Source organism: Peromyscus maniculatus, chromosome 10 (genome assembly GCF_049852395.1).
Source record: "Peromyscus maniculatus bairdii isolate BWxNUB_F1_BW_parent chromosome 10, HU_Pman_BW_mat_3.1, whole genome shotgun sequence".
NCBI lineage: Eukaryota > Metazoa > Chordata > Mammalia > Rodentia > Cricetidae > Peromyscus > Peromyscus maniculatus.
The window spans coordinates 61,405,326-61,477,414 of NC_134861.1; the positions used below are offsets into that span (position 1 = coordinate 61,405,326).

At 46.9% G+C, this 72,089-nt stretch overlaps 1 protein-coding gene across 1 annotated transcript; it reads left to right on the forward strand.

Annotated features, from left to right (window-relative positions):
* Positions 1–12,892: 12,892 nt before the first annotated feature.
* Rhoh (ras homolog family member H) lies at positions 12,893–47,140 on the forward strand. Its single transcript, XM_042286032.2, has 3 exons — positions 12,893–13,030; positions 45,142–45,263; positions 45,891–47,140. The coding sequence occupies exon 3, from the start codon at positions 46,101–46,103 to the stop codon at positions 46,674–46,676; it is 576 nt and encodes a 191-aa protein (XP_042141966.1). The 5' UTR covers positions 12,893–13,030; positions 45,142–45,263; positions 45,891–46,100; the 3' UTR covers positions 46,677–47,140.
* Positions 47,141–72,089: the final 24,949 nt, after the last annotated feature.

Sequence of the window (72,089 nt, forward strand, 5' to 3'; positions counted from 1 at the left end):
AAACCAGAAGAAAGAAGTGAAATGAAATACAGTAATACAGCAATCACAGGAGAACGAGGTGGATGCAGACAGCACTGAATTAAACACAGACTCCAACATTTACCTTTCTTGTTGTGGAGTTTGTTCTCACTGATTTACCAAAGTATGCAGAGTCCACAAAACTAAGGAGAACAAAATGAAATGATCTCCAATGTTACCCATTGCTGTTCTGTGTCATTATTCTTAGCCTTCAGACATATAGGTGCATTTTTATTTCCACATATAATTGGGGGTCGGGGGCTGGAGAAATGGCTCAACAGTTATGAGCATGTGCTGTTCTTCCATGATTGGTCTGCTGTTCTGCCTATGACTCCACTTCAATGTGATCCAATGCCTCCCACCCACCCCCCCCCCCCACACACATGCACACACATGGGGATACACATGCATGCATGCACATGCACAGACACACAAATAAAAATCAAAACAAATCTTTAAAAAATTTGGATTTTACTGAACAGGTAGCTTCATAACTTACCTTTATACAATAAGTCTATGACGTTTGTCGAAGAGGTCAAAGTTCAGTTTGCATCTCTCTTTCCTATTCAGTGTGACCTCTTGTGCTGTAAAGAGATGGCTCAGAGGTTAAGAGCATTGGCTGCTTTTCCGGAGGTCCTGAGTTCAATTCCCAGCAACCACATGGTGGCTCACAACCATCTGTAATGTGATCTGGTGCCCTCTTCTGGCATGTAGGCATACATGGCAGCAGAAAACTGTATGCATAATAAATAAATGAATCTTAAAAAAAAAAAAAAGCTAATTTGGAAAAGTCGTTTGGTTTGGGGAGGGCAGACATGATAGGAGTCCAGTGATCCCGGCGTCCCTCTCTCTTTGGCTGGGTGGTCTTGTGTAAGTTGCTCAGCCTCTCTGAGTTTCAGATTTCTCATTTACAAAACAAAGGTCAGAGGATGAGAATGGTTTTCACCATTTTTACGGCGATCTTGTCAGGTGACCAATTCCAGTGATATTTATAAAAATGAACTCTAAATTGAAAAGGAAAGATTTAAAGTAAGCTAAAATAAAACTTAGGGATGTTAATATAATCCTTTCAAAGTACCTGTAAGAAATGTAAAATATTTTATAATTAAAAGATGAAAAGACAGGAATTAGCAAAAAAACCACTATATTTGGGATAATGAACATCATATCGATAGGTTGTTCGAATGGGAAAAACTGGTTTGTTTTTTGATACACATTTAAGAAATGAAAAGTCTTATTTGGAAAAGCCATTTTTTAATAGCAATTTCAAGAAAAGATTTATGCTATTAAAGAATTAAAATGGACAAGGTATTTTTGACTAATCTTGAAATTTTAAATGCAATTTAAGCAGTGCCCATTTATGAGAATTACAAGAATACTTCTTTTTCTTCTAAATGATGAAATGTGCACAGTCACAGTACCTTAGGTAATAATAATAGTAAGAAGCGGGTTTAGTTTGAAGCCCTATCGTGCTATGGTTGGCTGCACCTGCCACAAACATGTTTTTCCTTAATGAGCATCAAGCATTTCCCACTACCTCTTTCTTTCTGAGCTCAGACACTGAATTAATTTCCCGAAAACCTCGCTCTCTTGTTTCTGAATGCTTCTTCATCTTCCCAGAAGATAACTGGTAGACAGCCCAGGACAGTTTGCCAGCTGTGACTCCCATCTTTTCCCATGAAGGGAAAGCTAAGGCCGGATTTTTAATAGGTCTAGCGTTTCCCACCGAGGGAGGGTCTGTCTGGGAGCTGCCATTCACATCTGGTTGGAATCACATAACCATGACCCTAGAGAGGCTGAAGAACAGGAAGATGACTTTGCTGTGCTCTGCTGTGGTTCAGAGATTTTCTTCTGAGAATCAACGGCCATAAAATGGCTCGGTTACGCAAACCATGTCGGGGATGAAGCAACGCTGAGGGGTTTCAGAAGAAACCCAGGTAGACTTGCTCAATGGAGTTATACAAAACAAAAAAGGGTTAGCTGGCATTTGTTTCGCTCAACAGTGCCTTGTGTACACACCCTTCGTCGCTAAAGATCTATTCTGTCATCTACCGAGCTGATAGTGTCTACTTGGGAGTGAAGCAATAGCGGTAAAGACTGAGATGCGTATCTTCCAGAAGAAAGCGGAGGCCACTGCTTGAAGGGGCTTGCTCCTTGAGCTCTTGACTGTCCCCAAAAGTGATGTCAAGTTGGATGTCACACTACTCTGTTTTACTTGTTTATGTATTTTATCTACAGGCTGAATTGCAATTTATAAAAAAAAAAGTGCGGATGTTCTGGTATATATTTCCCTCCACAGTGGCTATATCAGCAAGAAAGAGAATAGATTTCACATACTTAACAAAAGGACGTGCCTTGTATGCAAATTGAGCCAGGCGGTAGTGGCGAACACCTTTAATCCCAGGAGAGCCAGGAGGATCTCTGTGAGTTCAAGGCCAGCCTGGTCTATAGAGTAAGATCCAGGACAGGCAACAAAACTACAGAGAAACCTTGTCTCAAAAGACAAAAAAAAAAAAAAAAAAAAAAAAAAAAAAAAAAAAAAAAAGAAGAAGAAGCAAATTGATTAAGAATAAAAATAAAAGCCAGGCAGTGGTGGTGCATAACTTTAATCCCAGCAATCAGGAGGTAGATGCAGGTGGATTTCTGTGAGTTTGAGGCCAGCCTGGTCTACAAAGCAAGTTCCAAGACATCCAGGGGAAAAATAAAAATAAAAAGAATGGGTAGGTTGATCTGAACTCAGTTTTCTGAGCCTCTAGGCTGTTCCAGACTGACAAGCAGGTCAGACAGAAACCGTTTCCTGAAGCAAACAGAGCTGAAGGAGCCAGCTGCCTGCCAGGGAGAAGAGTTTATCAACAGTTTTAATTCAAACAAAGCCTCCATTCATGCAGGGCCTAAAAATCTATACATATTCTGGATATTTGTGTAAAAAATACTTTTAGTGCCCGACAATGGCAGAGCACGCCTTTAATCTCAGTACTCGGGAGGCAGAGCCAGGTGGATCTCTGTGAGTTCGAGGCCAGCCTGGTCTACAGAGTGAGTCCAGGACAGGCACTAAAACTACACAGAGAAACCCTGTCTTGAAAAACCAAAAATCAAAAAACCAAAAACCAAACCAAACCAAACAAACAAAGAAACCTTTTAGGCTAGCTACATACACTTAAAATACAGCCAGGTGTGGTGGCGCACACCTTCAATCCCAGCACTCCCAAGGCAGAGGCAGATGGATCTCTATGAGTTCGAGGCCAGCCTGGTCTATACATCAAGTTCCAAGGACAGCTAGGGATACACAGAGAAACCCTGTCTCAAACAAACAAACAGACAAACACACACACACACACACACACACACACACACACACACACACACACATACACACACACACACACACACACACACACACACACACACACCAGAAAACCAAATAAAAATACTATTTTCAACTCAGGATGTGCTCTGATTTCCTTGTGTTTTAGTTTATAAATAAACACAGATATCTCTGGAGAGATTTCTCTCCTTGAAGGTTACATGTATAAGAAAGGGAATTCATTTTTTTTTACTTAAGTGATTCAATATTTATCATTTATATTAACCAAGTGGGCATTTCTTTTAAGATATTTTTATATTATTTGTGAGAGAGAGAGAGAGAGAGAGAGAGAGAGAGAGAGAGTGTGTGTGTGTGTGTGTGTGTGTGTGTGTGTGTGTGTGCACCCAAGAGGCCAAAAGAGGTCATATCCCTTGGCGGTGTAGTTACAGGTGGGTGAGCTGCTCGATGCTCACTTGGCATTGGGAACCGAACTCAAGATGTCTGGAAGAGCAGTCAATGCTCTAAACCACCAAGCCGTCTCTCCAGCTCCCAGCTAGTGGATATTTCTAAGACAAGAAATTAACCAGGGGCAGGAGATTCATATGAGATGCATTTTATTCACATGAGAACTTTACCCGTTCAGATTATGAGTCGACAGTGTGACTTTTAGAGGCAGTGGCATGCCTTGTGTGTGAATTAATGCAAGCTGTAAGCATCAAGAACTTTTTCAAGAGTGCAGAAGAAGCTATCTCCACACAGCAGGACTACGTGAAACTTCTCATGCTTGGCTCTACAGGGACAGCAGCTCATCAAAATAGCACCTAAAAATGAGCATGTCTGAAAGCTGTGCTCTGTATGCTTAGGCAGGAAATGAGAGCATTTTAGGATGGGGGAGAGGGAGAGGAAGGGAGGGAGAAGAGAGGGAGGGAGGAGGGAGAGAGGGAGCTACTTAAAGGGGGCAATGGAAACTCCTCTCGATCAGTGATGAGAATAGTGTTTTTGTTTTTTCAGACAGGGCTTTGCTGCATAGCCCACGTTGGCTTCAAATTCTCCATCCTTCTGCCTCAGCCTCTCCAGTCTTGGGATTACAGGCATGAGGCATGAGGCAGGCCTGTAATAGTAGTTTTTCAAGTTTAAAATTGATCCTCACAAGCCATTTTGAATTCAGGATGAGACCCACAAATTTGGGAGGTGGAGGTAGCCATCCGATGCGGGAGAATTAACAGCGTTCAAAGGATAGGGCTGTGTCCTGTAGTCAAGGGCACGGCAGACTGTAGACAAATTCAAAGGGCTGTCACTGTGCGGCGACACAGAGAGGGCCTCCGGGATCAGGCTGTGCCGTGTTGTATTTGTGACCCTATCTATGCGAGTCACTTAAGACCCCGTTCCTCAGTGTCTCCCTTTGTAAACACAGATAACTCTGATACGGTGCGCCTTCTCGCTGTCGGGGTGATGAGGGTAGGAAAACTCGTACAGGTTAGGTGCTCAGCAAACAGTACAGCAGTGGCCATTAGCACACTGTTCTAAGAGACGGTGTCGAGCGAGCTGGCAAGAACGCAGCCTGTGCCCCTGGCTGGGAAGTGCTCACGAGGAAGTGCTCACGAGGAAGTGCTCACGAGGAAGTGCTCACGAGGCGCCTGAGCCCTTGTTCTAGATCCTCTAAATCGGACACAAGCCGGGCCGTCCGTCCATTACTGGAAAAAGATCTGGGGATTCGGAGAGGAGACACAAGACAGGCCCAGAGCTTGGGAGGTGTGCAGCTCAGAGGAGGGCTGGCGATGTGGGGTGATCGCAAGCTGGGCCCCCTGCCGCTGGGGAAGGGAGGCCACTCACAGCAGAGGGCTCAGAGGACACGACCGAAGAGGAGGCCGGTTCCCGTCGGCATGTGGAAAGCTAGGACACGGCCATGAAAATTACCTCTAATTTAGGGATGGACGCTGATGTCAGGGATCCGCTTAAACAGAAGAGGCCACGAGCTGGCTCCAAAAAGACGCTGCCTTCCTCCCCACAAGGACTCCCTCGACTGGCCTGTTGACATGTGCAACCCACCTCTTTCCTTATGTGCTTTATTTTCTGTCCTAGTCATCAGCACACTGTCCCATAAAGCATCATTGAATTACACACGTATCGTGTCCGAGCAACAGCCAAGCCAAATATTCAGCAGGTATTTGCCCCATGAGAGGAAACAGTATTCTAAGCGTTTGTCGTAGTGTGAAGACATCCGGAGATCTTCTGGAATATTCCATGACATTCAGATTATGTGTAAGAGATTTCATCATTGCATTAATAAAAGTTAATTTGAAAGTTTCTGGGCCCCTTTAGCATTTGGACCGTGGATATACAACATTGCAATTTTGTCTGTGATGTGTAGGCCTGTGTGAGTTTTTCCTCACCAGGGTTTGGGGACTGCCATAATTTCTCCAATCCTACAATTCAACAGTTGTTATTTAAGGTGGGGGTAAAGAGGGGAGTCAAAGGACCCCAGGAAGTAAAACACTGAAAACAAGAACAGCAGGAACAGCACCCACGGAGTGTGCAGCCGCCATAACCCAAGGGCTATGTAGCTTCAGCTAATTAACTTGTTACGAGATGGGTCTCACCATGTAAACAAGGGCCTCGACCAACCTAACTACCCACATCAGCCTCCCTGTTGCTGGGATTTGGGGATTGTAGGCATTGCCCACTGAACCAGGCTAGTCACATTTTTTATTTTTATTGTTTTATAGAGTCTGTCCAGGCGTGGTAGGAATCTACCTGTTTGGCTGATGGATGGTCAGGACCTTGTTCTTAGTCAGGGTGGAGTTCAGACTTGAAACCTGTCTCGTTTGAACCCTAACTTACCTTCCTCTACACTTCCAAACTGCCCTTGTGCATGCTTCAAGCTGTTCCCTCCAGAACGGCACCAAGATCAGTCACTCTGAGACTGGCTGGCAAGGCAGTGCTCCGCCCTGTAACTGAAATGCATGCAGCCCAGGCTCTGAGCAGATGTGCCGGGTTGCAGTTACCCTGTGATGTGTGTGCCCAAACTGAAGATCCCTATCAAGGCAACGGGTTCAGTCGGAGCGTGAGAAGAGGCAGAAGAGGCCTCCTCTTCATCTTCCTCCGGTATAGACAAATCCAACCGACTTCTCCAGTGCCCATGGCATGTGTTTGCAGTAGCGCCTTGGGCGTTCATGCGCTGGACCCCCAAATACTGCTATTACTTTCCTCACGTTTCATCTTTTCTCTTGTGGATTTGCTCCCAGGACCTGCAGCCGCTTCTTTAAAGAGGTCACCAGTGTTTATCTTTATAGATAGGATTTGGTTTTCCCGGTCATGGGCTGCTCTATCCAGTGAGGAAGGCGGTTGAACAATTGGCTATTTTGTGTCGAAACCAAGTAGCGCACAGAAGGTAGAGATCCTGGCTTTGTCTGCAGCCTGCCTAGCTGTCCCTGAAGGATTTTGTAAGGGATCTAAAACTGTTGATTAATATCTGCGATGTGAGGAGAGAGCATCTGGGGCTGCTGTGAGGAGGAGCGGTCATTTGACTACATCGGCTCCACCTGACAGCCTCACAGAAAGAGGTGAACCCTGCCTGTGGAGCCCTTGCTTGAAGGACCCCCCTGGGGGCCTTCATCTTCTGCAACTAGACTGCACTGCTATGAAGAGAGCTTTGCAATCAAAAGAACCACGATGTAAATATTTGCTTGATAAATGCAGATATATGAGGCAAACAGACTGGAGTGAAAAAAAAAAAATGGAGACTCTTGAGAACCTAATAGTCGCAGCAACAAAAAAAGCAATGTGCTATGTTACGCTAAAACCTTAATGTAAAGATCGATGATGAGAATAACATTGGGGGAAACGATGGTTTTACGGTTCTGTCTGTAAGAGGGAAATGAGACAGTGTTGGAAATGATATTCTTATCTGGTCAGGGAGCCTGTGGTTTGCAATGAATTAGAAATGGCACAGAGGAAGTCATTCGTGAGATTTCTAGCCTATGGCAATTCTAAGGTACTTTTAATATTTAAGATTTTAAAGAGTATTTTGTGTGAGTATAATTTTACGTTGAAAATGACACATCATAATTTAGATCTTTTTTCTCTGAAGTAGAGCTAACATTTTATAGTCCCTATCATAAAAATCTCCCAATCAGAAGGAATGGGTATTTTGTCTTAATATCGTCACTTACGGAGTTGCAGGGGAACAATCCCAGGATGGCTAATGCCCAGACTGGAAGCTCAGATCGTTAAGACAAGATTCAGGGCATATTTCCCACCCCAGGAAGCTGTTTCATCAGGTGGGGACTTAACAAGCATCATTCGGTGTGAACAAACACCCCAACACCCCCACCCCACCTCACCCCACCCCCGCTGAACCGAAATAATTAATTTTGGGCAACACAGTAATGCTAAGAAAAAGAGGTATTATATAAACACAGGGTCAAAATAGCTCAGTAAATGAATCCTGCCGAAGATTTCCAAAATTTAGTGTTCACCACAAACTGTGGTTGTTATATAAGAGGCCTCTCTGCGACAGCGGTGGTAAGTCTATGCAAGAAGAGCATGCTTCCGCAGGAGTTCAGAGGACAGAGTCGGATGGCACATTATTTAAACACTCTCCAGGAAAGAGGTCCTCAGGCTTGGAGGCCACTGAAGAAACACTAAGACCTCCTCTGGCCCTATCTGAGAGCATTTAAAGTCGATTGAAGGTGTTTTTGAGACAGTCTTTGGCTTTTTTTTTTTTTTTAAACAGGGGCTCCCGTATCTCGGGCTGGCTGTAAACTCATTGTGTAGTCGAGGATGACTTTGAAATGTTCTTGTTTAAATTAACTACTTAATTTTTATTGTTTGTTTGTTTAGCAGGTGTGTGTGGTGGCGGGCACATGTATGCAAGGCTGTATGGTGGTGGGCACATGTATGGGGATGTATGTGGTGGTGGGCACGTGTATGGAGATGTATGTGGTGGTGGGCACATGTATGGAGATGTGTGTGGTGGTGGGCACATGTATGGGGATGTATGTGGTGGTGGGCACATGTATGGGGATGTATGTGGTGGTGGGCACATGTATGGAGATGTGTGTGGTGGTGGGCACATGTATGGGGATGTGTGTGGTGGTGGGCACATGTATGGAGATGTATGTGGTGGTGGGCACATGTATGGGGATGTGTGTGGTGGTGGGCACATGTATGGGGATGTGTGTGGTGGTGGGCACATGTATGGGGTGGTGGGCACATGTATGGGGATGTATGTGGTGGTGGGCACATGTATGGGGATGTGTGTGGTGGTGGGCACATGTATGGGGATGTGTGTGGTGGTGGGCACATGTATGGGGATGTATGTGGTGGTGGGCACATGTATGGAGAGGTATGTGGTGGTGGGCACATGTATGGGGATGTGTGTGGTGGTGGACACATGTATGGAGAGGTATGTGGTGGTGGGCACATGTATGGGGATGTATATGGTGGTGGGCACATGTATGGAGATGTGTGTGGTGGTGGGCACATGTATGGGGATGTGTGTGGTGGTGGGCACATGTATGGAGATCAGATAACAACATACAGAAGTGAGTTCTCTCCTTTAACCATGTGGGTTTCTGGGATCAAATTCAGCCGTCAGCCTTGGTGGCTGATGTCTGCCTGCTTGGCCATCTCACCGGCCCAAGTCTTGGCTCCTCAGCTGCACCACTTCCGACATTTGCCTGGCAATCACAGGGGAGGGGTGCTTGAAACTAAGCAAACGGACCGCTGGCCTTCTATTCCTGACCATCCCTCCTTCCCGACTGTGGCCCAGCTCTGTCTGAAGTGAAAGATTCCCTGCGTGGCTGCCACTCGGAGCGCCTAGTGTTTCCCCCTACCTCTGTCTCCAGGCTCCAGAGAGGCCATGTGTGGGCATGTGTCTGTCATGTGTACATGTAAGTTGCCGGCTTCCTCCGTTCTTCATCAATCCCATTCAACTCCGTGAAAAGACAGAGAGAGAAAGTGCCATTCCTCCAGGCAGAAAGAGCGGGTCTTTCAGAGAGGGATTGTGGTCAGCCAAGGAGCCCAGGGAAGGGAAAGAGGAACCTGGCAGCCGCCTGTGGCTCTGCCTTCCCAGGTCCTTCCAGGCTGGGCCCAGGTGCTGGGGCCTGGGACATGCTCAACCCTGCCTGACCTGGGAGCATGGCCCCATGGGTGAAGACCATATGCAGAGGTTGAGGCCTCGAGCTTCTGGGCCCCACTGTGGTACCTCTTGCTTTATTTTCTGAAAGGCAGAAGCACCACACCTTCTCCTGGAGGTGGGGAGGTGGTCCATGAGGTTCATGCCACTGTCATACTCTCCTTCCTCCCAAGAGGAGGCACATGTCTCGGGTAACCCGAGAACAACCACTGTTTCCCTCCCCCTCCTCCCCCACAGGAGGATCATTTTGAACTCTGAAGCTTTGGAGTACCGAAGCTTTTAGACACTGGGTGAGAAAAACCGTTGGTTGGTGATGCCTTTCTCACTGCAGAGTTGGAATCCGTCTTCATTTCTGGATTGAACTGGAACAGCCTGGTGAGACACACATGATATACTAGCTCTCTGTCACAACTGTCCCTGTGGGCTCCCTAGGGTGTCGAGATGGAATCAGCCTGGCCCTGGAGAGACGGATGAGGCCTCACCTCACACAACTTGCTGTTGCCTGTTTAAGGATGGCGATGTCCTTCCTTCCTCCGTGACATCTTCTTTTCGATAATCCAGAGGCAAAGCATCTATGTGGTCTTAGCACCGGGGAGCCGGGTGACTGTCAGCTTTCTCCAGCTAGGTATCGAGTTTTGTTGGTGTGTCTTTGTGTTTTGGAAACAGAATCACTCTGTAGCCCAGGCTGGCCTTGAACTCATGGTGATTCTCCTACCTCAGCATCTCGAGTGCTGGGGTTACCATCTTGAGCATGGTTTTACACGCACATTTTTACCCAGTGCACACCGAGTTTTCTGTGTAGGTTTCTCTGCTCCATACTGGCTGCCAGAACTCTTGGAACCACATTGCAGACACTTTCTGTTTTAACCACACCAACCCCTTGCTTAAGCTCAATTTCTGTGTTTGGTTTTTCTTGGCCCCGTTTCAACATAGGACCTTTCTTTATTTAATTTTGAGACAGGGTCTCATAAACTGACCTGGCTTAGAAATGCTCTGTGTACCCCGAGATGGACTTGCATTCTTGATCCTTGTCCTTCACCCTCCTGAGAGATGTCTTGTTTTTGACCCATTTCATCTGGCCAAGGTGTCTGTGTCTGTAAAGGCCGTTCTCATCATTCGTTACACAAACTCGGGGGCAAAGAAAGAAGCACCCACAAACCATTTGTGCTCTGCCTGACTGATAATATCCCAGTGGTGATTAAGCTTCCCACAGGGAGTTTTCTGGACAGAGGCCATGTGTTCATTAGAGGAAAATTGAGTCCTGCTTCACTCTAGGTTGCTACCTGGATCCCTTTAAGAGGCGTCTGTGTGTCCATCTGTAAGTCTGACCATGTTCGTCTCCTTCCTTCCCTCCATACCACACCTCAGGTACATTCACCTTCCTTCCTTCCTGCCTTTCTTTTCTTCTTCTTCTTCTCCTTTTCCCCCCTCTTGAGACAGGGTTTCTCTGTATAATAGTCCTGGCTGTCCTGGAACTCACTCTGTAGACCAGGCTGGCTTCAAACTCAGAGATCTGTCTGCCTCTGCCTCCCGAGTGCTGGGATTAAAGGCATGGACCAATTCCCAACTGGGTAGTACTCCATCATTTTGCTTTTCCCGTCTTGTTCTCCCTTAGGGTCTCTGTGCTGTTTGCCTCTGTTTGGGACCCTCTTCCCTCCCCAGCCTGCCTCTCTCTTATCCGTGACAGCCACAGCTGCACTTCTAAAGCACTAAGGGGTGGGCATGAAAAACAATGAGATCTTTGTAGGTGGCATCCTGGGACTGGTAGCTTACCAACAGCAACATCAACACCTCAGACTTTCTAATTTTCAGTCAGTCTTGCGACAGTTTCAAGCTTTACTTCTGTGCGAGCTGCTCACACTGTCTCTAGGATGCGTCGATTGTCTTGTCATTGGGCTGGGTTTCTCTGATTCCATTGTGATAGTTGCTGTCATGTGGAATTTTGAATTCCGTCTGAATATTTTTGTTTGCCTTCCAAGCCTTCCTAGGGTTTTAGTGTTGTAAGGATAGAATCTGCCTGCCTGGGATTTTGTGCATCGGCCCCCCACCCCACCCCCCACCCCCTAGTATCAGGAAATAACAGTGTCCCAAGTCCAGGTGTGCCCTTGGCTGCACCCTAGCCCTGAACTCCCTTTTGTACTGTTGACTTGAATGTCATTGACTTTGTCCTCACGGCGTTTTGAGTAAGATACTATCCTGGGCCATGGCATTTGCAATGATTCAGGACTAAGGGTGCAGGGGCATGGGCTAGGAGGGTGGGGGTGTTAACACTTAAGGAGAGTCAAACGGCCGGCTTGGGTGGGTCGGCTGTAGTCTACATTGTTGCAGATGGTCTCTGCACCTGGCTAGCGCAGAGGGACCGGGACAAGTACAGTCGTGTTTTTAGGCAAATAATGAAACTCAGAGGAGTTCTGAAAACAGAGTCCAGGACCTCCCAGCACAGGTGCTGCGGCGGTGTGGCAGTTGCTTGAGCTTTTGCTGCGGCTCAGCCTGTTCTTTTTAAACGGTTGCTAACGCTAGCAACACAGTCCACTAACACGAAAGCAGAGAGAGGCAGGGAACCCACCTACTGTCCCCAGCCAGGCTGGCCGGGAACTCCTTGTGTAGCTGAGGACTCCCTGTCTCTCTCTGTGGCCCCAGCGCTTCTGGAACTCGCCATGTAGACCAGGCTGGCCTTCAGCTCATGGAGATCCATCTGCTTTTGCCTCTCGGGTGCTGGAGCTAAAGGCGTGCGCCATCGGGCCTGGCAACCTTGAATTTCTGATCCTTCCGAATGTTGGGATCACAGGTGTACGCCACCATATAAGGTTCTGTTGGTCACAGGGGATCAAACCCAGGGCTAGGCAAGTTAGTCCTCTACCCGCCGACTCTGTCCTCGCCCAGAAGTTAAGTTTTAAGGTGCTTTGATCTAAGCTGAAATTAACCAAGACCAGTGAGTGCAGTGAAATCATATTTTTCTTCTGTTTCACGTCCTTATGGAACCGTCCCGGTTTCCCTCTCTTCCTCCCCTCACCTGTTTGTAGGTGATTTGGGGTTGGAAACGGAAGGGATACGGCAAGAGAGAAATGATCCAAGAAGGAGAAGGAAAAAAAAAAAAAGTTCAACACAAATCCAGCCACGCAGCAAAAGCCCCCACTTCTGCCTCTCGGCTGGGTAGGTTTCAGTCTCACGGAGGGAAACGCACATGTACACACGCCCCTAAAGCCCACACAGACAGACAGAACCCTTCCGTGGAGACGCCAGTGACAGGAAACTCGCTTTTGCACAGGAACTTGCTAATCGCTTTTGTCACCCTCGGACTGTTCCTGCTCCCTTAGTCACCTCCAACCCCCGGGCCCACCGCCTCGGGCTGGGCTCTCCCGGTGTGGTCCAGGGCTGCCCTTGGTCCTTCCACGTGACTCACTGGGAGCCGTGGGGAGGACAGAGGGAGAGGTGGTTCCCCGGAGGACCTCACAGCCGCGATCGATAGGCTCCAGCTACACCGACTTCTGCATGGCGGTGGGGAGCAGCTTAGATTTCCGGAGTCAGTCATCTTGGTGTTGAGACATCCGTTTGGCATTCTACGACAGGTAAGGCTTTTTGTCTCTTTAAAAACCATTCTTCAGTGTCCCGGGAATCTCTGTAATTTTGTTGAGATTTTTTTCCCCCTTTTCTTGATGCTGTACATTGTAATGACCTTGTTTGATCCGTTGTAAAGCATAGACCAGACTTAGCGGTGGGGGTGTGTGCTGTGGATCCCCTCTCTGAAGTCTTAACAAGACACAATTAGGTTTTCTTGTCATTTTGCTTTGTTTTTGTTTTGAGATGGGGGTCTCGTGTAGCCTAGGCTGGCTGATCTGTAGTCAAGGGTGGCCTTGAATTCCTGTTCTGCCTGCTTCCACGTCACAAGTGCAGGGATTACAGGTGTGTGCCACCCAGCCTGGAAGGTCACGCAGGATTCCGAGACATTCAAAATGTGATTGTCTTGATTTCTGAGGTGTTCTCGCATATGGAAAATGCCTGTTTGGGGGGGCTGACTGTGTCTGAGCTTGCTTGTGTGGGGACTTTAAACAACACACAGTGGCTTTTGATGAAAATCTAATGACCCTCCAACTTTCACAGTTAACAGTTTTAAAGTTATCTAGCTAGGCAAAGAAAATCAAAATAAAACCGTATAGATTTGGGTCCAGAATTGCTACCTAGTTGTCCTCAATGCTAATGGTCCCTTTCTATACCCTTCTAGATTAAGTTTAGTTTCTGAGGTGGTTTCAGCTGTCCATCCATTGCCTGGGCTGTAACAGCAGCAGCAGCAACAACAAAAGCTCGGAATGTCACTGGTTTTAGGTACTTTACTACGTTAACGTCACATTTGATGTATTCAAGCAAGAAGCAGTTGATGACTGCTCACCGGCTCTAAGATGGTGTGCGTGAGGGAAGAGAAGTACAAGGACACCCATTCTGTGGTGAACCTTAGGCTCCAGTGGCCGCAGTGAAAAGCACCGTGTGGGAAACAGTAGTCGAGGCAGTGGGGTGGCAGAGGCTTTCAAGGGCTGAAGGGGCTCAAGAAGGGTGTAGGGGTGAGCTGGAACAGTTCTGCTCCCCGACTTCAGCTCACTCGGGACTGTTTCGTGACACCTCTCGGGCCTCCAGCATCATCTCTGGGTACAGCGTGGATGCAGAGAAAAGCCTGTGGGAAACCTCCGTGTCTGGTTTTCCCATTTTAAGAAGACGTCCAATCATCTGTTAATGCAGGTGGCTTTCCTCATGGGAGGGTGAATCGGAGGATAAGCAAGTCTCCATCCCTGAAAAGCTCCTTCCAACATTCCGTGAGCTTCCCTTGTTCAGAGAGCGAGCCGTTTTGGCCACATGGCTGTTGTTTCCACGGACTTTCCTTTAGAGAGACAGCATAATGATTCCTGGACCACGAAGGCTGTGTTCATCTAAAGAACACAGGACAAGGAGCAAGAACTTGGAGACTGTGTCGAACCCTCGCTCGATTATTTCTGGGCTGTGGGAACCTCAGATAAGTTACTGAAATTCTTCAATCTTTCTATTTTTTTTAAATGATAAGACAGCTCTAACAACAGCAGTAATAAGTGAAAACCGTTACCTCAAAAGGTTGTTGTTGAGATAAAATATGCAAGGTGCTTGGCTCAGTGTCCAGCTTACCATAAACTCTCAAAGGTCAGCCGTTGTAAAGACTTAGTGACGGACACAAATGAAAACGAGCTGATTGCTGGCCTGAGAGCAAGCTATCTACAAACTTGCCTATTTAAACACAATATTCCTTTTAAGGGATTAACATTTTTGAGCGCTGGCTACAGACCAGACCCAGGGTTTAGACATTTTATAGTGTTAACATGTGAAAAAAAAAAAAAACATGTTAGAAAGTGGTGTTTTAAGCTTTCTCACTCCAGCTCTTCCAACTGCCTAGAGAACTCTTTTGAGCATCTGCAGATGTTTGTGAACATCTGGATGGAAGTCTGAAGGCTGTGGGTGGAATTACAGAGGTTCTCGGAATCTGAGGCAGAGAGAACAGTTTATTTCTTGGCCTAGTTTAAGTTAAATCATATAATTTTAATATTTTAGTTGCAATGCTAGCAAGATACAGCTGAAAATCCATTCCTGCTCCACAGCTGGGATAGTTTTGGCCATAAGTTCTTGAAGTGTTGCTCCAGGTCTGGATGCTCAGGTCCCGTCAAAGCCCAGGTTCAAAGCTCCTTGCTTTCCCTTTCCTCTCTAAATTACAGGTTCCTCTGGATTAGAAAGGCCTTCTTTTAGAAGTCCAGTGACAGCTGGCATGCTGATTAGGAAGCTGATTCTCAATTATGTGTCAAGATTAGTCAAGTAGCGACACTCTTTTCCTTCTAGAGACCTTCTGAGAATTCGAGGGAGGAGATTCTGGGGGCTCTAACTAGAGAAAAAGAGGGACAGCAGCCAGAAGGGGGGCCCTGGATGGGAATTGATGGGAGCGCGGTAATATTAGGGGATGAGTTGGTCAGAGGGGGCGGGGGGGCTTAGGTGATGGAAGGCGTGGCTAGAAGGAAGGGGAGGGAGTGTCAGAAACAGCTGGCCTCTGGCCTGGCCTGCCATGTCACCCCAGCAGCTGCTGGACCAGCCGCTTGAACCATCTCTGGACAGTCTGCACTCGGAATGGTCCTGCTGTTCCGGGATCCAGACAGCTGTCATTAGGCTGGACCTGGAAACCAAGTAGAGAGCTTGAATTCTTATGCATTGTACCACAGCCCTGGCATGTGGCTCAGGAATCTGTGTGATCAAAAACGCAAGCCCTGAAATGGCATGGCTTTACAGAAGGTGGTCTCAGAGCCATTCAGCAAAGCTCCCTCTTTCCGGTCCCCAAATGCCAAGATGGTAGCTGGAGACAGAGCTTGCTGCAAGAAGGGGGACAACCCTCTCTCTGCTGTGACTGACAGTCGAACACGGAAGAGGCTCTTCCTTTGTCCTGAATTTGTTCCTTGAGATAAGTTTCCGGGGGTGAAAGGGTGTGGGCATTTTTAGCTCAATGCTATTTTCATCAAGTACCTTCTTAAAAACATCCAGAGCAGCGGTTCTCAACCTTCCCAATGCTGCGACCCTTTAATACAGTTCCTCGTGTTGTGGTGACCCCCCAACCATAAAGTTATTTTGTTGCTACTGTAATGTAAATATCCGATATGCAGGATATCTGATTTGCGACCCCCAAAGGGGTCATGACCCACAAGTGGAGAGTCATTGCTTTACGGTGTTGCAGGCATGTAGAAGCAGACAGCGTTCCTCTGGAGGAGCGCAAAGGAAGGGATTTACTAGCAAGGAGAAAGTGTCCAATCATCTCCCCTCTTTCTTTTCCTGTAGAATAGAATGGAGAAAGTGTCCAATCATCTCTCCTCTTTCTTTTCCTGTAGAATAGAATGGAGAAAGTGTCCAATCATCTCTCCTCTTTCTTTTCCTGTAGAATAGAATGGAGAGAGTGTCCAATCATCTCTCCTCTTTCTTTTCCTGTAGAATAGAATGGAGAAAGTGTCCAATCATCTCTCCTCTTTCTTTTCCTGTAGAATAGAATGGAGAAAGTGTCCAATCATCTCCCCCCTTTCTTTTCCTGTGGAATGGAAGGTTGGGAAGAAATTTCCAGAGCATTGCTGAGTGTTCCATGGCTTCTTCGGGTGTCAGCTGAGGCCTTCTCATCTTGCCAGTTAGTTTCTGGTAAAACCGAAGTCAGCAGTGACCTCTTCCCCATTTCCTAGAAAAGAAAACCAAGGCAGGCAGAACCTGGTGAGGTAACGGACCTCGTTCTCACCGCAGCCCTACGAGCTGTGCATTGTCACTCGGTTTATTGTTGGAGTAACTGGGTAGTTGCATACATGACCTCATGGAAGATGATGTCATGAAATAAATACATCCAGTGAGTTGGTGATTAATCAGGCAAAAAAAAAACCATAGTAAAACTATCATTTTTTATATATTGGTTTACATAATCTGCTGACAAAATCTGCTGACAAAAACCCTCGTTTGTTGAACAGATGAGAATAAGGTGAATTTTCAGTGCCTTTCATGAAAAAAAAAATGTACTGGGTGATAGTGGCACATGCCTTTAATCCCAGCTCTGGGAGGCAGAAGCAGGCGGATCTCTGTGAGTTCAAGCCCAGCCTGGTCTACAGAGTGAGTTCCAGGACAGCCAAAGCTGCTCAGAGAAATCCTGTCTCTAAAAACAAAAAGCAAGCAAACAAACAAAACAAAACAAAACAAAAAAGAAAGAAAGGAAGAAAGAAAGAAAAGAAAAAACTCGCTTTCTAGAAGTACCAACTGCATACTTGCTGTGGTGTTCTAAAACCAATCCGTGCTAGCTTGCAAGAGCAGATTGTAGCATTTCCAGAAGTTCTGGAAGCCGCTCAAGTCACTGGAAGCTGTTGACCTGTTCAATGGACGTGCTGTAGGACCATATGCTGCGTGACCATCTCTTCCTCTTCCTCTTTGTTCAGTGATCTTGTGTCATTAGGTTGAAATCAGTCGAGGGAGACTTACATGAGCGAATCAGCAAGCACGATATGCTGCCGAGAAAAGTATGACAGCAAGTTTGAGCACGCCGCTGATTTTATGATGGATAAAATGTGAGCCGTCAGAAATGAAGGCGTTGGGCTGGAGAGGTGGCTCAGTGGTTAAGAACACTGGCTGCTTCTCCAGAGGACCCAGGTTCAATTCCCAACACCCACATGACAGCTCACAACTCCAGTTCCAGGGGATCTGACACCCTCACACAGACATAAATGCGGGCAAAACACCAGTGCACATGAAATAAAAATAAGCAAGTTTTTTTTTTTTTTTTTTGATTTTTTGAGACGGGGCTTCTCCATGTAGTTTTGATGCCTGTCCTGGATTTTGCTCTGTAGACTAGGCTGGCCTCGAACTCAGAGATCCACTTGGTTCTGCCTCCCGAGTGCTGGGATTAAAGGCGTGCGCCACCATTGCCTGGCTAATAATAAATAAAATTTTAAAAGAAGAGCTGTGTCCAGAAAGCGTTTAGGGCCTTAGTCTATGCCTGGCCAATTTAAAAAAGAAGAAGAAGAAGAAAGAAAGAAATGAAAGCATTTTGGGTGTCAAAATGCTAAACTAGAATTTGTTTTACTTCACTTATACTAACTGCATGCGTACATTTTTAAAAGCTGGAGAAAGTAAGAGAGGGTGAGGGAATTTGTGGAAGGACGAGCCTTGCCTCCAACCTGCCCAGCTTGGCATGGGTCCCTTGGGCAGGGCACAGTAAAGGGAGAGTTGGGCCATGTAGAGTTGTGAATGCTGACCGGGGTTCCTTTGAGCAGCTGAGGATGGAGGAAGTCCCTGGGCTCTGAGGACTTGAGCAAGTGCCCTGTAGGCTAGAAGACCTAGGCCACCGCACACTAAGGCCCTAAACGCTTTCTGGACACAGCTCTTCTTTACATAGACTGAGAACGAGCCAATAGAAAAGTACACTCTAAGGCCAGAGGAGCCAGGTATGATGGTGCCGGCCTGTAATCCCAGCATCCGGGAAGCTGAGGCAGGAGGTTTGGGAGTCGAGGTTAGCTGAGTTTCATGGCAAGACTGTCTCAAAGCAAAGCAAGCAAGCAATAACAACACACAAAAACAGAAAGCAGGAAACTCGCCCAAGAGAGCTAACTGGTCCAATGTCACAGTATTGGGGGGGTGGGGCGCTGCTAGAATCATTAGGAAACATATTGAACCTGCTCTTCACTTATAGTAGAATAAAGTTCTAACGGAGGAGGAGAGAAACAATAAAACGTGGTGAAAAATAAAATGAGAGAGACAAAGAGGCCAGAGGAAGGGAGACGAGAACCCGTCTTAGGAAGAAGCCGAGGGGGCGCTCTCAGAGGTGGCCAAGTGCGTGTGCAAATAGTTCAGTTTTCATTTTTAAAAGTGAGGGTGTAAACTGGAGAGGATATGATTCTTCTGAATCGTGGGGTCTCAAATGTGTGTGCCCAAGAAGCACCTGTAGGATTGGGTGGGTGGGTGGGGGTGTTAATAATTACAGCATCCTAGGTGGTCTCCCTCCATGCTTTGTGTCAGGGAGGGGCAGGCAGGAGTACGCACAGACACTTTCGGTGAAGCTGACGTGGATGGTCTGCAGGTCATCGTTTGGGACACACTATAGATTCAAGGTTTTAGTTTGGTTTAGAGGAAGCACACTCTCCGTCTCTCTGTGTCTCTGTCTCTGTCGTGTGTGTGTGTGTGTGTGTGTGTGTGTGTGTGTGTGTGTGTGTGTGTGTGTGTGTTGTGGGTGAGGCTGGGGATTGGAGACTCACAATCCAAGAGCTTATCTTGTGAAGGAGTAGCAGCGGAGAGAAGGAAGAGAGAGGTCAGTTGTTGGCCACAGGAATAAGCTAAAGCTGGCAGGCTGTGTGCTCACTGTTCTCCTCCGATGAGTTAGTACCCCAGGATTCCCCTCCACAAGCAAACAGCTTTTGGCAGGAATTTGAATCACCCAGCCAAGTTTGAAGACCCACAAACACTTTTATTTCAACTCACTGGGAGGTAGTCATTAAGAACAGATTTACAGGAGAATATGGGGCATTATGCCAGAGACTACTGGGGGTCTTGGTGAGTGATAATATTATATTAAAGGAAGAGAGAAGGTATCGTTTTTTGATAAAAATGGAGTAGTGACGTAGCCAGGGACCTCTGGCACTCACAATAGTAATGACAGATTTACATCATAAAATAAACACCAAAAGTAAATGACGCCCGTGTGGCAGGAGCAGTGGCCCTGAGACCACCTGTTTTGCTTTCCTGCCTTCCGAAGATCTGTGGCTGTCATGAACTCTCAAATAATCTTTAGTGTCTGGTCCTCACATTTCCCATCACCAAGGCTTCCAGTCTCTCAGGATAGGACTTGATAAATCAAGAACAAACCGAGAGTGCATCTTCTCGCCAGAGGTCTGGTTCAGGGTCTGTTGGCTACAGAGCATCAGACGCTTAGAGTCAGACTCTGTAAGCACCTGCTGACCACCCTCATCCCCACAGACCTGCGTATCTCAGGGTTGGCTTATGCTCTGGAACAGCTCTCTGCCTTTTTCTCCACACCCCACCCATCCATCCGCCTCTCTTCCTTTCTCTTTACTTCCTTCTTTTCAATTTTCCCTCCCTTGCCCCAATTGTCCTTCTCCCGCTTCCCCTCTCCTCGGCAGAGTCTCACTCAGTGGCCCATGGTCTGGAGCTCACTCTGTAGTCTAGGAAGGTTTCAGACTTTTGGTGACTCCCCTACTTCAGCCTCAAGGAGTGCTGTGATTATAGGCACGAGCCACCAGCCTGGCTAGAGGAATCTTCCTTTCTTTTTAAATGATTGATTGATTTTTATTTTATGTGCATTGGTGTTTTCCTGCATGGATGTCTGTGTGAGGGTGTCAGATCCCCTGGAACTGGGGTTACTGACAGTTGTGAGCAGCCATGTGGGTGCTAGAAATTGAACCCCAGGTCCTCTAGAAGAGCAGCCAGTGGTCTTAACTGATAAGTCATCTTTCCAGCCCCAAGGAATGTTTCTTGATAAGTTTTGGGGTTACCAATTCTTTTGGGATCTAATGAGAAGGAAGGCCCTCTTAGAAAAAGAACATTATAGGAACATGGACATTTGACATTCAGCTTGGGAGTGTGCACTAAGTATTCTCTAAAGGCTTCCTAGGAATTCACAGACTTCACATTAAGAGCACCGGCCTCAGAGGCTGTCGGTAGCATAGGAGAAGCATTATGGGATGGAGGAAATCAAGTTCTGCTTATTGTGATGTCACGTTAGACGAAATGCTAACTCTCTGCTGATGCTGATGGACAAGATGGCGGCTGGCGGGCGCATCAGATCCTTATGTTGAGCCGCACATGGCCTTGAGCAGGTTCCTTCCAGAGGGCGCATGATCACTGCTCTGAGTCCTTCCTTCTGAATCCTCTTCTGTGAAGCCAAGGTCAGGCCCTTCTTGGGAGGGCCACTTCCCAAGATTCCACTTTAGTGTCCTAGGTGCACCTACGCGTAACCTGGGACAGCACCAGAGACACAGCAGCTTTTGTACACAGAGCGGATCAATTCAGACTATAGAGCAGAGTCACGGGTCAGGGGTCAGCTGGCACCCCGGGGCCAGGCGGTGAGAGGCAGCAGCTGGTGTGTGTGCTGTTCCTGAGTGTAAGATACAGTCATCCCTTCCCCTCCTCCCCCCCACGCACGTGTGTCTATGTATGTGTCTGTGTGTGCATGTGTGTGCATTCGTGCACAGTGTGGGGATTGAACCTACAGCCTCACGGCAAGTGCTCCAGCATGGAGCCATATCCCTCACCCAGACATAGTCTTTCCTCCCTGAAGCTGAACCTTGAGTTGGGCCTTGACAGCTCCGGGGCCATTCATTTCCCTATACAACAGTCTTTTGACCACAGATGCCCATTTGGCCGCCGTTGGGTATGGCAATTGGGGGAATTGTGTTTTGGTTGAGAACTCAAGCCTCTGAGCATCTTTTCTCAGCAGAGCAGAGACTTACCCCAAATCTGCCCGCTTTAACCAGCCGCCTCTGCTGGAAGCAGAAGATGATATCACATTACCGAGTCACGGTCATAGGACGGGCTGCAGGCTGGGGGGTGGGGGGGTGGGCAGTGTGTCCTTCCTCAACCCTGCAGAGAACAAGTGTGGGAAACTGGCTAAGAACTTATGAAATATAAGTTAATGCTCTCCTTTTCTGCGGCAGTGTGAGAACTATATGCCTATTTTTGAGGCAGAACATGAAAATCTGTAACAGATACATTCATATGAGGAGTATAACTCGCCTTGGATTACAGCTTTAATTGTTGTCCACCCCTGGGTAGGTTTTGTGCCAAGTTCAATACGTGTCCGAGTAATAAGATTGCATGGTACAACCCCCTGTGACAGCCCTCGGCACTCAAGTGCAGATTTATAACGGTTAGGCTTAGGATTTTTCCGACTTCACGGTGGCACCCAGACAGCTGTTCTCAGCACAGCAGCCCGTGCATGACATTTCACTATAAATTAGTCTTCAAGTTAGACGGCTGTGCCCAGGCACAGGCTGGTGTCAGTGTTCTTAGCCTGTTGGCTACCCTAGTACATTTAGTAAACAGTACTTCCAATGGAGGACGGTTCATCAGAACATCAGACCACTGTAGGCCAAGGGGCAGCAGAGGTCAGAGGCAAACGTCTACCCATTTTACAGGCCTCTTGGCGTCCTGGCTGCCCTTCGCCAGCCAGTGGTTACTGCAGGTGAGTGGCTGGTTCCTCTCCCTTCTGGATGCTTCCCTTTTCTTTCAGGAGGAGCCCTGCTTTTTCTCTGTCCCCCTCCCCTCCAGGCCCAGCCGCTGCTCTCTTGAGTCACCTCTAAGGATATATAACTCGCCACAAACCTCTTTCTTTCTCTCTGTCTTGTATTTTTTTTTCTCAGTTGCCACAAACATTTCTGTTAGTTTTATTCCAACTGTGAGCTGAAGGCAATGCCTGCCATGGTGGGGAAATCTAAGAACACATGGGATCAGTCCTCCTACCCAGGAAAGGGGAAGGGAAAGCCATATATTTGGAATAGAATTTAAATGACGTAAAGCCATGTCTGCCGGCAACATGACCCTTCGTAGAATTAGCTCCACAATACTTTTTTCTCCAGATAAAACCTGACTTTGTCGGCTCCAATATCTTTGGACAGTAACTGGCTGAATTTATGTTGGTGGCAGCTCTTCCCCTGGCTATGTTGATGGGGTAGATAGCATTGGAGGTCTGTACAGGAAATATGAGGGGTAAAACCAGAAAACCCTTACATATCAGCACTACCACGATTTCCTACATCTGCTAAAACAATATTGTCATTGTATCCCCATACCTAGATTCTCTGGCAATATCACAGAAATATCTACAATACTGTTGGCTTTAAAAATCTAATAATAAACATAGATTCATAATAGTAGTGCGGGTCCGTTGTAGTAAACGTGACCTATGCTTTTTTAACATAAGCGCCCAGGAATGCATTTTTACAACCTGTAAGTTTTTGTGTATTCACTCCAAGGTATACAGAACCCACAGAAAAGGGTCCTGGCATTGCTTCCCAGCATAAGAGAAATCCCACTAACTCTCAGGAACATTTGAATTAACAAAGGGAGACTGTAGCTGTCTGTCCAAGGCCAAAGCTAGCTTTTCTTTCTTTTCGTCATCTATGTCTTGGGGAAAGTAATTAAAACAGGGATTGTGGCAATGTTAATATTAAATTCTAGAGCTGTGAAAATATGTGGATATGGGGGGGAGGCCCGTGTAAACTTTAGATCGACTGTTCCAAACCAGATCGATGGCTCTGGAGTTCCCCAAGTTCTGGCCGTTTGACTTGGGAAAGACCCGTCACACACTTAGCTGGGAGAAAGGTTTATTTCTCTCCCAACAGGGCTTAGAGGCCTGTGGTTTCAATGGAAGACTAGACTGCTAGTTTTCAAAATTGTTGTCAAGAAAAAAAGCAAAAAACCCCAGCGTTTTCAACCTAAGTTCCTGTTTTTGTTTGTTGACCTGTGACGAGATAGCCTCACATTTTAAGCTTTTCTGACATAGTTGCCCTTTCTTTGGAGGGCTGAAATTATCTCACTTCAAATTTATTTTCTACATCCATTGATGCTGTTTTGCAGTTAAATTTGGTCACAACTGGCTGGTTTTCTTTTTTCACAGGTAACTAACTCACCGTGTTATCCACCAATTACAGTTACTCAAAACTGCCTTGCCAATTTTGAGAACAGCTATGGACTCTGAAGTACTAGGTCATTAAAACCCAACTGGTGATTGTGGGGCTATGCAGTTATGACGTGAAAATTACTGTGACATTTTGAAGACATTTGATGCTTTAAAAATCTCTACATCTGTACTTTATCTTTTAAAATTCCCAGGATCTTAGATGAGAGGGATTTAAGGTTCTTGGGTCTTGTAATTTGATGTGAACAGACTCCCCCCGCCCCCCAGATTCTCTGTGTAGCCCTGGCTGTCCTGGAACTTGCTCTGTAGACCAGGCTGGCCTCGAACTCACAGAGATCCGCCTGCCTCTGAATCTTGAGTACTGGGATTAAAGGTGTGCACCACCATTGCCCAGCTGAGTAAAATTATATTATCTTTTGTTCCTTTCAAATACTAAATATAAGTTGGAACATTAAAACATTCTTCAAAAGGATTGGTTTAGCAGAAGAGAGAATTTTTCATTTAACTGTGAGAGAAATCTCATGTTTGATTTATGCAATATCCCTGATTACATTTTTCAAATATGCCTGTTTTTTTTCTGGCTTTATTTTACATTTTTAAATTATTATTATTATTATTATTATTGTTATTATTATTAATTAGTGTGTGTTTGTGTATGTGTGTGTATGTGTAAGCAAGCCCACATATAGATGAAGTCAGAGATTCTTGCTATGGGATCCAGGGATCGAACTCAGGTTGTCAGGTTTGCATGCTGGTGCTTTTACCCTCTGAGCCCTAGCTTTGGTTTAACAGTATCTCAGTAACTCACGATCATGTTAGGACACACATTACTTGTGAGACACACAGGTTATTAGCAATGCTTTTGGCTGCAAGTTACACCAAACCTGACTAACAACACTGACTAACAACAGTGGTTTTCAATACCCAGCATTCCTTGCTCCACGTACCAAGCAGTCAGGAGCTGCCTGTGTCCTGGAACTGGTTCAAATAGATGTGTGACTGTCTGCAAAGTGACCAGGGGGTTGGAACTATCCTTTGGAACCTGGTGGGCTTGTCATTGAATACATACCTGAAAACAATGACTGCCCAGAAGTCAGGTAGCCAATAACTCAGCAGGGAGGATCCGGCCATGCAGGCCAATCTTTCCATTTTTCCTGGCTCCTCCCAGCTGCTCCCCACTTCCTTACCCACCCAACTTTATGCTCTTTGTCTCTTTCCCTCTTTAAAACAAAAACAAATCCACCAAAACCAAAAATCAAGGGGCCAGTAAGACCCAAAACCAAACCAAACCAAATCACGGAGTTGTTGTGTGTCCTGGGCATGGGTCCTGCCCTGGGGTGTGGTTGATAGACCCACTGACACTCCAGTGGAGAATATTGGCTTTTTCCAGTTGCCAGAGGGTAGCAATTACAAGTAGCCTCTTGGTTAAGGGTGGGACCCCATGTCTACTTCCCCCTCTCAGTGCTGAGACCCTGTCTGGCTTGAACCTGTTAAGGACTTGTGCATGCCGCCACCATCTCTGTGAGTTCTTATGTGCATCTGTCCTGTTGTGCCTGGAAGACACTGTTTGCTTGGACTCATCCATCACCTCTGGCTCCTACAATCTTTCTGCCTCCTCTATTAAGTAGATCCCTGAGCCTCGAGGGGAGGGCTTTGATGAAGACCCCATTTAGGACCGAGTGCTCCAAAGTCCCTCACTCTTTGTACAGCGTCGACTTGTGGATCTCTGTGTTAATTGGCGGGCCCAGTCTTGTGCAGGCCATTGTGGCTGCCATGACCACACTGGTTGTCATGCTCTGGAGACAGCATCGTGCAGCAAGCAGCTCTTCTCCCCGTCTTCCGGTTCTTACATTCTGTCTGCCCCTCTTCTGTGATGGTCCACGAACCTCCGAGGGAGTGGTGTAAATGCCCTGTTTAGTACTAGCACTCAGTGACCGCTGTTCTTAGTACCTTGATCACAGTGAGTCTCTGCATTCACCATTTACTATCAGGGCTAGGTGTTGGTGAGGTGAGCACGTCTTCAGAATAGGAACCATGTCATCCTTGGACATGTATATGTGTGCATTAGTACACTTGGCTCTCAGGACGTGTGCTGTGTACGTTGATTGGAATGAATGTTTTACCCGACACAGTCTACAGCTCCACCAAACACCCACAACATCCCAAAGACCTTCAGATTTTCCAGTGTCTTAAGTGGCAAGCTTAACTTTCTTTCTCTCTCTTACCTCTTTGTGTGTGCGTGTGTGTGTGTGTGTGTGTGTGTGTGTGTGTGCGCGCGCATGTGGGTTTGTGTGTGTGCGTGCATATGGGTTTGTGTGGGGGGTCATGTGGGTTTGTGTATGTTTGTGTGTGTTTATGCATATGGATTTGTGTGTGTGCGCATGTGGGTTTGTGTGTGTGTGTGCATATGGGTTTGTGTGTGTGGGGGCATGTGGGTTTGTGTATGTTTGTGTGTGTTTATGCATATGGATTTGTGTGTGTGTGTGCATATGGGTTTGTGTGTGGGGGCATGTGGGTTTGTGTATGTTTGTGTGTGTTTATGCATATGGATTTGTGTGTGTGCGCATGTGGGTTTGTGTGTGTATGCATGTGGGTTTGTATGTGTACATATGGGTTTGTGTGTGTGCATATGTGTGTGTGTGTGTGTGTGTGTGTGTGTGTTCATGAGTGTGTTCAGGCCAGGGGTCGATGTCAGGTGCATTCCTTCATCACTCTTCCCGGTGTGTATTGAGGCAGAGTCTCACTTGATCCCGGAGCTCATGATTCAGCTAGGCTAGATAGCCAGTTTGATGTAGGGATCACTGGTCTCTCCCTCCTGAGGCTCCCACTAGGCCTCTGACACTTACCTGGGTGCCGGGACTCCAGGCCTTACACTTTCGTGGTACGTGCCTTACCAGTGAGCAACCTTGCCACCCCAGCAGGCTGACCTTGGCCTTATTGCTTCCGATCACTTCTTCAGCTGTAGCCTGGGGAACAGGCAGAGCGGTCTGTTTGGTCCCTAGATAAGTAACTGATATTACTCCTTCGCACTGTCCCCTCTTTTTGCTTTGTGAAGCTCCTTTTCTTCCCAGATTTTAGTCACTTCGAGTGCGACACTTGGCGGGATTTCAACCCTTGGAGATCCTCACTGCCTCCCTCCAACCTTTCACAGACTTCTCCCCACAGTCCGGCTGGAATCCAGCTTCCTCCGTGAGTCCTTAACAGGGTCCTAAGCCCGAGCACACCTCAACCCCGTGATAGCCCAGTCCATTTCCAGTCTGTCTTCTTTGATGCATCTGCTCCGTTAACCGGAGCTTCTCATGTCTCCATTTGTTGCTTCGCCAGCAACAGAATTTGTATCTTGTCTCCAGTTAGCTGAATTCCAGGCAAGCTGGGACTGCCATGACCAGGGAGCTCTGTGTATAAAGCAAATAATCAAGAAAAGTTGTCTAAATGATAGATAAAATGCATAGACATCAGTAGACAAAATGAAAGGCGTAAGGTGGTAGAAATGCTGTTTTCTCTGAGATTCTAAACCCTGCTTTATTAGTGTCTTAATATAGGTCTGTCTGCCACCATGGGTATAGCTCATAGGAGAAACCTCTGAGCTGCGTGGTGGTTCACATCTATAATTTCAGCACTTGGGAAGCCGAGGCAGGAGGATTGTGAATTCAAGGCTAGCCTGGGCTGTGCTGTGAGACTTTTGTCTAAAAGAACACACACACACACACACACACACACACACACACACACACACACACAGGCTGGCTAGAGTCAGAAACCTGTTCACCTGCTTTGCCCTGCCTTCCGTTTCTCGCCCCTCTATGTAGGAGTTGGTGGCGTGGCAGGATGGTGTGGCACTCAGGGCTGTAGCTCTGCTCCAATCAGCAGTGAGCACAGTCAGAGGCGATGAGGGTTTCTTTGTGTCTCGGCCGGTGGGTCTATAAATTAGGGGTATTTTCTACCATGGGGGATGATTGTGAAGAGAAAGTGAGGTAATGCATGAAAGTGCCTGCATCGTGGTCCAGCACTTTGTAGACTCTGAATGGACGGTGCAGTGGGTGGCTGGACGTGCATGCTTGGATGGCTGGGGGCTGCTGAGATGCCTTTGTGAAAACTTTGTAGACTCTGAGTGGATGGTGAGGTGAGCGGCCGGGCCTCTGTGCTTGGATGCCGGGGGTGGGGGTGGGGTGGGGTGGGGGTGGGGGTGGGGTGGGGGGGGTGAACTGCTTTACTGGGTTTGCTTCTTAAAGAATGGTTGTCTCCGAGGAGTGCTTGTTTGAAAGATGACCGTGTGTCATTTAATGCTATAGCTGGGTTCCAGGAAGTCTCTCGTTAATCAAAAATTAGTCACTGTGCAGACTTCATAAAGTATACTTTCGAAAGTCAAGGCAGCTGCTCACTCGGGCATGGTGACATAGCCCGTGATTGCAGGAGCCTGAGGCAGGAGAATTGCAAGTTCACGGCCTGCCTGGGCTAGAGTGAGTGTAAAGCTTGCCTGGACCACTTAGTTGAATCCCTTGCTCAAAAATAAAACAAAAAATAAATAAATAAAATAAAATAAAAACCAAAGAGGGCTAGGGGCAAATTTCAATGGCAGAATGCTTACCTAGAATGTTCAGATCTCTAGGTTCTATCTCCACTACGAGTGTAGGAGCAGGGTGGGGGTGGGGGTGGGGGTGGGGGGGACAGCTGTGACGTCACAGGTGATGTAATATTGTGGAGGCATCATTGGATACGCAGCCCATTATGGACGGATGCGCAGGGCACAGCCGTATCTCTAGGAGTTGGAATAAGGAACACGCACATCTCCCAAATGTTCAGAGCATTTAGACCTGGGATGAAACCCCATTTGTTCCCTGTGATGATAAAATTAAGTCCAGAGACAGTAACTCGCTTCTGGTGACCAAGCAAAATCGAATACTTTTATTCTCCATACGCAGGCGGGCCTTGAAACTGCACCAGCAAATGAGCTCAATGAAATTACCTTGACTTTTGACTAGGCTCCCCCAACCCCAGCTTAACTAAATAAAAATGCCAAAAATAACCTAAAAATCTGAATTTCAGCTAAAGAACTAATAATATTTTTAGTATAAGCATATGCCATGACCATTAATTAAAGAAAAAATGAATTGTTTGGAGAAAAAAAAAGTGAATATGGAGGAAGTATCAGGTGCTAATTATGCAAGCTGCTTCATTTGGCTTTGAGACCTTGCTTTTAAAAGAGGGAAAATGCCTTTGGAAAATTGAGATGTTGATTTTTTTTTAAAAAATTGTATTATTCCAAAAATTTTAATACAACCAAAGAAAAGCAGCTAGTAGAATGAGTCCTGATTGGAAGAGAATGAAGGATAAAGGCATATATGTAAGAAGATGCCATGATGAAGCCCTTTCCTGTGCATAATAACCTGAAAAAATCGGAAGAACTATGGGGCTGGCCAGCTGGCTCAGTGGGTAAAGGCGCCTGCCACCAAACCTGGTGATCTGAGTTCAATTTCCAGGACCCACGTGGTGGGTCTTGTGCAGGCAACCACAGCTGCCATGAGCTCGTGGTGCAGCCGTCCTGTTGAGTCCAGAAGATGCTGTCGCGTGCCCTCTGGCCTCTGGCTCTGTCTTTCCTCCCCCTCTTCTCTAATGGTCTCTTGAGTGTTGGGGGGATGACGTGTAATCTAGACATCCCACTTGTGGCTGAGCACGGCCACTGATGCTTATTTTCTGAGGTTTGACCAGTCGTGCGTTTCTTTGTTAATGATGTCCTCTTGCTGTGGGGATCTGATTAGATCCTGGTCTGCAAGCCTTCAAAATGAGGGGCCCAGAATATAAGTCGGCCAAGAAGACCCTGGAATTCATCCAGGAGAAGATAAGCAAAGGGAAAAGAAAGATAACAGGCTGTCATGTGATGGAGAAAGGAAGCCTCTAGATCATGTGCACAGTGGGGTACAGAGCGGGGAACAGGCGCTTCCCACTCCAACTGAACCCCGGACAGCAAAGTTTGTTTGGACATTGTTTCTGAAAAAAATGCCATGTGTGGATCTCACTCTTCTAGTACCTGAACACACACACACACACACACACACACACACACACACACACACACAGAGGAACCCTGATATATATTTGTATATACAGACACACAGACACAAACACATACAGAGAGAGACCTTGATATATATACATACACACAGACAGACAGATAGACACAGAGAACCTTGATACACACACACACACACACACACACACACACCCTTGATACACACACACACAGACCCTGATATACATACATACAGATACACACACAGACAGACCCTGATATATATACATACAGATACACATACACAAACACACACACACACACACACACACACAGATCCTTATATACATACATACAGATACACACACAAACACATACACACAGACCCTGATATACAAAACACAGACACACATATACACACACACACAGAAACCCTTGATACACATATGCAGTCCCTAATATACATACATACAGATATACACACACACACACACACAGACCCTGATATACATACACACAGACACACACACACACACACACACACACAGACCCTGATACACACAGACACACACACACAGACACACACAGAGACCCTGATACATACAGACACACAGACACACAGACACACACACACACACACACACAGACCCTGATACACACAGACACACAGACACACAGACACACACACACAGACCCTAATACAAACAGACACAGACACAGACACACACACACAGACCCTGATACACACAGACACAGACACACACAGAGACCCTGATACACACAGACACACACAGACACACACACACACCCTCATCTATCTTAGGCCACGTGTTTGAAAATGAAACAAGACCCCATCGGGAGGTTTTCAGAATTACTCTTATGTAAGACTTATTAATATAAAATACAACAACATTAACAACAAGATCTCTGAAATACGTAAGCCCACAGAGGAATCTGATTGGGAGGGCCCGTCGCAACACATTCTAGGACATAGTTTACCCTGATCAGGTGGCAGAGATAAGAATTCCATGTGGTCCCAGGAAGAGGGATTTTTCTTAGTGGGACGATGCTTTGCCAGCTGCCCTGCAGGGCAGCCCTGTGTTTCTCCGTGGTAACGGTCTGCCTGCTCGTCCCTTTGTTTGAAAGGCCCTAGTGCTCAAGGCATAGAATATTGAGGAAGCTTGCTTCGTGGATTGCAAGTCCTCACATTGCCTCATTGGCTGTTTGGTCAATGGCTGTGGTCTGGGTGGCATTTTTGGTGTGGTCAATTAGCTTTCTGGAGCTAAAACGAAATACCTCAGGTTGGGCAAGGCTGCCCAGGTTCTTTCAAACGGAGGCACGTGTATTCGGGAAGGTTCGAACTATACGGCAGGAGTGCCAGGGCTGGGGATCCAGTGGCGTCCTGAACAGGACACCACTGATTTGAACACGAAAGCAATCCCTCCCCTCACCTCCCGTCACCTTTGCTCTAGGGGGCCATACATAACATTAACATGATTTTTAAATGACTGTGTGTGCGCTGCACTGCCTTTGGAAAGTTATTTGCTTGGCTTTTCCGAGGCCTAGGCTGAAAACACACGCTTCTTTAGAGAGGATTTGGAAACGTCCCCTAGGCACCCAGTTGGGCGCCATCTTCTCATGCACTGTCCCCTCTCTCTGCTCTGGGGTCTAGACTTGGTCTCCGCTCTGGTTCCTTGTGGGTGAGGAGGAGGCACATGCACCTGTGACCGACGTGTCCTTTGGAGCTCTCTCCATCCGTGTGTCTGGGCGGGTACCACAGGCAATGTCTGCCAGCCTTGCCTGGAGAGCCCACTGGGGCTGCAATCGGCGTTTACTCTGTCATTTCTGTTTCTTCTGGTTACAGATGTCACCTGCCTCATTGAGTCCTTTTCTCATGACCTGACAAGTCCCCTGGGATGGTCTCAGCTTTTTCATACTTACAAGGAGATAGCTTAAAAAAAAAAAAAACCTTAACAGTATTTTTAGTATTTCCCTGCTTTGGGAGGATTATTGGGGCAAAGCCTACAGCTTTAGGTTACTGGACACCATGCTTTCTTCCTTGTATTTTAAGTTGGGGTGAGCTCACAGTTACTCACTGGCCTGGCAGATGGAGTGGTGGTGAAGAGGATGGGGGGTGTCTCTGGGCTTGTCCGAAGGATTCTATTAGCCCAGCCCAGCCTGGCTCCAGTCTCCTGGGTCATGCTTTCTTCAGAGACTATCCAGCTGGCGGTGGTGGCAAATATCTTTAATGCCAGCACTCGGGAGGCAGAGGCAAGCGGATCTCTGTGAGTTTGGGGTCAGCCTGGGCTACTGAGTGGGCTCTGGGTCAGTCAAGGCTGCCTAGTGAGACCCTGTCTCAAAAAAAAATGAAAGAAGTAGGAGGAGGGTGAGGAGGAGGAGGAGGAAGAGGAGGAGGAGGAAGAAGAGGAGGAGGAAGAAGAGGAGGAGGAAGAGGAGGAGGGGGAAGAGGAGGAGGAAGAGGAGGAGGGGGAAGAGGAGGAGGAGAAGGAAGAGGAGGAGGAGGAGGAAAAGGAGAAGGAAGAGGAGGAGGAGGAAGAGGAGAAGGAGGAAGAGGAGAAGGAAGAGGAGGAGGAGGAAGAGGAGGAGGAAGAAGAGGAGGAGGAAGAGGAGGAGGGGGAAGAGGAGGAGGAGAAGGAAGAGGAGGAGGAGGAAGAGGAGAAGGAAGAGGAGGAGGAGGAAGAGGAGAAGGAAGAGGAGGAGGAGGAAGAGGAGAAGGAGGAAGAGGAGAAGGAAGAGGAGGAGGAGGAAGAGGGGGAAGAGGAAGAGGAGGAGGAGGAAGAGGGGGAAGAGGAGGAGGAGGAGGAGGAAGAGGGGGAAGAGGAGGAGGAGGAGGAAGAGGGGGAAGAGGAGGAGGAGGAGGAAGAGGGGGAAGAGGAGGAGGAGGAGGAGGGGGAAGAGGAGGAGGAGGAGGAAGAGGGGGAAGAGGAGGAGGAGGAAGAGGGGGAAGAGGAGGAGGAGGAGGAGGAAGAGGAAGAGGGGGAAGAGGAGAAGGAGGAAGAAGAGGAGGAGGAAGAGGAGACTCTTCAACAGTATTAGCAAATGAACTGGAGGATATATTTAGATTTTCTTTTACAAAGTATCACAAGATTTGATTCATATAATTTTTGTTACAGAAGCAGTATACACATATAAAGAAAATTCAGAAAATATAAATAAACATTGAAAAAAATGAAAAGTAAATCAAGCCAGGTGTAGTGGCACACTCCTTTAATCCCAGCACTTGAGTACTGTGAGTACTAGGGCAGCTTGGTCTACACAGTGAGTTCAAGGATAGCCAGGGCTACCTAAAGAGAGTCTGTCTCAAAAAAAAAAAAAAATTGTAGTCACACTAATACAAGAGTTATCAGTATTGGTATATTGTTCCTGATTTCTGTCCCTCCCCCTCATTTTATTAAAAACTTGGGATCATATTGTTCTTACTGCTTGGGCCCTTTTCTCACATAACATTTGCTATCATATCTATTCCCCCTACAATATTAAAATTTCTCCACTAGTGGAGAAAGGACGCTGTCTGGGAGATGCTGAAAGACTTCATGGAGGAGGTGGCATCTGAGCTGGGCTCTGGGAAGGGTGTGGAGAGCAAGTCAGGGCGAGTGTTAGATCATGAGGGTAGCACAGTTAAGGATACTGAGGCTGGGGAGGGTAGGAGGACTTGGGGATATATCCTGTTGACGCTGGAGAGACAGACCAGAGGAGACTGAAATCCAGAGAGAGAGCTTCTGCAGTGCAAAGGACCGGTCACAGCTCTGCTCCAATGTCACCCCAGCCTTGCTTCCGACCCAGAGCCTGTGATCTCCACCTACCAATGCAGGATTTCCCACATGCTCTCCTCGGCTTAGGGCTGCTTCCTCATGGTCTATCCACTGCTCTTCCGTTCTCCTCCAGGATCTAGTTCAAATCTCACCCCCTGGATCTCACCGCCCTGCTGATTTTAACGCCGTCCCCAGAGTTCCCTTAGTATTTTTTATTCACCTCTGATGGAGTCCGCATCTGCTCCTAGAAATTGGTCCTAATTTTCTTGGGGGAGGAAGCTGAGAGCAAGGTCATTCTCGATGCAGAATCCTGCTTTGCCTCTTTCTGGTTTAGGACTTTCTTCCCCAAAGTGCAAGCTTCTGGGGCCTGAGCATCATGCAGCCCCATCACAGCGCCTTCCTGTGGACCATACATTACTTCCTACTGAGAAATAACTTCTATAAAGAAAAAAAAGGGGCCAGGCAGTGGTGGCATACTCTTTTAATCCCAGCACTCGGGAGGTAGCAGCAGGCTGATCTGTGTGAGTTCAAGGCCAGCCTGGTCTACAGAGTGAGTTCTAGTACAGACACCAAAACTACACAGAGAAACCCTGTCTCAACAAAACAAAACAAAACAAAAAACAAAACCAAAAAAAAGTGAAGGTCAGAGACATTATCATCCAAGTTAAAAAGTAATAATAAGTTTTTAAACCTCTAGGCTCAGTCTAAAACTAAAACTATATTAACATTTTCTTTGTCACCTTCTGTCTCCATTAGGCCAAATTTAGGTGGAAGCCAATTAAAGGCAGATTGTCATATTTTTTCAGACTTCTAAATTGATGTTAATAGAATTAACTTGTAAGCAATAACTTAAGCCATTAAAAGAAAAAAAGAAGAGCCTTATTCTGAGGCGCCCTGGTGGTTTTATGGGTGCTACGATCCATCTTTCAGCTGAGCATCTAGGGAGACATTTAATCTCATAGCTGTGGACTAAATTTGCGATATCATCCACATAAAAAGAGCTCATGTCTGCATGCCAAAGGGGGCTTTCAGACTCTAAGACAACCCCAGGAGCCCATGTTCTCACCTGGATCTTCTCTTACTTAGACAACTGAATTGGAGGAGTGGGCAGTTTAAGACACAGCAGCCTGGGCCTCGGGGAGTTTGCTCTCTGGAGGGGCAAGTGTGAGAGGAGCCGAGCATCTCTAGCAAGCTGGAATGGCCGCTCATTGCTGAGAGCAAGGCCTTTTACCCGACTGTGCCTATTGCTTTGCCTGGACCAGTGTTCTTAAGACAAGGGAGACCGGCTCTTACCAGGACCACTGTGTTGTGCCCATACATTCAGATCTGTGTGAACCGGAGGGAGGGGTCCTTCACCACGCCAAGAGCTTGTTTCTCAGTTGGTGTCGTGTGCACTGCGGGGCGATGGCAGAGGCTGACTGGATTCCTTTCAGAGCCCCGGGACAGTCCACCGTGTGGATGTGGCTGCATCGCTCCTTCAATCCCTGCCTCCTCCTGGACCATTCAGTTAGCTCATTCATTTTGTTGCTGTTCCAAGTGCTACCGCAATGGAAAGTCTCCCACGCCTGGACTCTGTGGAGGTATTCCCGCACAACGTGTTCCAAGACTAGAGTTGCTGGTTAGAAGGCGTATACATTTCAACTTTTGGTAGATACTGGCAGGAATATAAAGAGTGGGGTGGCACAAGGTAATGAGGGGTGTATGGTTTGTAAAGAGTTTAAAAACAACAGTGAGACCAATATGGGTCCATTTTGCTGATCACTGGGTCAGTGATGAAGTCAGACTGAGTTCTTTTCTTGCTTCGTCTTCCCTTTTCTCTCTCATCTACTTCCCTCCCTCCCTCCCTCCCTCCCTCCCTCCCTCTGTCCACCCTTCCTTCCTTTCATTTTTTTCTTTTTTTCTTTAGTGAGATGAGGTCTTGCTACAGAGCCCCGCCCAAGTTCTAGACCAGACAGGCCCCAAACTCAAGTCAATCCTCCTGCCGCAGACTCGCACGTGTTGGCATGACAGATGGGCGCCGCCATGCCTGTCTCAGAGTAAGTTCTTTACAGTCTGTGTAGATTCTACTGGAGCTTCAGAGGCCAAGTTTTGCAGACATTTACATTCTACCCTTGAATGGTAGATGGGGATTCCGTGGTGAAGGCAGGGTGGCCGGAGAGACTGCGAATACACTCTAGAGTTCTTGGATCCTGAGTTCCAGCTGACCTCTTGGAGTTTTGTATTTTAATTAATTGTGACTATAAGGGCAACTCTTAGTGCACACATAAAATATTTTACTGAATTTAAATAAGATTTTAGAATTGAAGCCAGGTGGTGGTGGCGCACATCTTTAATCCCAGCACTCCAGAGGCAGAGCCAGGTGGATCTCTATGAGTTCAAGGCCAGCCTGGTCTGCAGAGCGAGCTCCAGGATAGGAACCAAAACTACATGGAGAAACCCTGTCTCAAAAAAGCAAAAAAAAAAAAAAAAAAAAAAAAAAATTTAGAATTGAACTTTTTTTGGGGGGTGGGGTGGGGGGTGTTTGAGATAGGGTTTCTCTGTGTAGTTTTGGTGCCTGTCCTGGATCTCGCTCTGTAGACCAGGCTGGCCTCGAACTCACAGAGATCCGCCTGGCTCTGCCTCCCGAGTGCTGGGATTGAAGGCGTGCGCCACCACCGCCCGGCGAAATGTATTTTATAACTTATTCTAAAGCTAAAGATTGGCTCAAGAACATGGTTGTTCCTAGAAATAGTTTTGTCCTATGGAGGAGGGAGTGTTCCGTCCTGTTAAATCCATGTTACTGAATTTTGTCCAACAACACTCTACAGAGATAACAGGACTTTCACTTGTTTGTGCTGTTTTTATGTACTGGGGATTGACCCCAGGGCCTTATGCTTGCTAGGAAGATGTTAGATTACTGAGCCACATCCCCTGCTCCTGTTTTTCTTTCTTTCTTTCTTTCTTTCTTTCTTTCTTTCTTTCTTTCTTTCTTTCTTTCTTTCTTTCTTTCTTTCTTTCTTTCTTTCTCTCTCTCTCTTTCTTTCTTTCTCTTTTTCTTCTTTTCTTTCTTTCTTTCTTTTTTTTTTGAGACAAGAGTCTGTTATCTGAAGTTGGCCCAGAACTTGCTAAGTAGTCCAGGCTAGTCTTGAACTTGCTATGTAGCCCAGGCTGACCTTGAACTTACCATCCCCCTGCTTCAGCCGCTCTAGTATTGGGGTTGTAGGTGTGTACTAATACGCTTGGCATGGTGCCAGTCTTCTGTCTGTACAGTTAACCAGTGGTGTGTGAAAAGTGGTCAGAGAAATCTGTTTGCTGTTAGAGACCAGGCCTGGGGTGAGGAGGAGATCACTCACACATTGGAAAACATCATTCGGTGCTCCCGCTTCCCTTGGATTTTATTTTGGATCCTAGTTTTGTCAAGGTTACAGGGGTAGGCAGGCCTGACCCAAGGGGGTACGAGAGTCAGAGGGGATGGAGAGACAGATGGCGGGCTCCTCGGCCATCTGCTCCATAGCTTGTCATCTTGGGCAAGGCCCATTTCTATTCTGTGCCTTGTTTATTGATCCTTTCTGTAAACGGGGGGGGGGGGGGGGACAATGGTGATGATCGCAGAGTGTTGCTGCTATCAAACGAGGCAATTTTCATAAAGTGCTTCAAGCAACGTCTGGCAGATGCTCGTGACTATTATTCCTTGCCAAAGGTTGGACGTTCAGTTTGGTGCGGTACACAGCACCCTCAGTTGGCTTAGAGGTCATCCAGGCTATACGTTATCATTCACACCTTGCAGATACAGTTCTGTGACTCACCTGAGGTTTCGTAATTAATCAGCAAAGGGGTGAGAATCTAACCAGCCCCCCCTCCCCCCACTCCACACCTGGGCCCTTCACAGATCAGTGATACTAGATGTTCACACGAACCGAATTCACTGCTCTCTACTCAGTGTCCTGGGCGAAATGTTCAGAGCCAAATGGCCTTCCTTCCTCATCGTTTAAGTAAGTCATGATTAAGGGTTTATCCTAACTCTAAAGGACTTAGGGTAATGATTACCCAAAGGAGAGATGCTCTGTCTGAAAAGGAAGTCAACAAAAAAGAGAATAGCTGTCTGAAGAATGATTTCATATTAGAATTGGGAGATATTCTTTCTTGAGTAAAAAGATCGCCTTTACATAGTGGAAACTTTCCCCTGGAGGGATGTGGAGGAATAGGTTAATTTAGGGTGAACAATTTGGAAAAGCTAGCTAGCTAGCTGTATGAGCCTTGTGCTTAAACAATAAAGAGAAGACACAATGCCTTTGAAACATCCCCCGTGGATGGAAAATGTGCTGACTCAGCAGGTTCCACTCTGGGCGTGGAGTCAGTCCCCGGCAGCTGAACTGCTTTTTGTAGCTCTTGGCTTCCTCACTTCCTTCGTGGGGGAAACGAGTGGGTTGACTTTGATGACCTTTTGGTCCTTTCATCACACTGAGTTTCTTTCCACAGTGGGGGGACTTGTTACCCTACAGCCCGGGGATCGCTGAGTATGAGGGAGGACCAGAAATCAGGGGAATTTCCCAAAACATACGAGCATACCATATACATTAAACACATATTGACAATACGTTTAATCAAGAAAAGAGTTTAATATCCCCAATCTCTAAAAAGGGTTTTTAAAAGTCTTTGAGAAACCATGACCATCTGGGCTGTGGCGGCGCACGCCTTTAATCCCAGCACTCGGGAGGCAGAGACTGGCGAATCTCTGATGAGGCCAGGGCTACAGAGTGAGTTGCAGGACAGCCAGGGCTATACAGAGAAACCCTGTCTCAAAAAACCATCCTCTCCCCACGTCCCCAAAAGAGACAAAGACAATGTTGCTTGGTTAGGAAAAGCTGATGATTTATGAAATTTAAAAAAAGAACAGGACACAGGGTAGAGAAGAGAACTCCAGTGGTACCGTCAGCTAGCCCACAATACTCACACTTGAGCGTAGAGTGGAACACTTCTTCTCTAGCGTGTGTAAGATGCTGGGTTCAACCCCCAGCACTGAAAGAAAGGAAAAGAAAAGCAAACAAATAGAAACCAACCAATCAAACAAATAAGGAGGAAAAAGATTACTGTTCTGGGCCCAGTAATGTCTTCCTGTAATTCCACACTTGGTAAACTGAGGCAAGATGGTCCCAAGTTCTAGGTTAGCAACATAGCCAGACTCTGTCTCAAAAACAAAACAACAAAAGAATGAAGAGAGAAAGAGAGAAAGTAACATGACTTTAAAAAACAAAATTTTATTTTTTTCCAATTACAGATGAAAACAAATTAAACTGGAAAATAATATAACCAGTGATCCTTGATCCTAGCATGATGAAATGGCACTCATACAGCTTAAATACACTAGTCCAATTTGTTATCTTTTCTTGTCCCAGTAATTGCTATTGTTCATCTTAAATAATCATATATTGATACAAAATTATGTATAAATCTTCACTATATGTTATTGTAAAATTAGGAGGAATTAAAATATCCAACAATTGATTAAATAAATGATGTTTTTAATGTCTGTATATATTGCAATCTTATGTAGTCATGAAAATTATGTTGGGCAAATCCTGATATAGGAAATATTAACATTGTAAATGTTAAACTGAGGGGGCTGGGGATGTAGTCCGGTTGATAGAGGGCTTGTCAGCATGCATGAAGCCCTGGGTTTCACCCCCAGCACCACATAAACCGGAACTGGGCATGCTTGACCATAAATAATCCCAGCACTGGGGTGGTGGAGGCAGGAGGATCAGAAGTTCAAAGTAGTAGGGTATGTATACTGATATTTCACAGTTCTTGGCTGTGGGTGGTAGCTGGCTTTTACCTTATACTGTACATTGCTTTACCTTATACTGTAGATTGTTAATACTTTTGAAATATCCCATAATATATGTGTACTAATTTTATAAACAGGAAATAAGACTATATAGAGATGATCCAGAAAAAAATAAGAAGTGGCCAGAAATGAGGTCATCTGAAGGAACCAGCAAGTCAAATGCAGGACTGCCATCCATTGTCACGGACTGAACATGTGTTGGATAGTGTGGGTGGGTCACAGGGAACCCTTGACACATGGTGGTTCCATTAGTCACAGATGGTGTGGTGGAGCTGGGAGGGGTCTTAGACCTAGTGGAGACTGATTTGGACGAATCAGAGGAGGAGCTAGCCACTTGGAGTCTGGGAGGAAAAACCACCGCATGTTAATACAGAAACTTCCCACTGTCCCTCACCTTTGCAGACAGAGAAGAGCCCCCTTTGATTCCTGACCTGGTTTCGGGTGGTTTTCACATCTTTCACTCCTGAATTTCTTTCCTTTTCTCTTTAACTTATTTTCATTATGATGGTTTTTTGGCCTTTGCAAACAGCTGATTCTACAGAACTCGGGCAGAGGGGGCTAAGTGGAGTTAGTGAAGGTAATGGAAGCAGGTAGAAAGTTAAAGCTCAGTAATTGCATCTTTCGGCTGGAATGTGCTCTAGGTATGGACCCGCATAGAGAGAGCAGCAGTGGTGTTTCTCTGAGGCACCAACACAGGTTGAACTTGAATCACAAGTTTTGTCTTTAGGCTCCTTATTCAGGGCTGTGGTGTCCACCTGGAGGCACGCTCTGAGCCTGTGCATGTCTGTCTGTCTCAGTCACCTTGTCTCAACAACACTCCTCCAGATACTTTAGGAAGTCATTATCGTAGCCAGGCATGCTACACAGGCCTGTAATCACAGCACTTGGGAGGCTGAGACAGGAGGATTCAGGGTTTAAGGCAAGTAGACTTTATTACTACCGATGATACCTATAAAAGACCCCATTGTTTAAAAACTGAATTTCTTAAAAAATTGTTTGTTGGGGATGGGCAGTCAGTGCATGTGCTACGGTGTGTGTGTGTAGAGGTCTGAGGACATCTTATGGGAGTCAGTTCTTTCCTCCTGGTGAGTGGATCCCAGGAGTCACACTCAGGTCCGCAGACTTGGTGACGTCTTTCCCCGCTGAACCCACCTTACCAGTTCTGTTTAAAAAATCCTTCAACTTGAAAATTTTTGAACCAAACACAAAAACCAAAAGTAAACTTGTGTTCTTCCACATTCCCGTCACTCAGCTTCTTCAACCGTTTCCCGATCTTATTCCACCCGTCACCCTCTGTCCTCGCCTGTAGTCACTGTTTTCTGGAGAGATAGAAATATTTGTATTTGTTTTACTTACAAATGGGTCACCCTCTCTATCAGATAAGGACATACATCCGAATATGCAGAACATACGTTCACATGTGCACTGAGTATCTATCTATCCCTTACTTAAATTGCTTGAGGCAGAAATATTTTTAAATTTCAGATATTTTAGGTTGGAATATTTGCATATACATAATGATATATGTTGATAATGGAGTCCAAGTCTAAATCATTAATATTTCATATACAATTCATATATATATAGCAGAAGGTAATAATACACAGTATTTTTAGTAATTCTGTGCATGAAACAAATTTCCTTGGTGTGGAATCTTCAATTTAAGGTTATGTTAATACTCAAAAAGTTTCAGATTCTGGGCCATCGAGATGGCTCAGCTGGTGATGAACTGATGAGTTCAATCCCAGTGACCCGCAAGGTGGAAGGAGAGAATCAGCTTTGGCAAATTTCCTCTGACCTCCATAAACACGGCATGGCATACACCCCGTCTCCCCACGATGAAAAAATGTGAAAAAACAAAATAAAGTTTCAGATTTTGCCTTATTTCAGATTTTTTTTATTTTCACCTTAGTGATGCTCAACTTGTGTGATGACTTAAAAAGATATCGTCACCTAACAAAATCAGTAATATTCCCTAATGGCATTTAATACCCAGGTGGTATTCCAACTTTTTTTGAACATCTAAATACACACACAGAGAGAGTAAATAAATTGCACAAGTAAAGCATGCCTGTTTTAGTAAATGTACTGTTAAATTCACACAAACAAAATGAAGAAACCGAGATTCACCTACAATCACGGGTCTCAGGCACAGCCCACCTTGACAATGTTCAAGCAACCCATTGAAAGCCACACAGGGCAGCGAAGGTAATGGAGCCTGCCTTCAGCTGCGGAGACCTCCACAGCAGCGCCCCCCCCCCCCCCCTTGGCCTCCTCAGTAACCAACCTTACAAAAGAATTTCAAGGGAGAAACCAGAGCAAACTGTTAGCGTTCCAGTGATTTCTGCTTTAACACAAATTTCCACAGAAACCCAGGACTGGACGATTACCCAACACGTGAAGGAAATTACATATGATATTCATGGTTCAACTGATAAACAGCTGAACTGCTGAACTGTAGTGGGTTTTTCTTTTGGAGAGGCGAGGTGGGGCAGGGGTGGGTGGGTGAGGGGGAGAACACAAGGTTCGACTCTGTAGCTCACACTAGCCTGGAACTCATAGCCATCCTGCTTCTGCCCTACAGTGCTGTGAGGGGCAATGTTTTTTCAAAAGTCACCTCCACCAAAGCCGTCTACTCAAAACCCTCCCCATAGTTATAACCTCATGTTCGTTTTCTATCAAATGACGTGCTCTGAGGGGGGCTTTGCTTTACGGGGAAACATGTGAGCAGGTCTCTATGAGCAAGTCTTGTTAAAGCACCAGGCGTTAGCTGCCTCAATGGCATCTAAACCTGGTCCTCACGAGCTCCCCGTGAAGACGTGATCTGGTTCCACTTTTACAAATGGGGCCAGCCCTTTGCGCTGGGCGCTGATTTGGGCGTCAAGTAAACATAGGGGGACTTATGGGGACAGAGCAGGGCATCTGAGATAGCACTTAGGCAGCGGGAGATGGGGGGTGGGGGGGTCTGGGAAGACTTTGAGAACGGGTAGAACTTCGGCGGGAGTGAGGGGCAGGTTTTTGACCACTGGAGTATCACTGTCTGCGGAAGGGGTCCTAGTGAGAAATAAAGTCTGTCTGTGCAAGGTGAGAGCCGAGGCCTTCCGTGTGGGACCTCAGGAGGACGATTAGGATGGCTCCTGCCGGAAGTCCTCTCTCGGCTTCCCTTTGTTCCTTGTCGGAGCAGGCGGAAGGACCAGCACCTTGCTTTTGTAACACGGTGGCCCTCTTCCGTGTGACGCTGTGTCTGAACTGCGGAGGTCTGCAGAAGGTGCCCCCCCCCCCACCCGCCCCCTTTTGCGGAAACAGTAGGAAGAGAAAGAAGGGAAATCAAGCTACCGAGACGAGACTCGGGCACACTGGGATTGGAGGCTCCTTTACTCTAGTCTGAAGCCGCAGAGATCCAGCCTGTCACTCGAGGGTATTCTTTAAAACATGTCAGAAGACGCTTGAAATAACTCATCCTGATAGAGCCCTAGAGTGGATACCTGGCAGCCACTCATGACAGAGCGCCGAAAACTCGCTTTTATTTCCTGTCCCCGCCTACAGAGGAAGGGACAATGTCCTTCTTTAAGAGAAACCACTGGAAACCCGCCAGTGTCCACGTGGGCCACAGCGGCTGTCCCGAGGGTGGCTATGACCCGTGCTGGAGATTGAAGATCATGTCTATGAAGGGCGTTGCTCTAGCCTGGACTTCTGCCCCTCCCCCAGCTCCCTATGTGGCCATCTGCTAAAGGCCTGGCCTGTCTGTCACTCCACCTTACAGAATAGCGCAGGGCTTTGGGTCTTGTGCTACCGGGCAGACAATGAAGGTTTTCCTTCCGCTTCAGTCTCAGCGGGGCTCCCAGGAAAGCTCACGGTGCCTGACCGCTGGCAGCTTGGGAAACTGAGTCCCTGAGATGCGTCACTCAGTCATGATGGACTGTGTGGGAAGGTCGCTCTGCTCCGAACAGAGCCTTTTTCTCCTGTCTGGCATTTTTTTTGAGCCCTATGGGGACACATCTCAGCATTTCTTCATTCATGTACTATTTCGTTTCTGTGCTGTGAGAAGAAATTTCTGTCCTTTTTTTTTGGGTGGGGGGTGGTTATTTCCGTGAATAAGATACACAGTCCACTCTTGGCCAGAAATATCTCTTTAGTGATGCTTCAGATTCCTCGTGTGAATGAATAATTGCTTGTCGTTATATTTAATAATGATCGCGTAACAATGTTACTGGTAAGGAGTGCAGAGTGTTTACTGCATTCATACAATGTGTTCATGTGGTGTGGTAGGCGAAGAATTTAAGCCCACAGGGTACTCTCCACAACCATGTGAGGCAGATATTATTATATTGGATTTTACCAGGAGGAAACCAAGGCATTATGAGGCTAGGAAACTCTTTAAATGTGACTATACAGGTAGCTAATTAGGCACTTCAGATTCCACTTTAAGTCCGCCTGCCTTTTTCTCCCATTCTTAACGTGATACCTCAGGGACGTCTTTTCATAGATATTCATTCAGGAACTCTGACAATAAATCTGTTAGAAATACTTCATTGAAATAACCCACAGATCTGACATATGCATCGTTTTACTAGTTCTGTCCTGCTATACTGGCATAAAAAATTAAATAAGGTGGTGTCAGCTGTAAACAAAGTCACAAATTCATGTTTAGGTTGCCCTATAGATCTAAGGAGATAAAGTTCATCTGAGACATTATGGAGCCCTTTTGTCAAAGATCTGGTGACAAAAGGGTGTCCAGGCCATCTTGAGGGAGAGTATCCTAACGTGAATCTGGTGAACATGTGACATTGTAGTCCCTATGCCAGCGACATTTAAGGATGGGCATCTTCAGTGTGAAAATAGGGACCATGATGGGCCCCCATACAGCTCATTTTTGGAGGAAACCAAGATTCAGATTGGTTAAGTAACTTGGCCGAGGTCACATAGCTTGTGTGTCCAGAGAAAAAAAGAGTTCATAAAAAGTCTTTGGAGGAATCCTTAGGCTTTAGAAGGGAGATTTTTTTTTTTTTTTTTTTGGTTTTTCCGAGACAGGGTTTCTCTTGTGTAGCTTTGCGCCTTTCCTGGATCTCACTTGGTAGCCCAGGCTGGCCTCGAACTCACAGAGATCCGCCTGCCTCTGCCTCCCGAGTGCTGGGATTAAAGGCGTGCGCCACCACCGCCCGGCTAGAAGGGAGATTTTTTAAATGCTGCCTTTTACAGAGGTCTGCCTTGGGTGTGCTTTTTGTGTGGTGTGCCCGGATGATTGATATCAGGTTGGTTAAAAGGCCAATTGCACTAACAGCCTTTACTCCGAATTTTGGTCTGGAAGAGCTTTTGTGCCTGAAGTGGGCTGGCCTTGAGAGAATGGACCCAGTAGATAGATTTCTGTATGCAAGACCGAGCTCTTTGCTTGGAGCTTTCTGAGCCAGCAACAAATGAGGACCCGTCTACCCCTTCATAATGCGCAGGTCCTGCCGTATCTGTGCGGTCCTGTTTGAAGGTTGGTGGTGAATAGAATTGTTTTCCAGCAAGTTGTTTTGTTTAGTTAGGGGCCACAGAACTGTGCCTGCCAAGCAGGGGATGGTCCCAAATTGTTGAAGAAAGAAAGAACTTAGTCTCCACATCTCTAAACTCATCACAGTCTCACATACGTGTAAACCGAGACTTACGAACAACACGTCGAAAACTATACCCTGCCATGTAGCTACCGGAACCTGCTTTCAGCTGCAGAGAACTCTGAAAAGGATCCTTCCCGTCTAACCAGCCTTACCAAAGAATCTCAGGGAGAAACCACAGCAAAGTGCTAGTGTTCCACGGATTTCTGCTTCAACTTGAATTCCCTAGCAAGCCAAGGACTAGACGATTACCCAACAAGTGGAGGAAATTGTGTATGGTATTCATCCCTCACTAATTTTTCTTCTTTGCAGCTCCAAAAAGTGGCTGGGATCCGCTAGAGGCTGAGGCCACACACGCCCAGCTGCCTTCACCCGGCCGCCTTCCTGCTTCTTGGCCAGTCAAGAGGGGTTTACCAGTGTCGTTCACACACCAGGTGGGCAACTGAATCCTTTTTCATGTGGTGACCAGAGTAGTTCCTTGTGTTACCATTACCAAACTGCTTCTCCTCTCCTCTCCTCTCCTCTCCTCTCCTCTCCTCTCCTCTCCTCTCCTCTCCTCTCCTCTCCTCTCCTCTTCCCTCCCCTCCCCTCCCTCTCCCCTCCCCTCTCCTCCCCTCCCCTCCCCTCCCTCTCCCCTCCCCTCCCCTCCCCTCTCTCTCCCTTCCCCTCTCCTCCCCTCTTCTCTCCTCATCTTTCCTCTCTCTTCTCCTCCCCTTCTCTCTCAATAGGATCTCTTGCTATGTAGCTTGAGCTGACCTCTAACTCAGGATCCTCCTGCCTCAGCCTCTTGGATCCTGAGATTAGAGATGGGAACCACTATACCCATCATTCAAGGGCTGATTTTCAAGGACAAACTACATGGCCAGGAGATGTTATAGGTGCTAAGCGTTGGCTGACAGGTTTTAATTAATTTTGCCAAGGGCAGGGATGGGACTGGATGAATGGGGTTGAACGGCTACCCTGAGATGGGACCCCCGTTTTTTTAATTACTTTGGCAATGGGGAGGCTCCTTGTCGTCAGAAAGGAAAACCTCAGTTTCCCCCATTCTCTTTCTGTTCTAGTTGGCAACCAAGCTTCAGAGGTTTTCCAAGCAGTCGCTGCCTCTCACACCTGGGTGGACGGGAGAAGAAACATCTGTAATTGATGCCCGAGATTCTGAGAACATAAACCCCGGTTGCCGTCTTCTTACTGGATGGAGCCTGCCGCAGCAGCCCACTGAGGGTTACTTCCCTTAGGACCCTGACTCGTCAGTGGGACTGCAGATAGGGAAGATGCTGAGTTCTATCAAATGCGTGTTGGTAGGGGACAGCGCCGTGGGGAAAACCTCACTGCTGGTGCGCTTCACCTCTGAGACCTTCCCGGAGGCCTACAAGCCCACTGTGTACGAGAACACGGGCGTGGACGTCTTCATGGACGGCATCCAGATCAGCCTGGGCCTCTGGGACACTGCCGGCAACGATGCCTTCCGAAGCATCCGCCCCCTGTCCTACCAGCAGGCGGACGTGGTACTCATGTGCTACTCTGTGGCCAATCATAACTCATTCCTGAACTTGAAGAACAAATGGATTAGTGAGATCAGGAGCAACCTACCCTGTACCCCGGTGCTGGTTGTGGCTACACAGACTGACCAGAGAGAGGTAGGACCTCACAGGGCCTCTTGCATCAATGCCTTAGAAGGGAAGAGACTTGCCCAGGATGTGCGAGCCAAGGGCTACCTGGAGTGCTCCGCCCTTAGCAACCGGGGAGTACAGCAGGTATTTGAATGTGCCGTCAGAACGGCTGTCAACCAGGCCAGGAGACGAAACAGAAGGAAGCTCTTCTCCATCAATGAGTGCAAGATCTTCTAAACCCCAACACCCGACATTCGTGAACGTACCTCAAGGACTGACGGGAGAGGGGAAGGTGCCAAGCCAAGGGGGTTGCTGCTCTTTCTTGGCACACTTGAACAGCCTTTCTTTCTGGATGGAGTTATCAAGGGGGTCGGTCACCAATGCTTCCGCTAACTGTACTCTACAGATAAACTCTTCGCCCAGCACAGCCAGAGAGATTCCTTGGGAAGCCAAATGAATAGTCCATCTTCAATGAAAAACTAAACAACCATCCTAATTTAGACAATGAAGTGAATTTCCCAAGTATGTGATATTTAAACTCACGTCTTATTTAAATAACAGTAGTTAGCCATATAGCTTTTGTTTTCATGCTTGGGAAGTCTTTTCTTTGAAAAGGCAAACTGCTGTATGAGGGAAATAACCTTGTGGGGCTCAGCCATATGTCTGTGGTGTTATTATTTACTCCTGAATTGAATTTGGTTGAAACTATTTGCGTGCTGTGTTTTTCTAGATAATCAAACTTTCAGATGACCATAAACGGGTCCCTGGAACTCATTTTCCATTTCCCTATTATTCAGAGTTGTGTATAAATGCAGCTCCAGGCCGTAAGGTATTTTAACACTGCCAAATGATTTGGAACAGTTACTAATTTTTTCTCTGAAATTGCAAAGAAGTATTTCTTATTTACGATATTACCTGTCACTCAAAGGACTCCAGTTACATACCAAGTATCCCTTTCTCACTCACTAAGACAGAGGTGGAAGGAAAAATCTTTCTGCTAGAGAGTCACATCGTGCAAAATGATAGCAGTGGACCTGGGCACAGATGCACCAGACCCTTCTCCTTGCCTGGGTCTCCTGACCTGCGCTTTCTGACTGATTACAAGGTCTCAGGAGAAGAGGACGGGCAAACGTTCTGAACAATAATTAATTGGACAAAGTTCTCATTTAAGCTCTAAATTGGATGACATGACCCCATCATTTATTAATTTTAGGACAGAATTAAAATAATTAGAAAGGCACCTGTATATGTATGTGGGTGTAAATGTGTCCAAGCGGGGAGGCAGGGTTTGTAGCTTTTACTGTTTCATGAATAGATATTCCCTTGTGAAAAACATTACAAGTCCCAAGTTCAGAGAATGAGAAAGGCTGTAGTCATTACTCAGATAATCGAGGTTCCCAGGGGCAATACTGAATGAATAGGGCCATGTGCAGCTACACAAGCCTCCTTCCTAGTTGTTTGAAAGCAATGTGTCACTCACCCTTTCTACGGCCAGATTATCATTTCCTGTCCCAATCTAGTAACTAGGAACCACTTGAGCTGCCTTTCTTGGAGCCCGAGGGTTGTGTGGTTGTCCATGTGAAGGGCGAGGACCCCGAAGGAGCGACTCCACTGAGGATTATGCTAACATAAGCAAATCAGTTTATCGCACTGATTCTCTGGCTGGTTCTTTGGGGTGACAATCTGGTAAACACATCCTAGGACTTCCCCATGCTGCCTTGTCCTCTGCCTCTCTTCCATACCCACTCAAAAGCCTGGGACCTGGATCGTGGTCTTGGGTAGAAGAATTAGCCCCATATCCTAGGGCTGATAGGTTTGCTTTCAGCTAATCTCTCAGGACTCTGGCTCTGTGGCTTGTCCTTGCTTCTGGGCCACCTACTACATCCCTTGACTTGAGAGCTCTTGTCTTCATCTCATGGCGATAGGCATCCTGCAGGTTGGAATGCTAAAGAACTCACCAGGCAGGAGAGGAGACAGGAACTCATCTCCTCTGTATCTCTCATATCCCTCTAATTTTCTTCTTATTTTCCAGCACACAAAGGTTTTTGTGCTTTGTGTGTGTGTGTGTGTGTGTGTGTGTGTGTGTGTGTGTGTGTGTGTGTGTGTGTGTGTTTGTGTGTGTGTGTGTTTTGATGGGAACTGAAACTTTTTGTTTTGTTCTCACGTTGTAGCCCAGGATGGCCCCAAGCTTGGAGGGATCCTCCTGTCCCAGTCTCTCTGGTGCTGCGGTTACAGGTGTGAGCTACCATGCCTGGCTTACAAAAGGTCTTTAAAAACAAACACAGCTTCAAGATTAATCTTTGCAGTATTTTAAAACACACTGAAGAGACGAATTGCCACACGCCAAGTTGGCTGTCCCCTAATATTTTTCTGTCTTTCTATTGAAGGGAGGTGGGGTTTGGGGACCATCTGAGAGTGGGAAGGACCTGGGGACGAAGAGAGAATGTCATGGTGGAAACAGGAAGGGTGGCCAGAGAGGACGCTAATGGTGTTGCCATTACCGGAGTAAGGACACAGAGTGAGGTCTGCCTGTTGGCAGGAGCCGACTATAAAGCTCCTTCGGGGAAGCAAGCCTCACCCTGGAGGGCAGGAATTCACATGTGGAGCCTTCTCCGTGTGTGTGCAGCTGATGGGAACTGAGCCCGCCCGGAGCCGTGTTCCTGCTAAGCTCTGCGTCTCTGACTGAGAGCTACCTCCCATTTAGCTCTGTGTCTCCAGGGCCTAGCACAGGGAAGAAACCACAGCTAAATGAAGTTGTGTCAAATTTGGCTGGAGAGAGAAAGGCTTGGGCCTCCAAGCAATTAGGAGGAGGAAGCAGGCCCACCCAGGCCTGGAGGAGGTAAGGGTTGAAAACGGGACTTCGTGGAGGAAAGGGCATACGTACTTCACAGGGCCGTATGTTTAGTTTTGTGTGCCAACCTGAAGGAGCATGATTCTTCCCCTTCAATATTTATGGTGCTTTTTTGTATGCTTCACTTTGAGTATTCCAAGTGGCAAAATTAAATATGTTTATGTTTACATGAAAAAGTGGATTTACGTGGTCAAGTTATTTGTTCCAGTTTATTCTCTGCAGCAGAACATGGCGCTGCCTAAGCAGAATACTGGCGGCTGGGAAGTCTGGGATCAGGTGCCAGCACAGGCAGGCTCCATGGAGGGACCTCTTCCTCACCCGGTTGATGTCTCCCTGCCATGTCCTCCCGAGGAGAGGGGAGAGGTGTCTTCTCATAAGAGCTCTCATCCCATCTGTGAAGGCGCCACCTTTCTGACCGCGTTATCTCTGAACGCCATCACACCGATCAGGCTTCAGAGGAGCGTTTTGAGGGGAAGGAGCACACACATTCAGTCGTAGCCATGCTCTTCTGTCTTACCTTATTCATCCTAGCTGAATGGGGCAACGGGATAAGCTAGCCTGAAAACAACGAGGCCACGCGGCAGGAAAACGGAAAACATCCTGATGGTTGAAGTATGTTGAACGCTTCAGATATCCGGGTGCTGTGTTGCGCTCTTGTATGTTGTTATCACGCTACATGGTATGGAAATGGCTCACATGAGCAAATTGAGCCTCAGCGTGTTAATGGGACAAGACTGAGCTATATATACAGCAGGAGAACAGCAGAACTGTGAGTCTGGAGCAGGTCTGTGTGGCTCCAAAACTCTACTCAAAACCACCATGCCCCACTTCCTCCCCCAGCAGTTAGCTGAATGGCTTCGCCACATCCGATCTGTAGCTGCAGGCCTCACCCTCTGCTTGTCAAAGGACCAGTATTTAAAAGATGAGGAGGAGGAGGGGGAGGGGGAGGAAGGAGGAGGGAGAGGAGGAGAAGGAGGAAGAGGAGAAGGCATATTTTGGGTTGTTCATTTGTTGTTGTTTTGAGACAGGATCTTGCCATGTAGCTCAGGCTACCTCAAACTCATGGCAATCTTCCGGCCTTAGATTTCCCCAGTGCTGAGATCACAGGCGTCCATCACCACACCCAGCTTAAAAGATTCTTTTTATTTTTATTCTTTGCAGTACTGGGAATCTAAGCCAAGGCCTCATGAATAGCCAAGGCTATGCCCCCAGCCCTGAAAGATTGTTCTTAAGTAAACTATTCCATCTCTGTCTTCCCTTTCTGTCCTTCTTTCTGGTGGCGAGGCTATGCCCCAGAAAGTCACCCAGTATCATCTACGGCAAAGATCGCTATTTCTACCGGGCTTCTCAGTGTAATTCCCTAGACTGTGTGTGAATTGGTGGACATGACATACGACATGACTTCATGCTTTCAGCAGCTTGGACAACCCTCTATTTTCTTGTAGTCCTGCTCCTCGGGGTCACACATTCCCTGAATGAGCAATGGGGAGAAAAGAGGCGGCCCCTTTCCTTTGAGGGGTTTGATGCCCAGGAAGGGCACTTTCCCCAGAATGAGATGTGGTAGGGGGATTCTGGGGCGCCAGATCTGTAGTGTCATGAAGTCTCAGAGGGACAGACCTCTGTGAGTGTCGGTCCCCAAGGCTTGGAAGGCAGTCCTTAGGGGTTGAGTGACTTCAGCATAACTCTCCAGCAGGGACTCAGCTGTCCTCCGACGGTGGCTCTTTTGATAAGGCAAAGAAGTGCAATCTCTGGCCGAGATCTCAAGCAGCTTTTCACAAGATAACAAGCCGGGGAGGCTACAGTGTGAGCTCGCGAAGGCACCTGACTAGACCTAATGTCCGAACTAACTCTGAGGACTCTAACAGTTATCACGGCATGAAACTTAATGCTACATAAAAAGCCATAAATAACAAAAGAGTAAGGAGTTAGACTGCATCATTTCGGAGTCAGAAGATCTGAGTTCTGGGTCCTCTAGCCTCAATCACTTTTCTTAAAACATAGGTACTAACTTCTGGAACATTCCGTAGAAGGATTTGTGTAATGACTGTGGGAGAACATGCCTGTAAACTTTTGTTCAGACAGTCACGTGCCCATGTGTCCGCTGGATCCCTGTGCTGAGACATAAGCTGAATCTGTACATCAGAGCAGAATTTTCTAAAGGTTTCATCATGTGGGTAACACGACGGGAAGCCCACACAGAAACAGCTTCTGCTTTATAATATTGTCAACTAAAGCAAGATGAACAAAATGGCACATAGAATAATAAAAATAGCAATAAATAAATCCTGTCTGAGTGCCTGCTGGCTCCAGGCCTGGGTAAGGCAGGCACTTTACAGAACACACATGCACATAGGTGCATGCACACACACAGACACATACATGTACATACGCGCACACACACACACTCACATGACATGCACTCACACAGGCATACACAGAGACAGAGACACACACACCTCTGTGTGTGCGCGCGCGTGCGTGCATGTGTGCATGTGTGTATGTGTATATGCATGTCTGTGAATATGCATGTCTCAGTGTGTGCCTGTGTATGTGTGTGTATGCCTATGTACATGCATGTGTGAGTGCATGTGTGCGCTCACGTGCGCATGCCTGTGTGTCTGTGTGTCTCTGTGTGTGATCCTAACACTAGGAAAGCTGAGGCAGAAGGGTCAAAAGTCTGAGGTAAGACTGGACAGTATATAAAGACCCTGTATGAGAAAAAAAGAGGTTATTTCTTAGTAGAGAAACAACATATGACCAATGAGCAAGAGAAAAATATGTGTGTATATGTGTGTGTGTGTGTGTGTGTATTCTTAGTAGCATGGTAGGTAATGGCAAAAGCTAGAAACAGCACAAAGTCATGATCAGACAAAGGCCAATTAAATTTTGGGGTATTCACACATGGACCACAATGTAGCACTTAAAATGTCCTATAATTGTATATATCAGCATGGATGAGGGTAGACAAATGTCAAGGAAAAAAATGCAAATAGAACAATGGCATGTAGAATTATTCCACTTATATGATGTTCAAACAAAAGCAAAACTTAATATCTAGGGTCAAAAGTGTTTAAAGCATAGTATTCAAGTAAGTGGTTACCTCTTACTAGAAAACAGACTGTGAATGGCCAAGGTTGCCAGAGGTGTGACATGTGCTGGTCACTTTTTTAAAAAAAATATTTATTTATTATATATACAATGTTCTGGCATGTGTGCCTATATACCAGAAGAAGGCACCAACTCTCATAGATGGTTGTGAGCCACCATGTGGTTTCTGGGAATTGAACTCAGGACCTCTGGAAGAACAGCCAGTGATCTTAACCTCTGAGCCATCTCTCCAGCCTCCACTTTTTTTTTTTTTTTCATGACAGGGTTTCTCTGTGTAGCCCTGGCTATCCTGGAACTCACTCTGTAGACTGGGCTATCCTGGAACTCACAGAGATCTGCCTGCCTCTGCCTCCTGAGTGCTGGGAGTAAAGGTGTACACCACCATTGCCTGGTTATTATTCACATTCTGAAGTTTGGAAGATCAGTCACTGAGTGTTCATTAGAATTTCCCTTTTATTATTTTTCTTCAAAAGTTCTTACACATTTTATCTACTCTTTTTTTTTTTTTTTGTTTTGTTTTGTTTTTTTTGTTTTTTCGATACAGGGTTTCTCTGTGTAGCTTTGCGCCTTTCCTGGAACTCACTCGGTAGCCCAGGCTGGCCTCGAACTCACAGAGATCCGCCTGGCTCTGCCTCCCGAGTGCTGGGATTAAAGGCGTGCGCCACCACCGCCCTTATCTACTCTTTAAAGCATGATATAGTTAGTAACTTAAAATACTTTTGAAAAGTTGGAGCCTACGGTCAAATCCCCAGACTTGAACCCCAGCTCTGCCACCCCGAGCTCTGCAGCCTTGTGCGAATGAACTAACCTCTCTTTGTGTCCAGTTTCCTCATGTGTGAGCCAGTGAAAATGAAATCGTAGGGTAGGGAGCACTGTCAGCTAAGAAGACAGCAAGGCTGTACTGTGCCCGGGACTCAGTAAGTGCTCAATAAACAGCAGCTATGGGTTTTGATTATTATATCCCCCAGGGCTGGGGAGAGTAGCAGGAACCTTAAAGAGTCTTTATTAGGCCGGGCGGTGGTGGCGCACGCCTTTAATCCCAGCACTCGGGAGGCAGAGCCAGGCGGATCTCTGTGAGTTCGAGGCCAGCCTGGGCTACCAAGTGAGCTCCAGGAAAGGCGCAAAGCTACACAGAGAAACCCTGTCTCGAAAAACCAAAAGAAAAAAAAAAAAAAAAAAAAAAAAGAGTCTTTATTAAATAAAATCAAACCTGAGCCAGGTATTGGGGTGAACTGGAAGATCAGAGAACCAGAACAAGCCACAGCTACCTCACCTCGCCGGATCCTCAGCTGATCCTGTTTCCTCAGACTGGAGGCCTCTGAGTCCTCACCCAGAATGAATCTCAGCTGAACTGTGCTGCTCAAAAGCCTGAATGCTTAACCAGGCCAAATGCTTAACCAGGCTAAATGCTTGACTAGCCAAATGCTTGACTAGCCAAATGCTTCTAGTTTCTGGTCCTCATGCCTTATATACCTTTCTGCTTTCTACCATCACTCCCTGGGATTCAAGTCTTGCTTTCTGGGATTAAAGGCGTGAGTCACCATGCTTGGCCGTATCCTTGAACACATGGATTTCTGCCTGGCTCTGCCTCCCAAGTGCTGGGATTAAAGGTGTGTGCTACCACTGCCTATCCTCTATGTTTAATATTGTGGCTGTTCTGTCTCTGACCCCAGATAAGTTTATTAGGGTGCACAATATTTCGGGGAACACAATACCACCACAGGGGAGCGGGGCTTAGGGCTTTCACTGGTGAGGACCATAGGTCCTGAGACTATCAAGTGACACCTCACAGCCTCGTGAGCCGGTGAGTTGGTAAATCCGGATCCTCCCGCTCTTCCTGCCAACTCTATTTAGAGGTTGGTTACTGTGGTCCAGGCACAGGTAAAGACCCATGAGGGCCTCACCATATTATGTCACAATCATTATTTTCCTCTCCATGTCACAGTGGCCTTCTTAGCCCCAAACTGGGCAAATAGCCAAAGTTCCTGATGCCACGGCATTCACATCTGGTCAGGAATGGTGAGCAAGACAGTCGTTGTAGAAAGAAATAAGATCAAGGTAGGCGAGTGATCAGTGCAAAGAATAAAACGAACCGGGAAAAGGGAGAGAGATTTGGGGATCGGGTTGCGGAGCCAGGCCTGATTCTGAGGAGAAGGTGGTTGACAATAACAGACACCATTTTAAAACAAACACCGCCCCCCTCAAGAAAGCCAGCTGAAGAAGGATGCGCATTGTCACAGTAATCAATGGTGGATGCTGCAAAGCCTTATTACAGGAGTGACAGCCTCTCCTGGGGCCGCTGCCATCTGTCCACCTGTGTGGAAGCCCTGCATGGGGCTGTCTGTGGTGTGGGTTGGCAAATAGCCGAGAACAGAACAGTAGCACAATTCACAGAAGCCGAGCGCAGCCGAGAGCTCCCACCACCACCAGCAGCAAGAGGTTTCTAACGGATTCTGGGCAAAAGGAAGGAAGTGACAAGAACTCAGGATGCAGATAGGGCTCAGAGTCACGAACACACACACACACACACACACACACACACACACACACACACACACACACTACACACACACACGCTGAGAACGGGCAGACGGGAAGCAGCGAGGCCGCGGCTCTCCAGAGTCCACCCCTCGAAAGAGGCTGGATGTGTTCACCCTTGTGGAGGTGCTGTTGTGAACAGGAAGGCGCTTCAGGCGGTCTGGAACTTTCACACCGAATGAAGCAGACAGACCCGAGTGTGTAACACAAAGGCATCACTAGCATTAACTCCAGGGCAGCTGTTGCGTGGTGGGCGGTCATCTTGGGGATTTCCTGAGGATTTGGACTGGAGGTTTTCTTAAGAGAGCCTTGAACTAATTACTGTACACGTGCACTGTTCTTACTTCTCAACTGCATCCCGTCCCACACCTGTTTTTTATCTTCTCCTCTCGTTCTTCTTCACAGCCAGGTACCCACACCTGAAACAGTAGATGCTGACCACCCCTGGGTGTGTGTGTGTGTATGTGTGTGTGTGTGTGTCACGGCATGTTTGTTGCGTTACTACAGAAATGGCACCTGTGCAGAGAAGATCAGAATACAACTTTTGGCAGTCATTTTTGCTCTCTCCCTGCTTGAGGCAGGATCTCTGGGTACTCCAGGCTAGCTGGCCCCTGGGCTTCTAGGAGATTCTCCTACCTTTGTCTCCTGTCTTGCTGTAGGAGCCCTGGGATTATACACGCACACTACGGCATCTGACTTTATTATGAGAGTTCAAGGGATCCAGTCTCAGGTTGTCAGGCTCTTACCCACTGAGCCATCTCCCTGGCCCTAAAGCCTGTTTCTTTCTCTCTCTCTTTCTCCCTTCCTTCCTTTTTTTCTTTCTTTCTTTCTTTCACCTGCCTGCTTGCTTGTTTTTGTTTTTTTCTTTTCTTTTCTTTTTTTTTTTGGTTTTTTTTTTTTTTTTGGTTTTTGGGACAGGGTTTCTCTGTGTAGCTTTGCTCCTTTCCTGGCACTCACTTGGTAGCCCAGGCTGGCCTCGAACTCACAGAGATCCGCCTGCCTCTGCCTTCCCAGTGCTGGGATCAAAGGCGAGCGCCACCACCGCCCGGCTAAGCCTATTTCTTAAGAGAATCGACCCTTGCTATTCTCGTCTCTCCGCATTAACTCCTGTGATGCTCTTAGATGTTTCTGAAGTGCCTTACCACGTCTTATTCTAATGACTTTGGGATCGGTCAACACTCTAGGCACACCGTCTTCTGTGACCTCGCCACAGCACTGCTGTTAGTGTGCCATTTTACAGGCAAAGCAGTCAAGGCTTGGATGACTCATCCGTGCTCTACCTTTTGCTTGCAGAACCAGAGTTTGTGCTTATTTCTCTTGACTCCAACTCCCTCCCCCCCCACCCCTGCCCCACCCCTTCCTCCAGCACATGAAGACTTTGTCTCCCGATGCCCTGGGAGGGGGATGAGGCAACACAACTTGGCCAAGTGTCGTAGTTATTGACCAGAAGTGAGGTGTGCTAACTAGTGTCAGGTAGGGGCAGGGAGCCCCCCTTGAGGAATTGCCTCCATCACATTGGCTGGTGGGAATGTCTGTGGGGCAGTTTCTTGATTGTTGACGGATGTGGGAGGGTCCTGTGGGCAAAGCCAGCCCTGGGCAGGTAGTCCGGGAAGGTATAGGAAGGTATGAATCCAAGATTAAGCTCGTAAGCAGCATCCCTCTGAGGTCTTGGCCTCAGTTCCTGCCTCCAGGTTGCTGCCCTGAGCTGCTGACTTCCCTCAGTGATGGACTGTAACCTGTCAGCTGACAAAACCCGCTTCTTCCGCCTTTAGTGTTTCAGCAACAGGAAGCAAAGCGACATGAGGTCTCCCATGCCAACCTTGGCTTTATCCTTACAACGGGAATTCACGTTTTAATTGGATCCACCACCCTCTGCTGAGTACCTTTTGTGTTTTGCACATTCTCTGTCCACCTCCCCTCCCCATCCCCTCCCCCCGACACCTCATCTCACATTTTAGATCACGATGGGGTCATTCTAGTGGAAGGGGCATCTAGGAGGTGAATAGGGTTAGAGTTCTTATAAATAAGAATAATTGTTCACCATGTGAGGATGCAGCAAGAAGGTGGCACCCAGGTGCTACCCAGGGGTAGAGTGTCTCCCAGCACAAGTGAGGCCTGGCCTTGATTCCAACCCCAGAGGGTTGAAAAATGCATATCAGGGTTCAATGAAATCTGCAGGCCCTTAGTCTTGGGTTTCTCAGCCTCTAGTACATCAAGAAATACATTTTTATTGTCTATATATCACCCGTATCTTGTTCCATCGGTCTGCCTCGATTGACTTAGATAGTATTTGTTAAGTTAGGTACAGGTCATATTTGTATCCAACAAAAATCCAAAGGAAATTATCTCCAAGTGAAGACCCAAATAAACTTGGCCTTAATTCTCTGGGTACTGCAGGCAAAGCACCCCAGCTTACTCCTCTGTGAGCACAGATACTCCTACTGCGGGTTTAAGGTCCAAAGCAGCCTGGCCAGGGCACTTCATTCTGCTTCTCCATTATTTTCTAGACTCTCACTTTTAGAAAAGGAAGGGACCTTAGACAGGGTTTGGCCCAATATTGTCTCCTTAGGCATGGAAGAATGTGACTTTCTGAGTTGTCCCAGGCCACACAGCTGGCCTTGGGCAGAGCCAGACTTGGAGGTCTCTTGCCCTTCTCGTGTGCCTCTCTGGCTTTCTACCTTCTGCTCTGGGCCTTTGGACTCTGAACTGTTTTGAGGCAGTCTTTGATAGAAGGAATTTAGAGGTTTATCCTCTGCTTAATGATTTGTTTTCATGTGTCTGTGTGCACGCGTGCAGGCACAAGTGTATGTGATGGGGGAAGTGTGCACACACGTGTGTGCATGCATGTGCAGGCCCAAGGATGATGCTGGGAGTGTTCCTCAATGGCTTTCCACCTTATTCACCGAGGCAGGGTCTTGTTGTCATACTTTTCTTGTCAGGACCACCAGCCCACAAATGATGACAAGGAGACTTCCTATTAATTATGCATGCTCGGCCTTAGCTTAGGCTTGTTCCCACCTAGTTCTTACAACTTAAATTAATGCATTTATATTAATCGGCATTCTGCCACGAGGCTTCCTGACCTCATCTCTGTACTGACCATCCTGCTTTCTCTGCATCTCTCTGGTGACTCTGCCTTTCTTCTTCCCAGAGTCCTCTCTGTTCCTGGAAGTCCTACTAACCTCTTCCTGTCTAGCTATTGGCCATTCAGCTTTTTATTGCACCAATCACAGCAACACATTTTCACAATGTGTGTGTGTGTGGGGGGGGCGGCAAAGCTTGACCACACAGCTGCCATGACAGGCTTAGAAGCCCAGACACAGCTTCTGGCAGGTAACACCTGGACGCAGGAAAAGTCATAAGCTGACCCCACTCAGGGAGGCCTGCATCTAAGAGGAAATACCTGACATTCCAAACATTCCCTATACTCCTAGAAAATGTCAACCAGTCAGGGTCCTGAATCCTGGAAATTCCTTCACCCTAACCTCTGCTATGATTAAAAAAAAACAAACAAAAACAAACAAACAAACAAACAAACAAACAAACAAACAAAACACTCTGTCTGGGCTCTGGGCTCTCTGCTCCCACCGCTATGTTAGACAGAGAGTCCAAGCTCTGAGCTTGAAAATAAAAGCACACGCCTTTAATCCCAGCACTTGGGAGGCAGAGCCAGGCGGATCTCTGTGATTTGAGGCTAGCTGGTCTACAGAGCAAGTCCTAGGACAGGCTCCAGAGCTACACAGAGAAACCCTGTCTTGAAAAAACAAACAAGAAAGAGAGAGAGAGAGAGAGAGAGAGAGAGAGAGAGAGAGAGAGAGAGAGAGAGAGAGAGAGAGAATAAAGGCTCTTTGCTTTTACATATAGGATTTGGTCTCTGTGGTGGTCTTTTGGAGGTCCCCGTGAGCTGGGCATAACACCACAATGTACAAATATCCCACAACAGGGCCTCTCAGTTGAACCCAGAGCTCAGTGACACAGTTGGTCCATTTAGTCAGCTTGCTCTTCTCAGTGCTGGAGTTACAGGTGGGTTGCTCATGACCTCCTGACATGGAGATGTCCCATTGGTGCTGGGGTCCAAACTCAGGTCCTCAGCTTGCACAGATGTGTGTTATCCACAGAATCATCACCCCAGCTCTGGCGTATAATTTTTTTTTTTTTTTTTTTTTTTGGTTTTTTCGAGACAGGGTTTCTCTGTGTAGCTTTGCGCCTTTCCTGGAACTCACTTGGTAGCCCAGGCTGGCCTCGAACTCACAGAGATCCGCCTGGCTCTGCCTCCCGAGTGCTGGGATTAAAGGCGTGTGCCACCACCGCCCGGCCGGCGTATAATTTTTTACAAAATGAATGAATGATCTGGGTTGAACCTTGACTCTGCCCCATATGAACGTTTGACCTTAAGGAAGTTTCCTTGTTTGAAAAATGAAATGATGGTGTGGCCATTATGTTGGTCCTTCTCAGGAATAAATACATTGATGCTTGTAAAACACAATGTGCTGGGTATAGCTGTAACCATTACTGTAGCCACGTGCAAGGCCATATATGGGTCCATACACCTTTTTTGCACAATACATGTATATGACCACACAAAATCAAACTCTCACCCCCGACGAGGATTAGAGATAGTTTATTCTAGAGCCAAATCTGAGTGATCATGACCTGGGAACACAGATTTAGGTTACCTCAAATTCCATACTCCAGCATGGGAAGCAGCTTCTTGAAGTTTTTATGGTAGCAGCACAAAGTCAGAAATCAAGTACTTTTCAAAGACATTGGTGGAAACACTAATAAGTGTCTACAGCAAATTGAAGCCATCTCTGTCTTAGTTCTTGGGTGTCTTCTGTTGACTCTTAGCCTTTTGGCTGGTAGAAAGTGGCAGGTTTTTAAATCTGCTCCTAAATTTTAGGTCCCACACAGAGGTGGACAAGGAACGACTATTTCAGGGGCTAAAGACAGCCCAAGATGAACAGTAACCAGGCTTTGGACCTGCAACATTCTAAATGCTTCTGTCCCTGGAGTTTTAAATCAATCCTTTGTAGACACAGCTTCTTTCCAGGAATTTCTCCTTCACAAAAATACACACACTTAACATACATTTCCTACCACAGACCTCGATAGACGCCCACAGATGCAACAGACCAACAGAGCCACACATCCCTTGGAAAAGATGGGGATGGCCACCACGCCACCATTGCACACAACAGCATAGGAGTCTGTACTGTCATGGACACGCTGACATTGAGAGCTGTTCACAGGATCGTACCTGACAAAAAGCAGATCGTAAGTCGGACTGAAGCGCATGATCCTGCTTCTGTGAAAGCACACGTCTGTGGATGGGAACAGGTCTGGAAGGATAGAGATTTTCAAATAATGCTGTACAGGTGATGGTCAAAGTGATTTTTTTACAGTCCTTTTGTGTCTCTGCCTTTTCATCGCTTCCGTACTCAGCATGGAGCAGGGCCAAGATTCAGTCCAGACAATCGGCGCATGTCAGCCCAGCCTGGCATCCCGGCCACTCCGTTTCCAATAATGGTCCTGCCTACTTGGTTCTGCACTCTTCCTTAAAAACAAAAACAAAACCTTTTTCACGCTTATTTATTTGGTGTGTGTGTGTGTGTGTATGTGTGTGTGTGTGTGTGTGTGTATGTGTGTGTATGCACATATGTGCCATGGTGTGCACATACATCAGAGGAGGCCTGTAAGGTTGGTTATCTTTTTCCACCATGTGGGTTCCAGGGATTGAACTCAAGTTGCGGGAGTTGACAGAAAGCGTCCTCACGCCCTGGGCCATCTTGCTGGTCCTCTAACTTCATAACTGCACAAACTAGGAGAGCTTGCAGGGAATATCTGGTCCCAGAAAGAACACTCTTAGTTTGACAAATGGCTTGAACTTCTTCTTGCCAAATGAAATTTATTCAGTGGCCAGGGGTCCCGCTCTTTGCTCTTGGGTTTTTCTTGTCCCCACGCTATACCCTGCTTCCCCCCCTCTGCCCTTCAGCTGGAAAGCAATTCATCAGATGCCTCTGGTCCTCAGAGGCGACTTCAGCCCTCTAGCAAACAGCGAGGGACAAACTCCCCTAAGTTCTGTGGACCTCTCAGAGTGAAATTGGGGCGGCTGGGTCAGAGCGCCTGACTCCATCTTGCCAGACTTCCTCCCAGGAAGGGTTGGGAGGGGGTCTGGGGAGGAAGGAAAGAAGGGGCCCGGGGCAAAGAAAACCCCCATCCTGCCACAACACAGAGTTCCGGATTGTGCTCTGCTTTGATGCTAAAGTCTTTGATTCTCCCTGGTTGTTTTCAAGTTGGGGTGGGGTAGGGAGTGCTTCTGAATGCTTGTGCTGAGACCTGGCATGGGGAAGTCTGCTAAGGCTTGGGAAGCTTGGACCTACACACAAGACGTATTGTACGGACCGAGCAGGTCACATTTAGATATGTATGTACCTATATACGTGAAATAACAACTATGAACACTGGCCATAACTTTGAAGGAGAGGAGGGAAGAGTGATTGGGAGGGGTTGGAGAGAGGAGAGGAAGGGAGAAATGTTATGTCATAATCTCAAAAGAAAAAAAAAGACTCCAGCCGCCACAATTTCGCTCTGAGAGGTCCACAAAATTTAGGGGAGTTTTATCCCTTGCTGTTTGCTAGAGGGTTTAAGAAGTTTGTCTTTTCCAGTGGTTCTGTGATCATCTGCTTTAACTGTGATGGTAAAGGACCGTTTTTCTTTTTACATTTCCCACCATTGCTGATTGAGGCTGTTGAAAACACACTGAATTCCAAAAGGAAGAAACAAACAGATAAACAACAAATAGGGAAATGTGAAAACGAAAAAACAAAAAAGAAGGATGGGGGGAGGGGGAAAGCCAAGTCCATTTCCAAAGATTATTGTTGGACCGAATAGACACTGTCCCATTGCAATGAATCATCCCAAAGGCATTGGATTCTCCACACTGGGCTCCACACACAGTCTGCCACTGTCCCCATTTGCAGGCCATTGTCCGGACTATCCTCTGCCAAATGGCCACCATCCTCAGGAGTCTTGTCGGACCCGCTCACCAAAGATTGTCACAGCTGGGCTTAGGGACTACTGAGTTTCCTCTTGGAAGGAAGCATGGTGGTGTGTGTGTGTGTGTGTGTGTGTGTGTGTGTGTGTGTGTGTGTGTGTGTCCCCTCATCCCGAGACCTTGACCTGAGTATCCAGCCATCCCCCCAAATCAATTGTATCAATTCTGCTCTAGTTTCAGGTGGTCCCAGGGCCTTTGAGAGGGGACTAGATTATAAAGGTGGGGAAGGATGGAGGCCTCCATTCACACACCCATCATCTCTGCTGATGCAGGCCGTCCAGTGTGGATACTTCAGGGTCACCTGTGCTTCTGCCCATAACCCCTCATCAGCTGCTTCCTAACTAAGCCCAATAAACTCATTTATTCCCTGCTGGTGTGGAGGGACTTTGCTTAACTGTACCTTGGTTTGTAGTGGGGGCAGTAGATATTGTTTACATCTCCCCAAGGGAAAGAATATTAGCAAAACAGACCCATACTGACTGCGGACTATTTGAACAGCATTGAGCAAGCCTACTCACTTCTCTCATAGGAAAGGTCATTCATCCACTAGATAAACATTCATTCATTGTCTGTTATAAGCCAAGCACTCAGGTGGTCCTGTTGCCAGAGTGGTTAAGGTCAGAGCATGGGCCCTGGTAGCTCAGCTGCCATTTTTTCACAGGCCAATTATAGAGACAAGTACTAGTGAAAAGTAGAGAAGGAAGATTTCAATGTAGCCACATTGCTTAGAAGAACAAATGATGATGTCCTGTGACCCTCTAAGTCCATCTTCAGGGTCCTGACCTGAGGTTGAAATAGACAACGAGAGCTATTGAGACAAGAAAACATAGGGAATAGCTTATCGCATGGAACTCTGCTTGGTTTGGGCTCTACATACACCCCTCTTCTAAAAGTGCACTTGGCAACCTAGGACCCTCATCTACATGTACTATGCACATACACCTCTCACTGAACAAGGTACCTAGCAGCTTGTTAGCAACCTAGGACCCCCACCTGTACTGAGCTGCATCCACACCTCTCTCTGAACAATGGAATGATTTCCCCTTCCATTAATAATTATGAAGCCTGGACAGACTCTATTCACTATATTTGATTATATCTGGATATAAGAGTAGTGTGGTGGTTAGAATGACTATGACCCTCATAGACTCATATGGTGAGGTTTAGTTGGTGGAACTATTGGGGAAGGATTAGGAGGTGTGGCTTATTGGAGGACGTGTGTCACTGGAGGTGGGCTCTGAAGTTTCAAAAGACCATACACCATCTCAGTTAGTGTTCCCTCCCTCCCTCCCTCCCTCCCTCCCTCCCTCCCTCCCTCCCTCCATCCTCCTCCTCTCTCTCTCTCTCTGCCTCATTGTCATTGTAGTCTCAACATGTAAGGTCTCATGAGCTCTCAGATACTGCTCCAGAACCAAGCCTACCTGCCTACTGGCATGTTCCTCACCGTGACGGTCATAAACTCTACCACCCTCTGGAACTGTGAGCCCCAGTTAAATGTTTTCTTCTATAGGTTGTCTTGGTCATGGTGACTCTCCACAGCAACAGAAAAGTATCTAAGACAGTGGGAAGGCTGATCTAGCCTGAAATGGTTTTGGGTACATGTGCAATAAAACAGTATCCTCCAAGTGAACTTTTAAGGAGAATCCTCTATTTACCATCTTATGCCTATGCATAACTGGGCATGCAAATAATTAAAATGGGATAAGTATGGGAAGGGGCATTCACAGTAGAGAAATGGTTATATAACTTATCCCATCAATCAAAGTAGAGAACCACCCAAACCACATCCCTAGTAACCAAACTCCTCCTTCCCTTTACCCCTAAAAAGGTGCCCCTGGGCAATAACCTGGAGTCCCTGACCATCTTCACTCACTGTCAATCTTGACAATGTATTTTTTCCTAATCTCTACTATAGCTTCTCTTTGAATGAGCTTTCTCTGCTGCTTTGCAACCTCTGTGTGCCTGTATTTCACTCCTGATAAGAGGCTGAGGACCTGGAAACACTGGCCGGGACCACCGGGGTCAGGGAGACAGCGGAAGCGGTGGTGGTCAAGGTATGGTCTTGCCATAGTTGATGCATCACTGCTCCCACCCCTTCAAGGTTGTCAGGCTGTGTGAACGCTCTTGCCAAGAGACAAGCTCTCCCTCTGACCAGCACCAGGACCCCAGTCTTCTCCATCCCTAGCATGGGACTCTGGAGAGAGGGGGGAATTCCTTGGGGGTCCATTGCTTCCATAGTCTGAGAGCCAAAGGGAGGGACACAGATGTCCTCTTAGAAGATCTTTGCTCCGGCCACAGGCAGGTTATAGTCCTGACTTTCTGTGCCTTGAGGGGTTGTTGTGACATCATGTTATGTTTTGTGATTACATAATGAAATAGCAATAGCTGTATAACTCATTAATCAAATGTGATAGTCACTGTAATAGCATTGATAAGAAAAATTGTCCCTGTGTGAGTCTGGGAGATCTCCTGTAATGGAATTAATAACCTCCTTCTGGGAAGAAAACCAGTGCTCCTGATGAAATGCCTAGCTGTTTTCAGACAGAGCACAGTGGAGGAGGCCTGGTTCTGGGAAGTCAATCATACCAGGCAGACGGTGAGACTGCATTCTATTTGAACTTTGAACCCTTTCTTTCTGTGTGTGGCTGCCTGACCTTCCTTTCTCTTACAATATGTTCTTGCCAAGTGTAAACCTTCGGAATGGATTCCCAGAGGCCCTTCCCCTGGAGGGCGGCTGCCACACAGTGACGGGCACAGGAAAGGAGGGGGAAGCTCATTTTGATGGGATGGTGGGGTGAGTGAGCCAGGGACCCTCAGAAAGCTTTGTAACATCCATGACTCAGTTTCCCCACCCATGCAAAGCAGACAATAAAACCTTGGTATCGCTGCCTAGGGGACTGGGGACAAGCCTCCAGGAGTGCAGGGCTTGAAAGGAACCCACAGGGTACTACAGTGCGTACTATGACTTTTTCATCGGAGGGGGTTGAGGGAAAAAAGATGCTCACTCTCTCTCTGAAGATTTCCTCCTTGATCCTTCTCTATTCTCCGTTCTGTGTTCTATATCCTCTCTTCTTCTCTCCATCCAGGAGTGTCCCTTCTGTCTCTCCTAACTCTCTCATTCTTGATGTTTTCCTTCTAACTCATTTAAACTCTCTCTTTATTATTTCCCTTACAGCTTATATACCCCAGCAACATCTTTTAGGCAATATAAAAATTACAATGTGGTTACATTCTGTTTTTCAAGTGAATGATGACAATGAATACAAGTGAAAGACAGCACGTTTTCCATATACCTTACATGATTAAACATTTTACCTATTACAGGTGAAAAACAAATTATCTCAAGAACCCACAGATATTCATACCCAAGCAACTTGTTAAAGAGTAACTATGTGTAAGCAAGCAAGAGATTCTTCTACTGGCGGGATGTGTTTTGCAGTTACCAATCACTTTATTACTTATCTTGAAAGGTGATCTTGTAAGAAATCTTAAAGGAATCACAAATCTAAACTTTTATATATGAAAAAGAATCAGTCAGCTCTATTTTAAATCTTTAGAGTCCATACCTACTCATTAACACTTTTTTTTTATATCAGGAGATTGAGGGCAAAAATGAATACAAGGAATTAATCATCACCTTTGGTCATCAACCAATCCTAGCAAGAAAGGCACGTCAGCTAATGATAATTGGGCTGCTTTGTTCTTGTTCCCTGAGCTTAATGAATTCCTCACTCAACTATGTGCCTCTCTAAAACTTTAGATTGTCTTCTTGGGTTTGTCACCTCAAAGCTCTTTGACAAAAACATTTTAGTCTAACTTTAAGTTATTTTCCAAGCTTTGTTTCAGCTATGATGCACTCTGAAACCTGTGAACACATCCCCCAACATTAAGGTTAAAAGAATTTAAGCTAGCTGGGCTACTGGGACTCAATTGTTTTTCTTAATTATTAAACTAAGCCACAGTCTATATGGCTCCTCAATAGAAACTCATGTGTCTAGCTATGTGACACCTCCTTGTTTTATTTTTTTTATCATCAACACTCTATTTAAACTAACATTATTATTATCAATTAGACAGTACAGTTTAGGAAGAAATCATCTTCATAATAATCTGCAGGTAAAAATCACAGTAGGACAGGACATTTCCATGAGATAAACACACTACATTACAGGCAGTGGGGATCTCCCCACACCCATTCACACCATGCCAGATACCAGAGAAAGATGGCAGCAGCAGACATGTAAAGGCCCAGCAGAAGCAAAAGACACTCTGGAGTCTGTGGTCTCTGGGGTCTTGACTATCCAAGATTCACCCATCAGGGATTCACCTCCTAGTGGGTTGACATCCTGAAGTCAAATGTCATCTGATGCTCCCCTGACATGGGCACTGGCACCTTGGGAAACATCAGGCATGGAGGCACATGTCTTGAATCCAAGTACTTGGGAGGCAGGAGCAGGTAGATCTCTGTGAGTACAAGACCAGTCCGGTGTATGTAGTGAGTTCCAGGCCAGCCAGGGTTACGCAGTGAGACTCTGTCTAAAACAAAACAAAACAAAACAAAACAAAACAAAACAAAACAAAACAAAACAAAACAAAACAAAACAAAACAAAACACAACCCCCCCCCCCAAAACCCAAACCCCAATAACAGCAACCCAAATCCAAAAACCATACAGGAAGCTGCTGTGAGAATTAAACGTTGGATGAGTAGAAAGGGCTTGGCACTGTGCCCGGTGCCCATTACCGCACCATGGATGGTCACTATGACAACAGGATGACGAAGAGCACCTGGACTCCGGAGCTGTCAAACACGGTCCTCTCAGAACCTGCCACTCTTAGTGTGTTGACCGGTTAAGCAAAAGGTTCTTGGAAAACAGCAGGTGCATGAGCACAGCTCTTCCCTGCATGCTGTTTCTAAAGGCTGGGCATGAAGTTCCCGGATGGAGGCGTTGAGAAGGAAGGACCAAGGGCGTGAGTGCTGTGTGGGTTTTGTTTCCTTCTTATTTTCCCTCTCACACAAGCAGTTTCCTCACAGCTTACCATTAGGTTGTTTTCTAACCCAGTTCAGTGGATACATGACGAATGCTAGCTGCTAACACCGGTGCCGTATGCTAATGAGGACTCCTGGGCCACATAAACTTGCAATAAATGCATTTGTATGCTTCCCTCCCCCTCCCCTCCCCCCCCGCCCCCAGGTTACTTAGTTCCAGGGCTCAGCTGGGACCCTAAGGGGATGGAATTGGAGGTAGCACCCTGCATTTCCTTGTCCAGGAGAGTCCCGAAACCCTAGGCTGGCAGTTCGCTTCCCCTTAAGTCTACTCTCAGGCAGGCCAGCAGGAGGAGCATCCTGTGGTGGGGTAGGAGGTAAGGACATCTATAGCTTCAGATGCTCATTCCATGGGGTAATGATGGGGCTCCCCACACCCCCCCAGCTCCAGGCTTGCCGAGGAGATAGCACTCACATTTGTACAGCTTTCAAAGCCCCTGCTCGGGACTGATTTGTGGAGGGACACCTGACTCAGAGACTAGACCACAGGAGGTATGTGTTCTAGAGGTCCTCCAAGCCCTACCCCCCACAACCCCCAACGCTGCGGAGAAGGCAGAGCCCACCAGTGGTTTGGACTCTGCAACTGTGACTCAGGTCCATTTCTGGGCTGTCCTTTGAGGCTGGGGTTGAAGGGGGAGGGAGGCAGCTACACCACTCTGCCGGAGGGAGGAATGTGTCTCTTCTTTTTGCTAGAAGCACACTTGTCACGCAGAGTCAGTGTGTTGAGCCTCTCAGGAAGGCTTGAAGGGAGGGGGTGCAGGAGGGGGTGTGTTTCTCAGCTGTGTGCCCCCCCCCCCCGTCCCCGTGTGAAAGGAATGTGAAGGGAGAAGAGGAGGAGAAGGAGGGGGAGGGGGAGGAGGAGGCATCAGGCCTGCAGTAGAGCATTGCTAGCCTGCGGGGTCCCTTCGTGAGAATTAGAAAATGTCACCCGCTCTGGTGTCTTGGCCAGTGGAAACCCACAGAGCTCGGCGGCGAGCTGAGCATGGGCAGGGTTCAGTGAGGAGCCTGCAGAGCTGTGAGCAGCGGTTCCTGACGACGGGTTCCCAAAGGCTGTGGAAGACAGGGCCATAATGGAGGAACTAAGACCAGCGAAGGGGGGACATCCCCTCTCGGCTATGCCTGCAGTGCCCAGTGGACGCGAAGCGAAGGTAGAGGTAACTCCAGGAAGCGTCGTTGCTAGGCAACTGCTCTTGCGCTGTGCCTTCTTCCCTGAAGTGCGGCTGAACCTGGGTGACATCTCATCTCCCTCTTTCCTTTCTCACTCAAACTGTTATTTCCTGTTTTGGTGACTTCTGGAAGAGAAAGAGGCTTCCTAGACTCCAGAGGGAACATCTGCCTTCATCCTTTCTGCTGCCTACATCAGGCGAGCGCTCTGGTACCCAATGCTGCTGAAAGCATCTCTCCCATTCTTACAAATGACGTCTCTTGCAGATAGAAGCAGACGGGGTAAGAGAACCAGAGCACAGAATATATATATATAATATATATATATATATATATATATATATATATATATATATATATTTGCTTTAATTCATCCCCCCCCCTCCATGGAGAGTTTTATCTAAAGCTCTCATTGAATTCTTGAGAGTCCATGACCCCAGCATTTTAAAAACTCCTCCTGAGAAGGGTTCATGAAATCCCCTAAGAAGGGGGCAAAGAAAGTTCAGGAAGGTCTTATTCAATCTATTGCATCCCAATGGCTCAGTTTGGGCAGGTTACCTAACTTCTTTTAAACCATGGGCACGATCGTTGTTGCTTATTTTTTGCCTGCCTCAGGGATTTCCTTGGAACCACACTACCCTATTGCCAATTAGCAGGCATGCCATTCTTCAGCTCTGTCCCTCCAAGGATCCTGCCTGTGCCACCAGAGTCGTAATCCTAAGGTGGGTCCCCACCATGTCTCCACCCCTTCCAAGCGGCTTTCTTACTGGGACTGAATTCCCCATCTACTTCTGTGTGACTTTATCTCTTGTCAGCCACTCCTTCAGGCCAGCCTGCCTAATCCAGGCGCTGTCCAGCTATACCATGGCCACCTCCTTCCAGGCTATCACTCATAATGTTCCCATCACTCTTTCTCCTTGGCTTTCCAGATCCTTTTTATCATGGGAGGCTATCTCTGATCAGCAGGAACCCTTCCTCTGTGGCTAAGAGTACCCTACTCCCTCCACAACAGACCCATCATTGTATACTCAAGGTCTTGTCCTCTTGGTCCATCTTTCCCACTGGTATGTGAGTTTCATCAGGACCAGGGTCTGTCTCTCCCACTGGTATGTATAGAATGAATTGCTAGACGGTCTTATTAATAAAAACCCGGAGCCAGATATTGGGGTGAAAAACTGAGAGATCAGAGGAATAGGATAAGCCACAGACAACCTCACCTCACTGACACCTCAGTCTCCAAAGAGACCTATTTCCTGTCTACCCATACCTATCTACCTTTCTGTTCTGCCATCTCATTTCCTCTCTCTGCCCAGCTACATCACTTCCTCTTCCTGCCCAGCTCTATCACTTCCTGTCTGTCTGTACAGACCTCCAGACCTTTATGATTGGTACTGGGATTAAAGGTACAGTACCACCATGCCTGGCTCTGTTCTCAGTGTGGCCTTGAACTCACAGAGATCCAGATGGATCTCTGCCTCCCAAGTGATGGGATTAAAGGCAGGTGCTACCTGACCTCTATGTTTACTATCATGGCTGGCTCTTTCCTCTGATCCTCAGATAAACTTTATTAGGGTGCACAATATTGGGGGACATAATACATCACCACAGGTATGTGACTTTCATCAGGACGAGGGTCCATCTCTCCCACTGGTATGTGAGTTTCATTAGGGTCAGGGCTGGGTCTTGTTCCCTGGTAAACACCCAGTATTTTCAATGGTGTCTAGAACAAAGCCCAGAGAGTCCTTCAGTGTGGGATTCCGAATATTCAAAACTATTCAGAAAACAACGTATTGCTTCTGTGTTGAATGTATGCAAGCTTTTTTTCTGTCATCCCTTAAACTATACAGTATAACAATGGTTTACAATGCATACATATTTTATGGGGCATTATAAGTAATCTTGAGAGGATTTAAAGTATATGGGGGATACATATACATACATATACACACACCTATACTACACACACACACACAAATATATACATATACTCATGCATATGCATAGGTTACATGCAAATACAGAGCCATCTTTTATAGCTTGAGGAATCTCATACTCTAGAAGTCAATCCTCCATAAATATCAAAGGGCAACTGTGTGTGCTTGAAGCTTTCTCTGGCAATTATAGTGCATTTTGATTCTGTATTTCCCAAATTTTCATTTGACTTATTGTTTCTGTCTCTTTCTAAACATGAATTCTCAGAGCTCTGTCCCGACTCCAGAGCTGTGATGATCTGAGTTCCCCCTTCCCCTGAGATCTCCATGTGAGTCTGGAAACTCAGTTTACCATTCTTAAACTTCTTGGGGTTGAGACTCCTTTATACTCTTAACAATTATTGAGGGGCTAGAAAGATGGCTCAGCAGTTAAGAGCGCTGGCTGCTTGTCCAGAGGACCTGGGTTCGATTCCCAGAACCGTTATGACAGCCTGGAACTGTCTGTAAATTTTAGTTCCAGGGGATTCTTGACCTCTTCTGGGCACCCAGAAGATGTGGTATATTGCTATACATCAGGCAAAACACCCATACACGTGATAAAAACAATAAAAAAATTAAAAAAACATTGTTGAGGAAAGCTGTTTCTTTCCTCTTGCAGGACTGTGTGCATCTCTGTGGAGACTGGAGGAGCAGCTTTCGGCCAGCTCTGCTGACGTCTTGGCCACAGCCGCCTTCAGTGTGAACAAGGGACCCTCCCTGCCTCTGCTGTGATGAGACTTAAGTGTGGTTGGGCTGAGAATCTTGTTGCAGAGCTCTGAGAAGCGGGCAGCCTAGCACGCAGACTGAGCTTGTTAATATCCAACAGTGCGGTTCCTGGAGACATGGAGACAGCGGGGAGGAAGAAAGGGACAGAGCTAGCTAGGAAAGGCCTGCAGGGATGGGGAGGGACTGGCCCTCCACGAGGCCTCACCATCACTTGGAGTCCCAGTCATTGTGTCTTCATTTACAGAAGAGGTGACTGGTCTCTAGGACAGTGAAAGTCCCTTCTGGTGATGCTGAGCTGGTGCCGATGACTGCCAGCCCCATGCACCTGGAGCAATTAAAAATAACCTCATTATTGTTTTAGGAGAGTGTTTCCAAAGTGAGCTCACTATGGAGCCAGGATAAAACGCAAATGCTGTTGGAAATAGCTGTCCTTTCTCGCCGTTACGGTCCGGGTAACTTCTAGCTTTCCTGGATGGTTGGCAAATGTCCTGATGCTGTGGCACAGGATGGGATCAGGGCCCGTGGAGTGAAGAGAAACACCAGACTTAACCTTCTCAGAAGGAGCAAAGGTTCAGTTCTCTCCTGGAGGTCTCTTAGTCGTGTGGTCAAAGGCAAATTCCCTATTTTCTCAGCCACAAAATGGGAACATTTCTTTCGGATTTTGTGGGGCTTAAGTGAGAAAAATGAGTATCAAGAACGTAGCTGTGGGCCTGGGACAGCTTCTATGGTTTGGACACCACCCGTCGAGTACTAGGAAAGGGCAAACTGAACCAACTAAAATAGGAGTCCATGGCTGCCTGGTGTCCTGGTTTCCCTTCTGTGGCTGTGATAAACACCATGACCAAAAGCAACTTGAGGGGCAAGGGATTGTTTGGTTTACAGGGTCCAGTCCATCACTGGGGAAGCCAACGTGTAGTCAGACTTTCTTTGAGACCGCCAGTTCCCCAGTAATGACACAAAGGTTTATTATTAATTATGAAAGCTGGGCCTTGAGCTTAGGCTTGTTCCCAACTAGCTCTTATAACTTAAATTAACATGTTTCTATTAACCTACATACTGCCACATGGCAATTTACCTCTCTTCCATTCTCTATGTCCGACTCTCTCCATGTCTCGCTGGCATCTCTCGAGTGCCTAGGTTCATCCCAAGTTTTTCCTCTCTCCCCAGAAGTCCCTCCTATTCTTTCCTGCCTA

Coding starts and splice junctions, on each gene's coding strand:
- Rhoh (XM_042286032.2), top strand. CDS start 46,101: ATGCTGAGTTCTATCAAATGCGTGTTGGTAGGGGACAGCGCCGTGGGG.